At 43.7% G+C, this 66,318-nt stretch overlaps 1 protein-coding gene across 2 annotated transcripts; it reads left to right on the top strand.

Annotated features, from left to right (window-relative positions):
* Positions 1-19,364: 19,364 nt before the first annotated feature.
* Positions 19,365-66,076, top strand: BRI3 (brain protein I3). 2 transcript variants are annotated; one of them, XM_073591000.1, is made up of 3 exons: positions 19,365-19,668; positions 47,609-47,714; positions 60,903-61,011. In XM_073591000.1, exons 1-3 carry the CDS (start codon positions 19,500-19,502, stop codon positions 60,994-60,996), a joined length of 369 nt encoding a protein of 122 aa, XP_073447101.1. In that variant the 5' UTR covers positions 19,365-19,499; the 3' UTR covers positions 60,997-61,011. The 2 variants fall into 2 exon arrangements, with proteins under 2 accessions (XP_073447101.1, XP_073447100.1); XM_073590999.1 differs by lacking the exon at positions 60,903-61,011 and adding an exon at positions 65,386-66,076 and having other exon boundaries at positions 19,368-19,668.
* The last annotated feature ends 242 nt before the right edge of the window (positions 66,077-66,318 follow it).

Genomic DNA, 66,318 nt, shown 5'->3' with positions numbered 1-66,318 from the left:
CATTCACACGTCCCTCAGTAATGCACCCGTCTGTTGGGGCTCATTCACACGTCCCTCAGTAATGCACCCGTCTGATGGGGCTCATTCACACGTCCCTCAGTAATGCATCCGTCTGTTGGGGCTCATTCACACGTCCCTCAGTAATGTATCCGTCTGTTGGGGCTCATTCACACGTCCCTCAGTAATGCATCCGTCTTATGGGGCTCATTCACACGTCCCTCAGTAATGCACCCGTCTGATTGGGCTCATTCACACGTCCCTCAGTAATGCACCCGTCTGTTGGGGCTCATTCACACGTCCCTCAGTAATGCACCCGTCTGTTGGGGCTCATTCACACGTCCCTCAGTAATGCACCCGTCTGTTGGGGCTCATTCATACGTCCCTCAGTAATGCATCCGTCTGTTGGGGCTCATTCACACGTCCCTCAGTAATGCACCCGTCTGATGGGGCTCATTCACACGTCCCTCAGTAATGCATCCGTCTGTTGGGGCTCATTCACACGTCCCTCAGTAATGCATCCGTCTGTTGGGGCTCATTCACACGTCCCTCAGTAATGCACCCGTCTGTTGGGGCTCATTCACACGTCCCTCAGTAATGCACCCGTCTGATGGGGCTCATTCACACGTCCCTCAGTAATGCATCCGTCTGTTGGGGCTCATTCACACGTCCCTCAGTAATGCACCCGTCTGTTGGGGCTCATTCACACGTCCCTCAGTAATGCACCCGTCTGTTGGGGCTCATTCACACGTCCCTCAGTAATACACCTGCTTGTTGGGGCTCATTCACACGTCCCTCAGTAATGCACCAGTATGTTGGGGCTCATTCACACGTCCCTCAGTAATGCACCCATCTGTTGGGGCTCATTCACACGTCCCTCAGTAATGCACCCGTCTGTTGGGATCATTCATGCGTCCCTCAGTAATGCAACCGTCTGTTGGGGTTCATTCACTCTTTCCTCAGTAATGCACCCGCTTGTTGTGGCTCATTCACACGTCCCTCAGTAATGCACCCATCTGTTGGGGCTCATTCACACGTCCCTCAGTAAATGCACCTGTCTGTTCGGGTTCATTCACACATCCCTCAGTAATGCACCCGTCTGTTGGGGCTCATTCAGACATCCCTCAGTAATGCATCCGTCTGTTGGGGCTTATTCACACGTCCCTCAGTAATGGACCCGTCTGTTGGGGCTCATTCACACGTCCCTCAGTAATGCACTTGTCTGTTGGGGCTCATTCAGACATCCCTCAGTAATGCATCCGTCTGTTGGGGCTTATTCACACGTCCCTCAGTAATGCACCCGTCTGTTGGAGCTCAATCACACGTCCCTCAGTAATGCATCCGTCTTTTGGGGCTCATTCACATGTCCCTCAGTAATGCACCTGTCTGTTGGGACTCATTCACACGTCCCTCAGTAATGCACCCGTCTGTTGGGGCTCATTCACATGTCCCTCAGTAATGCACCTGTCTGTTGGGACTCATTCACACGTCCCTCAGTAATGCACCCATCTGTTGGGGCTCATTCACATGTCCCTCAGTAATGCACCTGTTTGTTAGGGCACATTCACACATCCCTCAGTAATGCACCCGTCTGTTAGGGCTCATTAACACATCCCTCAGTAATGCACTCTTCTGTTGGGGCTCATTCACACGTCCCTCAGTAATGCATCCGTCTGTTGGGGCTCATTCACACGTCCCTCAGTAATGCAACCGTCTGTTGGGGTTCATTCACTCTTTCCTCAGTAATGCACCCGCTTGTTGTGGCTCATTCACACGTCCCTCAGTAATGCACCTGTCTGCTAGGGCGCATTCACACGTTCCTCAGTAATGCACCTGTCTGTTAGGGCTCATTCACAAGTCCCTCAGTAATGCACCCGTCAGTTGGGGCTCATTCACATGTTCCTCAGTAATGCACCTGTCTGTTGGGGCTCATTCATACGTCCCTCAGTAATGGACCCGTCTGTTGGGGCTCATTCACACATCCCTCAGTAATGCACTTGTCTGTTGGGGCTCATTCATACGTCCCTCAGTAATGGACCCCCCCCCCCGTCTGTTGGGGCCCATTCACACGTCCCTCAGTAATGGACCCGTCTGTTGGGGCTCATTCACACTTCCCTCAGTAATGCACCCGTCTGTTGGGGCTCATTCACACGTCCCTCAGTAATGCACTCGTCTGTTGGGGCTCATTCACACGTCCCTCAGTAATGCACCCGTCTGTTGGGGCTCATTCACACGTCCCTCAGTAATGCACCTGTCTGTTGGGGTTCATTCACAGGTCCCGCAGTAATGCACCCGCCTGTTGGGGCTCATTCACATGTCCCTCAGTAATGCACCCGTCTGTTGCGGCTCATTCACACGTCCCTCAGTAATGCACCCATCTGTTGGGGCTCATTCACATGTCCCTCAGTAATGCACCTGTTTGTTAGGGCACATTCACACATCCCTCAGTAATGCACCCGTCTGTTAGGGCTCATTAACACATCCCTCAGTAATGCACTCTTCTGTTGGGGCTCATTCACACGTCCCTCAGTAATGCATCCGTCTGTTGGGGCTCATTCACACGTCCCTCAGTAATGCAACCGTCTGTTGGGGTTCATTCACTCTTTCCTCAGTAATGCACCCGCTTGTTGTGGCTCATTCACACGTCCCTCAGTAATGCACCTGACTGCTAGGGCGCATTCACACGTTCCTCAGTAATGCACCTGTCTGTTAGGGCTCATTCACAAGTCCCTCAGTAATGCACCCGTCAGTTGGGGCTCATTCACATGTTCCTCAGTAATGCACCTGTCTGTTGGGGCTCATTCATACGTCCCTCAGTAATGGACCCGTCTGTTGGGGCTCATTCACACATCCCTCAGTAATGCACTTGTCTGTTGGGGCTCATTCATACGTCCCTCAGTAATGGACCCCCCCCCCCGTCTGTTGGGGCCCATTCACACGTCCCTCAGTAATGGACCCGTCTGTTGGGGCTCATTCACACTTCCCTCAGTAATGCACCCGTCTGTTGGGGCTCATTCACACGTCCCTCAGTAATGCACTCGTCTGATGGGGCTCATTCACACGTCCCTCAGTAATGCACCCGTCTGTTGGGGCTCATTCACACGTCCCTCAGTAATGCACCTGTCTGTTGGGGTTCATTCACAGGTCCCGCAGTAATGCACCCGCCTGTTGGGGCTCATTCACATGTCCCTCAGTAATGCACCCGTCTGTTGCGGCTCATTCACACGTCCCTCAGTAATGCACCCATCTGTTGGGGCTCATTCACACGTCCCTCAGTAATGCATCCGTCTTTTGGGGCTCATTCACATGTACCTCAGTAATGCCCCTGTCTGTTCGGACTCATGCATACGTCCCTCAGTAATGCAACCGTCTGTTGGGCTCATTCACATGTCCCTCAGTAATGCACCTTTTTGTTGGGGCTCATTCACACGTCCCTCGGTAATGGGCCCATCTGTTGGGGCTCATTCACACGTCCCTCAGTAATGCACTTGTCTGTTGGGGCTCATTCACATGTCCCTCAGTAATGCACTTGTCTGTTGGGGCTCATTGATACATCCCTCAGTATTGCACCCGTCTGCTGGGGCTCATTCACACACCCCTCAGTAATGCACCCGCCTGTTGGGGCTCATTCACACATCCCTCAGTAATGCACCCGCCTGTTGGGGCTCATTCACACGTCCCTCAGTAATACACCTGCTTGTTGGGGCTCATTCACACGTCCCTCAGTAATACACCTGCTTGTTGGGGCTCATTCACACGTCCCTCAGTAATGCACCAGTATGTTGGGGCTCATTCACACGTCCCTCAGTAATGCACCCATCTGTTGGGGCTCATTCACACGTCCCTCAGTAATGCACCCGCCTGTTGGGATCATTCACACGTCCCTCAGTAATGCAACCGTCTGTTGGGGTTCATTCACTCTTTCCTCAGTAATGCACCCGCTTGTTGTGGCTCATTCACACGTCCCTCAGTAATGCACCCGTCTGTTGGGGCTCATTCACACGTCCCTCAGTAAATGCACCTGTCTGTTCGGGTTCATTCACACATCCCTCAGTAATGCACCCGTCTGTTGGGGCTCATTCAGACATCCCTCAGTAATGCATCCGTCTGTTGGGGCTTATTCACACGTCCCTCAGTAATGGACTCGTCTGTTGGGGCTCATTCACACGTCCCTCAGTAATGCACTTGTCTGTTGGGGCTCATTCAGACATCCCTCAGTAATGCATCCGTCTGTTGGGGCTTATTCACACGTCCCTCAGTAATGCACCCGTCTGTTGGAGCTCAATCACACGTCCCTCAGTAATGCATCCGTCTTTTGGGGCTCATTCACATGTCCCTCAGTAATGCACCTGTCTGTTGGGACTCATTCACACGTCCCTCAGTAATGCACCCGTCTGTTGGGGCTCATTCACATGTCCCTCAGTAATGCACCTGTCTGTTGGGACTCATTTACACGTCCCTCAGTAATGCACCCATCTGTTGGGGCTCATTCACATGTCCCTCAGTAATGCACCTGTTTGTTAGGGCACATTCACACATCCCTCAGTAATGCACCCGTCTGTTAGGGCTCATTAACACATCCCTCAGTAATGCACTCTTCTGTTGGGGCTCATTCACACGTCCCTCAGTAATGCAACCGTCTGTTTGGGTTCATTCACTCTTTCCTCAGTAATGCACCCGCTTGTTGTGGCTCATTCACACGTCCCTCAGTAATGCACCTGTCTGCTAGGGCGCATTCACACGTTCCTCAGTAATGCACCTGTCTGTTAGGGCTCATTCACAAGTCCCTCAGCAATGCACCCGTCAGTTGGGGCTCATTCACATGTTCCTCAGTAATGCACCTGTCTGTTGGGGCTCATTCATACGTCCCTCAGTAATGGACCCGTCTGTTGGGGCTCATTCACACATCCCTCAGTAATGCACTTGTCTGTTGGGGCTCATTCATACGTCCCTCAGTAATGGACCCCCCCCCCCCCCGTCTGTTGGGGCCCATTCACACGTCCCTCAGTAATGGACCCGTCTGTTGGGGCTCATTCACACTTCCCTCAGTAATGCACCCGTCTGTTGGGGCTCATTCACACGTCCCTCAGTAATGCACTCGTCTGTTGGGGCTCATTCACACGTCCCTCAGTAATGCACCCGTCTGTTGGGGCTCATTCACACGTCCCTCAGTAATGCACCTGTCTGTTGGGGTTCATTCACAGGTCCCGCAGTAATGCACCCGCCTGTTGGGGCTCATTCACATGTCCCTCAGTAATGCACCCGTCTGTTGCGGCTCATTCACACGTCCCTCAGTAATACTCCTGCTTGTTGGGGCTCATTCACACATTCCTCAGTAATGCACCAGCATGTTGGGGCTTATTCACACGTCCCTCAGTAATGTACCCATCAGTTGGGGCTCATTCACACGTTCCTCAGTAATGCACCCGTCTGTTGGGATCATTCACACGTCCCTCAGTAATGCACCCGTCTGTTGGGGTTCATTCACTCTTCCCTCAGTAATGCACCCTCTTGTTGTGGCTCATTCACACTTCTCTCAGTAATGCACCCGTCTGTTGGGGCTCATTCACACGTCCCTCAGTAAATGCACCTGTCTGTTGGGGCTCATTCACACGTCCCTTCGTAATGGACCCGTCTGTTGGGGCTCATTCACACGTCCCTCAGTAATGCACCCGTCTGTTGGGGCTCGTTCACACGTCCCTCAGTAATGCACCCATCTGTTGGGGCTCATTCACACGTCCCTCAGTAATGCATTCGTCTTTTGGGGCTCATTCACATGTCCCTCAGTAATGCCCCTGTCTGTTCGGACTCATGCATACGTCCCTCAGTAATGCAACCGTCTGTTGGGCTCATTCACATGTCCCTCAGTAATGCACCTTTCTGTTGGGGCTCATTCACACGTCCCTCGGTAATGGGCCCATCTGTTGGGGCTCATTCACACGTCCCTCAGTAATGCACTTGTCTGTTGGGGCTCATTCACATGTCCCTCAGTAATGCACTTGTCTGTTGGGGCTCATTCATACATCCCTCAGTATTGCACCCGTCTGCTGGGGCTCATTCACACATCCCTCAGTAATGCACCCGCCTGTTGGGGCTCATTCACACATCCCTCAGTAATGCACCCGCCTGTTGGGGCTCATTCACACGTCCCTCAGTAATACACCTGCTTGTTGGGGCTCATTCACACGTCCCTCAGTAATACACCTGCTTGTTGGGGCTCATTCACACGTCCCTCAGTAATGCACCAGTATGTTGTGGCTCATTCACACGTCCCTCAGTAATGCACCCGTCTGTTGCGATCATTCACACGTCCCTCAGTAATGCAACCGTCTGTTGGGGTTCATTCACTCTTCCCTGAGTAATGCATCCACTTGTTGGGGCTCATTCACACGTCCCTCAGTAATGCACCCGTCTGTTGGGGCTCATTCACACGTTCCTCAGTAAATGCACTTGTCTGTTCGGGTTCATTCACACGTCCCTCAGTAATGAACCGGTCTGTTGGGGCTCATTTACACATCCCTCATTAATGCACCCATCTGCTAGGGCTCATTCACAGGTCCCTCGGTAATGCACCTGTCTGTTAAGGATCATTCACAAGTCCCTCAGTAATGCACCCGTCTGTTAGGGCACATTCGCACGTCCTTCAGTAATGCACCTGTCTGATAGGGCTCCTTCACAGGTCCCTAAGTAATGCACCCATCTGGTAGGGCTCATTCACACATCCCTCAGTAATGCACCCGTCTGTTGGGGCTCATTCACACACCCCTCAATAATGCACCTGTCTGTTAGGGCTCATTCACACCATGTGCGATGACCTACATAGGTCAATGCAGGCTCAACGCCAGAGCACACCGAAAACAATGGTTCTCTCTGCACTCTAATGTGCAGTGACCAGCATTTTACTGCAATGTAAAATGTTTTCTGTGTGTCCCATTCACACTGCAATGCAGCCTGGAGCTGCATAAATCACATGTCGCTATATGGTGCTATGAATAAAGTGTACTTTATACACTTCAAATAATGTTCAGTTGGGGGGGGGGCTGTGTGATCTGCTGAATCGCACACCGCGCTGCCCCCTACCGTAGTCGGAACGGACAGCTGCTGGAGAGGAAACCACTGCAGTTTATTAACCTCTCTAGCAGCTGTCCGTTGTGTGTGAACACAGCTTTTTGCTACTTACTGCTAGTGATGTGATGGCTACATTATGCAGGCATGCATGGGTCAAATTCTGAACAAAATTTTGTGCATTTCGTTCTTCGATGGTGCCACCAGTGATTTTGAAATTTGACCAACCAAGCCTTAAATTTCACCTCATGTTGCTACAGAAGAGGAATTTTTTGGCTGGGAATCTTCTTTTCTTTCCGGGAGTTTTCTTTTCTTGTGCTCATGCACAATTCTTTATCGATTATATTTCCCTCATGATTCTCCGCTCATCAATTGGAAAATCGTTAATTTTTGAAAAAAATTGCAACAAGTGGCGGCCCACTAATGGTGCGAAATTCGTACGAAAATTCTTAGTTACAACTTTCAAAAGAAAATCCTTTTGGAATTCGACCCATGTATGGCCGGCCTTAAAGTGTTATTTAACACCCCCCCTCCTCCGCAGTGCCCACAGCTTATTATTATACAGGATTTATATAGCGCCAACAGTTTGCGCAGCGCTTTACAACATGAGGGCAAACAGTACACTTACAATACAAATCAATACAGGAGGGATCAGAGGGCCCTGCTCTTTAAAGATATAAACCTTTTTACATTAAAATACTGCCACTATATAACTTTTTGGCTGATCTGTATACCATGGTCACGTGATAAACTACAGGGTCTGCCCGAGTGCTGAGTGTTTAGGTAGGAGGAGATTTCCACTACAGCCTGTGTCCTCATGCTGTTATGAGAGGCGGATCATCCATGAATCAATATGTGACATCCCACCCACTGTGTTCTTTTTTAGTTACTGAGCATGAAGGAGGAGGGAGGGACTGGACTGTCATTTAGGATCTGTATACACACCCAAATGTGTGATGTCAATACCATGTGGCCTGAAAAGCTCAGCTCAAACAGGAAATATTCTCTCCAGCAATAGAGAGGTGTAAAAACATTAACTAACAAAGCAAACAAAAAACATTTTTTAATTATTAGTATTTCATAAAATAGAAGTGAACAAAAAAAACATCAGCAGGAAAATAATAATTAAAATGGAGAAAGAATAAGGAGTTAATTAAGGCTGATTAGATTAAATTAAGGGTTAATATGGGGTTAAAACTGAGAAATGGGGGCGTGACCAGAAGCCGACCTGAATGGATGTCTGAGCCTCTAGCTCTCCTTCAGCCCACAGCTCTACGGCCTAATTAAGGGATTTTTCTGCACCTGTACATGGGTGGTGCCAGGAGAACTTGCTCCTCAACAGCCCGGAGATCATCCCAACCCCACCCCTCCCGTGGAGCTCACCTGACTCAGCCTGGAAGGGAACCGAGCCGTCACCTCCACCGATGGTCGCAGTGAGTGATTCCCTAAATTTTACCTCCCAGGGGGGCCGCCTCCTACGGTCCTCAGCCTGTCCCACTAAGCCTCACTGAGGCCTCGTACACACAATGTACAGACGCCTACCCGCGCTTGCTGCACACGGCCTCGGACCCCGGCCTGCCCACAGGGGGTCCCAGCTCACCAGCTCCCTCAGAGGAGGCAGAGGACCTTCCCCCCCTACCTGATTCCACTCACATACGGGACACTGAGCACCTCCATGCAGGGCACAAGAAGAGAGCCACACTGCAGCAGGCCTGTCCTCCACTTCCTGCTCCCCGCAAAGCACAGAGACAATCCCGCTACAGGGATCCCGGCATTACCAACTGGGAGGCAAGTCAGGCCACTTATGTCCAGGCAGTTAGCTCCCTGACCCCCCCCCTACTCAGGGGACCTGTGGATACAACCCCCTCACCACCACAGCCCCCTGCACGGAGCGAGGTGCAACCCCTCCAAATGCAGCCTCATACACAGGCCCTGACTGAGGCCTCCCTGTATCCCCAACAACCTCCTCATACATCCCACCACATTCAGCATCAGATGGGGCCAGACCTCCACCAACAGCCACATCCCTCATGGCAGGCACACTTTCAAGCCATGCCAACTAAGGAGGACTTTAAGCAACTAATTGAGGGTGTCAAATGTACCTGCCGTGCTGAGATCCAAGTACTCCAAACCAATTTCAAACACCTCTCTGACAGAGTGGTAATGGCAGAGGAGGAAATACAAGAAACCAAATTGGCAGTGCACCGCACACAACTACAAGGTACAGATCACCGTTTGATGCTGAGGGACATGCAGCGCCATGTTGAGGACCTGGACAACAGGGGGCGAAGGAACAACATTCGCATCAGGGGCATGCCTGAATCGGAGGGTCCGGAAGACCTACAAGACACCCTCCAAACCCTATTTATTGACCTCCTGGGATAATCTCTGGCCAAACCCATTGAAATGGATAGGGCACACTGAGCCTTACGCCCTGAGGGCCCAGCTTCTAAACCTCGGGATGTCATCTGCAGAGTCCACTCCTACCCTTTGAAAGAGGACATCATGCGCAAGGCCCGCTCTATCCGGAAGCTAGTGTTCCACAATGCACAGATACAGATATTCCCGGATCTCTCTTGGATCACTTTACAGAAACGCCGGCTTCTCCAACCCCTGCTTCTATCGCTGCAGGAAAAGGACATCATCTACCGATGGGGTTTCCTTTTCAGCCTAACAGCACGACGAGAAGGCCAATCAGCCACATTACGTTATCCAGAAGTCCTGGGCGCCTTCTGCGACACACTAGGACTCCCTGTCCCCCGACTCCAAGAATGGGACCTAGTGACCACACACCGCCACCACCTACAGTGTGGCAGAAGGTCCCTCAAACAAAGCGCTCTCGGGGTCAGGACATTCCCTGCAAAGCTACTAAACCCAAAAGTGGCTAACTGTATTGTGCCTCCTCTTCCGGCACTCCTGATCACGGACTACACCTACCATTGACAGACACTCCTGGCAAACCCTATAACCCCATTTGCACCCCCCTAGGCCTCCCCAAGCTTTCTTTTTTCCACCTGCTTAGCATATTGGGCGCTTCTCATTGAAGACTTGAGAGCGGTTACTCTCCCGATCACTAGACCCCCCCTTGGTTAATCCCTAAAGTTCCCTTGACATTTTACTGTTGACAGTTAATAACTGACACCACAGTCCTCTGTGTCTCTCCGGCCTGTTGTTCTCACTTCAGGCTGGACAGACCTATTGGAACTTAACTAGTCCTGTGCTTAGCAGGACATGCACTGTTTAATTGCTAGGTTTATCTTGTTCAATATATGTTGTACTGATCTGCCTCTCTCTTCTCTCCCTATCTTTGTTTCCCATCTCCTCCCTCCTTCCCTGGCTCCACCCACGCTCTCGGTGACTACCCAGATCCCCCTCGGTGCTCGGTGTCTGCCCGGATCCCCCTCGGTGCTCGGTGCCTTCCATTCTTCTGCATCATGGCATCCTTGTGGCTGGACCAGATGAGTATCTTTAGACTTGCACACATCCATCGCTATGGCTAAGGTTATGTCATTAAATGTCCACGGCTTAAACTCCAATAGGAAGAGACATCTGGTGCTTAGGGAGTGCAGGCACTCGGGCGCAGATATAATCATGCTTCAGGAAACACACTTTAACAAGGGGAATGCCTTCGCGTTCGCCTCCAGACATTACCCCCAGGCTTACCAGGCGTTTAACCCACGTAAGCGAGCGAGAGTGGCTATACTTTCCAAACGCGGATCCCCTTTCACGTGCTCCGAGTCCTTCATTGACCCACAGGGTACTATATCTTTCCTGCGTGGACAGTGGCAAACTCATACTGTCACCATATGCGCCCTCTACACTCCAAATACCCACCAGATTAACTTCTTGACCAAGGTATTCACATGCCTATTCCAAACGCCTAATGAATTCTTGATAGTTGGAGGAGACTTGAACTTGTCACACTCCTCAGTACAGGACCGTCGCATGCTAAACCCCAGGGACTCGCAAACCAGAGCCTCTAAAGATTTGAAGCTCTTCCGACAGCTCACTAGACGCTATGCCCTATTTGACTCCTGGCGCACCCTTCACCCCGGTGAGAGACAGTATACATTTTACTGCACCCCATCATACGCACTCCCACATTGACTACCTTTTCGTAAACAATACCAAGCCACGCGCCACCCGCGATACGTGGATCCTTCCAATCTCCTGGTCAAACCATGCCCCCATCCTAATGACCCTGGACTTAGGTACCCCTAATCGCACACCATGCCACTGGCAGTTGAATAACTTCCTTCTACAACATCTCCCCTCTAAGACAGAGCTAGAGTCCTCACTACAGCTATCCTTTCATGAGAACAACACCCCTGATATATCCTCCTCTACCCTCTGGGAAGCCCACAAGGCAGTCCTCTGAGGCCGCTGCATAGCGTTAGCCTCAGCCCAGAAAAAAGATGCTCTGACAGCCAAATTGCAATCGGAAAGGGAACTTAGGGTCTCCTAACTCCAACTGCAGACGTCTCCATCCCTACCTCTCCTTAAAAAAAATTGTATGCCTTTGCACAACATTTAGGGACCTCGCTATGGGCCAAGTGGAAAAAGCACTGCTGAGACTAAGACAGCTCTTTTATGACAAAGGTAACAAAGCCCACTCCCTACTAGCCTGCAAACTGGCTGAGCTCTCCCACACGTCCACTCACCACCAAATAAAAAACACTGTGGGCTGCCTACTCTCTCACCCCATGACATTGCCCAAACCTTCGCAGAATTCTATACCTCACTGTATAACAACCCAGAGATCCCACACGACCCTCTTTTTCCTGAACTGACTGATCGCCTAAACCAGTACTTGGATCGCAATGGAATTACCTGGCTTCAGGACTCAGACCTCCTTTCCCTCAATCCACCTACCCTGTTTCCCCCAAAATAAGACCTAGCGTGATTGTCGGTGATGGCTGCAATATAAGCCCTACCCCCCAAATAAGCCCTAGTTTATGTCCTTGTAGGTCTTATTTTCAGGGTAGGGCTTATTTTCGGGGAAACAGGGTAGGGCTTATTTGGGGGGTAGGGCTTATATTGCAGCCATCACCGACAATCACGCTAGGTCTAATTTTCGGGGAAACAGGGTATTACAGAGGAGGAACTTACATCCACCATTAAAACCTTGCGATCACGTAAATCCCCAGGTCCAGATGGCCTCCCCTTTGAATATTATAAATCCTTCCTCCCTATCCTCCTACCCCATACAGTGGGGCAAAAAAGTATTTAGTCAGCCACCAATTGTGCAAGCTCTCCCACTTAAAAAGACGAGAGAGGCCTGTAATTGTCATCATAGGTATACCTCAACTATGAGAGACAAAATGTGGAAACAAATCCAGACAATCACATTGTCTGATTTTTGAAAGAATTTATTTGCAAATTATGGTGGAAAATAAGTATTTCGTCACCTACAAACAAGCAAGATTTCTGGCTCTCACAGACCTGTGTCTTCTTCTTTAAGAGGCTCCTCTGTCCTCCACTCATTACCTGTATTATTGGCACCTGTTTGAACTTGTTATCAGTATAAAAGACACCTGTCCACAACCTCAAACAGTCACACTCCAAACTCCCCTGTTCGGTTCGCACCAGATCATGCGAACAGGCAAAAAATTTGTTTGCCGTTAAAGTCTATGGGACTCGAACATGAATAATCAAAAGTGCTAATTTTAAAGGCTTATATGCAAGTTATTGTCATTAAAAGTGTTTCGGGACCTGGGTCCTGCCCCAGGGGACATGGATCAATGCAAAAAAAGAGAGAGATCGCAGGAGGTGCTGAAGCTAGGAAATAATGTAGTATGCCAAGTTTAATATGTATATAGGGACCAGGTTTGATAGCTAGTAATGTAATAGGAGACACGTTTGTGTCCTAATCACCATAATTTATTGGCAGATAATTAGTATTTCATCCCAGAAAGGACAGACTTGACCTTGTTCTCTCTTACAGTACGTAACCAGCAAGTGTCAGGAGTCTTGGCATCTAAAACATAAAAATCAGCAGGGCATCAGCACCAGCTGGAGATCTCATAATTATGTACTTGTAACCTGCTAGTAATTGAGAGTTTGTATGAAAAGGTGAAGGCTTTATAGCAATCTGAGGGTTCAGCTGTGACTTATACAGGGATTGGAAAAAATTATGAATACACCAGGTAAAAAAACAAAATTGTTACCTAATATGCTGTTGGATTGCCTTTGGCATCCAAGATGGCATGAATTCTTCTGGGAATTGACAAATATAAGTCGTGGATGGTACATAATGAATTCTGATAGCACTTTTCATTGAAAAATAGTTTGAGTTCTCGGCGGAGGCAGAAAACAACCTTGTTCGACCTTGTTCTCTAATTGACCATAGTGGCTCTATGATATCGAGGTCCGGGAACTGCGGTGCCCAGGGAAGGTGCGAGACTTCGTCTGCATGCTCTTCAAACCATGATTTCAAAACACCAGCTGTGTGAATAAGAGCAATTATGGTCTTGGTAAATGGCTCTGTCTTCGGGAAACAAGGTCTGCACCATGGGGTGCACATGGTCAGCCAAATTTTGTACATAGTTGCTAGCAGTGACTTAACCTTTCAAGGTGATGACAGGGCCTGCAGAATACCAAGATATGGCTGCCCAAACCATGATTGTGCCACCACCATGCTTTAACGTTGGCAAAAGGCATCTCTAATAATTAGTGTATCAAAACATTCAAAGTGATTATTTGCCAATGAAGACAGAATTACTAAAAGACTGAGCATACTGTTAGCTAGAGTTGGGCTGAACACCCTCAGTTCAATTTGTGCCAGAACTCTCGAACATCGCAAAAGTTCAGACCCAAACCCCAAACCCCATTGAAGTCTACGGGGCCCGAAATTGAAGGATCAAAAGTGTTCATTTTAAAGGCTAACATGCAAGTTGTTGGCCATAAAAAGGGTATGGGGGCCCAGCTACTGCCCTGGGGGACATGTATCAATGCAAACATATTTTTTTTAATAGGATGGTTTTTAAAGGAGCAGTGATTTTAATGATGCTTAAAGTGAAACAATAAAAATTAAAAATTCCACTAAACACTTGCCGACCGGCTCACGCCGATATACGTCGGCAGAATGGCGCGGCTGGGCGAAACCCCGTATGGGTACGTCGTTCCCTTTAAGAGCTGCCGGAGGCATGAACGCGCGCCCACTGCACGGCGGGGGACCCAATGCGTATGGCCGGTGGGTGCGGGCATGAGAGTCAACACGGGGACCTTAGAAACACTAACTAGGGAACACAGTTAACCCCTTGATCACCCCCTAGTGTTAACCCCTTCCCTACCAGCACTGATCGCTGTATAAATGTTAATGGTCCCAAAAATGTGTCAAAAGTGTCCGATATGTCTGCAATGTCGCAGTACCCTTAAAAATCGCAGATCAACGCCATTACTAGTAAAAGAAAAAATGCCATAAAAATGCCATAAATCTTTCCCATAGTTTGTAGACACTATAACTTTTAATAATCAATATACGCTTATTGCAATTTTTTTCTTACCAAAAATATGTAGAAGAATGTATATTGGCCTAAACTGAAAGAAATTTGTTTTTTAAACACATTTTTGAGGATATTTATTATAGCAAAAAATAAAAAATATTGTTGTTTTTTTTCAAAATTGTCGCTATTTTTTTGTTTAAAACACAAAAAATAAAAAAACGCAGAGGTGATTAAATACCACCAAAAGACAGCTCTATTTGTGGAAAAAAAGGATGTCAATTTCATTTGGGTACATAATTGCATAACCGCGCAATTGTCAGTTAAAGCGACGCAGTGCCAAATTATAAAATATGCTCTGGTCGGGAAGGGGGTAAAATTTTCCGGGGCTGAAGTGGTTAAATATAGTGCCTGGATGGGCCCCTTAGTCTGCCTGTATAGTGGGGCATTTGTGCCGTGTATAGAACCTGCTGCAGCAAAACTGACATATATAAAGGAAAAACAAAATGACATTTAAATAGATTTTGTAAACAACGGCTTAGGGAGCCAGTCTGTATGATGAGGCCACAATTTAGTGCACTCAGAACAAGATTAGAGATTTTTTGGATAAATTCTGGTGTATCTTTGGCAGACTTTGGACAGAAATAACTCATTTTTGCACCACATTGAGCAAGCCTTATGTGAAGAAGTCAAATTGGAGTACACTCAGGCCAAGATCAACAATTTTTTTTAGATAAAGTTTGATGTCTCTTTCGCAAACTTTGGATGGAAGTACCAGGTACGGAAAAAATTGGGCTTTGGGTGTTGGTTGTGCCTTCACACCATAACCCTATATAGGTACTCTTAAAAAACAATCTGTTTGTTTTTGAATGTTTTGTTAAGAAAAATAATGTCCAACAATAATCTCAAAAGAGAAGTTTCAAAATAAATATACAAGACCAATTTGTAAATTGCTTTATTTTCTCATCTCACTAGTTTCTTCTGCCTCTTCTACTCCTCGTATATACAATACATTATTACGCCTTATTTGAACTTCTCCAAAATCTCCAGACAATGCACCCTCAATATACTCTTCTGTATCGGCAAGCTGCGTGTTCATGTAGCCATCCACAGAGACCAGGTATCCCTTGTATTGCATACCTCACTTCAGTTTCTCCATTACTGGCTTACCAGTAAGGCAATTATGAAATGGTTTTTTTCAGCAGGAACTAGGGGGAACTCAGTTCCACCACCTCTGGCTCAGGTCTTCTGCTCCATGCTCACCACTATCACTTGGTAACACTGAAGTCTAGCTTCTGCGACAGGTCAGATCTCCTGCACAGATCCCACTGAGTGCCTGACAGTTACAAGGGAAATACAGAACAGGTGCCCAGGGTTCAGTGCAGTCATAGGCACGAGAGGGTGCGTGGTAGGCTGCACCCTCTGTGGTCACCATTTTTTCCCTAGTGACCAGTTGTTGATGCTCCTACTGCATGATCTCCCTTGCATGTGACTGTAGTATAGTATAGTATGATGGAAGGTACTACAGCCAGATTGGTGTTTCAGGTTAATATTGCAAACAAAGGTAAGACATATGACAGATGGTGAAGCTTTTAAGGAGGGGGGAGAAGATGAGGGCAGTGAAAGGAGGGGGTTTGATGCCATTTGGCAGGTATGTGTGTGTGGTGGGCATGGTTGAGTTCCTGCACCTATTCTCTGAGAAAAAAAGCCCTGGTTTTAGGTTTAGTGGCAAACTCATTCTGCCGCTGAAGCTGCCACTGATCTACAGACCAGTGAAAAGACTAAAAAATGTCTCAGCGGAATGCTCCGAGAACACACCGCCAGAAAAGCAGGAAATGGCTAGAGGTACAGTGCCTTGAAAAAGTATTCAAGTATTTGAAATTTTCCACATTTTGTCATGGCAACATTTTTTGCATTGGCACATGTCCCCCCAGGGCAGTACCCGGGCTCCCATATACCCTTTTTATGGCCAATAACTTGCATGTAAGCCTTCATTTGACAGGTGCATATCATTTACATTTTTTACAGAAAGGCCAAATTTTGCTTTCATCAAGAGTATAGTGCATTGAAAAAGTATTCATACCCCTTGACATTTTCCACATTTTATCATGTTACAACCAAAAGCGTAAATGTATTTTATTGGGATTTTATGTGATAGACCAACACAAAGTGTCACATAATTGTGAAGTGGATGGAAAATGATAAATGGTTTTCCACATTTTTTACAAATAAATATGTGAAAAGTGTGGTGTGCATTTGTATTCAACCCCCTTTACTCTGATACCCCTAACTAAAATCTAGTTGAACTAAAATCCTGTGTTGGTCTATCACATAAAATCCCAATAAAATACATTTACGTTTTTGGCTGTAATATGAAAAAATGTGGACAATTTCAAGGGGTGTGAATACTTTTTCAAGGCACTGTACTCTTGATGAAAGCAAGATTTGGCCTTTCTGTAAAAAATTTAAATGGTATGCACCTGTCAAATAGGTGAAGGCTTAGATGCAAGTTAATGGGCATAAAAAGGGTATGGGGGACATGTACCAATGTAAACATTTTTTTTTTTTTTTACAGAAGCTTAATGATGCTTAAAGTAAAACAATAAAAGTGAAACATTACTTTAAATATAGTGCCTGGGGGGGTCTTCTAGTTTGCCTGCAAAGTGGTGTATCTGTATCATGTAAAGAACCTTTTTTTTTCCCGGTCCAGTGATGCGGTGGGCGTCATGACTGATGATGAATCTATATCGAGGGACATTGTTTTTTTTTTTTTTTTAAAGGAATTGTCAAAAACTGCCTCCTAGCTTTATTTATTTTTGACACTTTTTTATGGTGAATGGGTAGGGATACAATGTAAAAGGGGGCTTCCGGATTTTAATAAACCCCCTGCCTGCAGACCCCCATGACCACAGCCCAGGGTTGTCGGGAAGAGGCCCTTGTCCCCATCAACATGGGGACAAGGTGCTTTGGGGTGGGGGCAGAGCCCCTATGTTGAGGGCATGTAGCCTGGTATGGTTCAAAAGGTGGAGGGCGCTCGCTCATCCCCTCCCCCTTTCCTGCCTTGCCAAGCTGCATTCTCGGATAAGGGTCTGGTGTGGATTTCAGGGGGGACCCTGCTCTGTTTAAAAAAAATATAATTCTATTGATGCCAATGTTTTTTTTCATTCAGCTGATGACTCATCCGTTGTTAAGGACGCAGCGGCCGGCTTCTTAACCACTTCAATACTGGGCACTTTTCCCCCTTCCTGCCCAGGACAATTTTCAGTATGAATAACAATTGCGCGGTCATACAACACTGTACCCAAACTAAATTTTTATAATTTTCTTCCCACAAATAGAGCTTTCTGTTGTTGGTATTTGATCACCACTGGGGTTTTTACTTTTTGCTAAACAAACTAAAAAATACTGAAATTAAAAAAAAAAAAAAAAGTTTTTCTTTGTTTCTGTTATAAAATTTAGTTTTCTCCTTCACTGACGGGCACTGAGGAGGCTGCAATAATGGGCACTGATGAGGTGGCACTGATGAGGTGGCACTGGTAAGGTGACACTGATGGGCACTGATGGGCACTGATGTATAGAATTGATGGGCACTGAGAGGCTACACTGATATGCAGCACTGATAGGCAGCACTGATGGGCACTAGTAGGGGGCACTGATAGGCGGCACTGATATATGGCACTGGATAGGCAGCACTGATATGGAGCCACAGACAGGCATTACTGATTGGCACATTTATGGGCACTGATTGGCACTTTGATGGGCACTGACAGGCGTTGCTGATGGGGCACAGACTAGCAGCTGATGGGCACTAATTGGCAGCTGCTGGGCACCTCTCATGGGGGCTGCGCTGATAAGCAATGTGCTGATTATCAGCACAGACCCCCCCCCCCCCCCCGACAGGGAGAACCACCAATTCGGCTTTCCCTGTCAGTGTGAACCGAGGAAAGTTGTTTACCGGCACTTCCTGGTTCACGCTGTGATTGGTCACAGCTGATCATGTGGTAAGGAGTCCACGTCAGAGGCTCCTTACCATGATCGGAGATGCGGTGTGTCAGAGTGACACACTGCCATACTGATCGCTGCGCTGCGTGCCTGCATGTTATCCTGAAAGACATCATATTTAACGTCCTGTCAGGATAACAGAACCACTGCCCAGCCATCATTCTGCTATAGGCCGGGTGGGAAGTGGTTAATCAGGGCGTAGAATGCACTGTGCAGCGCACAGGGCATTGTGGGGCGCTCTCTGGGCGAACATCGCACTAAGTGCCCTGCAAATTTGGGTGTTCACTGAATGGGTGAACAGGTGATGTTCGGACTGAACTTTTGCTTGGCTCGCGCTGTTTGTCCAACTCTACTGGTGACATATTGTCTTCTTCTATATTATGTATAAAGTGTGGGTGCTGGTGAGTGCGGTGAGGAGGCCGCCTGATGTTTGTTACAATGACACAAGATGCCCACTTTTTTTTTTTTTCCACTTTATTGAAATGTCATCTATGTTTCGTCGCTGTATCGCGTTGGCGATGTGGTGTAGTACATTATAACACACATAAAAATGCAGCACCTCAGCGCGGCGTAGTCGTGTGAACTGAGCTAATAGGACATCAGTGGAATTGTCTGGTCTATGCATAATTGCAAGCTCTTTTGTACCAGCCCCTGGCTTTCTATTCCACCTTATAAGACATTTGATCTCCCTCATGGTAGAATACAGCCCATTCTACTCTGTACAGACATCACCCATACTCCACTGACACTCTGATCTCAGGTTAGAGACCATTAACCCTCTCCTCCCCGCCCCACCACACTGCCAGCCCAGGAAGCAGCCGTCGGCTGCGCGCGGCGCCTTTAAGAGGAGCTTCCTGACGGGGAGAGTCATGCATTGGGGATTGGTCACATGACCCGAGTCTTGTGACTGGCCGCACACATTACAGGGAGGAGGACACCTGACTGACAGTGTGTAGTGACCGGAGGACGAGGGATCACCTGGCCGGACTCAGCATGGATAATAAGCCGCTCCTAGAGGACCGACCTCCCGCCTACAGCCCGGCTGTACCAGGGGGCTTCGACTATGGGCAGCAAGCCAACTATGGAACTATTCCGGGAGCCCCCCAGACCGCAGCCCAGACTCCATACCAACCTCCTGCCTACCCCTATCACACAGGAACCGGTAGGTATCTGTATAGAAGAGGGCACTACTCATCATCCTCTTCACTATTCTACTAATAGTGCTGGATAGCCAATCAAAATCCATTGTGTGTGTGTATATGTGTATATATATATATATATATATATGTGTGTGTATGTGTGTGTATATATATATATATATATATATATATATATATATATAATAAAAAAAAAAAAAAAAAAAAAAAAATTTATATATAGGTGCTAATATTTTGGTCACCTATCATGCTGATATTCTGTATGTTTAAAAAAAGAAGGGGGAGAGGGGAGAAACATCCCTTGTGACAGGTACTCTTTATGGAGCAATTGGGGGTCTATAAGACCCCCAAAGCCCTCCTCTGTCTGTGAAAGTATTCAAAATGTCAAGATCAGCCTTTTTGGGGGGAAAAAAAAAAAAAAAAAAAAAAATTTTTTATATATATTTAAACTGGTGCCTTTTAGGATGCAGTAACCTGGCAAGTGATGTCATGACATGGCTTCCGGATTACTAGATCCGAGACCCGTATATAGCATCAGCTTTGTCTGGGTCTTTGCCGATGGGCGGGGGGGAGGGACGTCTCCTCCCGCTGCTTGTAATAACAGCCGATGCACAACCATCTCTCGGGTTTACAGAGAATGATCCAAAAAAAGGGAAAATATCCAGTGAGCGGCATTTGTGTGGAAGGAAATGCCTCGTTGATGTCAGAGGAGAATGGTCAGACTGGTTTGAGATGATAGAAAGGCAACCGTAACGCAAATAACCACTTGTTACCACCAAGGTATGGAGAATACCATCTCTGAACACACAACAAACCTTGCTGCAGATGAGCTACAGCAGCAGACAACCACACTGGGTGCCACTCCTGTCAGCTAAGAACAGGAAATTGAGGCTACAATACACATAGTCTCACCAAAATTGGACTGTAGAAGATTGGAAAAATGTTGCCTGGTCTGAGTCTCGCTTTCAGCTGCGATGGTCAGAATTTGGCATAAACAACATGAAAGCATTATTCGATCCTGCCTTGTATCAACAGTTCACGCTGGTGGTGGTGGTGTAATGGTGTGGTGGATATTTTCTTGGTACGCTTTGGGCCCCTTGGTACCAATTATGCATGGTTTAAATGCCACAACCTACCTGACCATGTGTATCCCTTTATGACTACAGCATACCCTTTGAATCTATGCCACGAAGAATTAAGGCAGCTCTGAAGGCAAAAGGGATCCAGCCCAGTACTATAGAGCTGCACGATTCTGGATAAAATGAGAATAACTTTTCTTTTTTTTTTTTTTTTTTTTTTATTTTCTTACAATAAAAATCACAATTCTCGGCATAACCTCATCTGCCAGAAACAGCTTTGCACTTGTTACATGAATCATGGAAATGCTGGATTAAGATCCTGGGGGGGGGGGGGGGGTTGAATTGAGATTGCAAATATTTTTTTTTTTTTTTTTTTTTTTTTTTTTTACTTTTAATTGTTCAACGTTACTAGCAAGATGTAACTAATAAAGTGGCCGGTGACTTTAATTATATGCCATATTACCGTTTCACAATCTCGTGCATTGCATGGCAATCCATTGGTTTAAATCTGGTGCTGAGGAGACAACATATCTCCTCCTCACCACCTGTCAGACGCACTCGGACCACTTTTCAGGGAAGTAGCAGTGCCTGCTGCACTTGTGAATGAGCCCTTAAATGCATTTGGCATTGGCACCCTTAGTGCTCATTCACACGTAAAATTGTGGGGGGTGCCAATTGCGACCCATTCAAGTAAATATGGGGGCACTCTGCAAGCACCCCGCAATTGCATGCTTCTGTGAGGTCCAAGGGGGTTAAAGCAGGTGGTGAGAGAGCAACACAATGCTACCGGCTTTAACACCTTATTTGCTGTACTCACAAGGTTGCAGGGCATTTGCAGAGTGGCCTCATTCACTTGAAAGGGTCATGCTTGGCAGGTGTTACACCCACCAACCATGACAGGGTGTATACTAAAAATAGATTCAATCAGCGCAAAACTACAATATGAATCCTGATCTAAGCAGCTGAACACTTAAGGCCAATATATTGCAATCCTTAAATAGACGTATAATACAAAAATAGTGCAGCACTGAAACATTGACTAAAAATGCATAAAGATGATAAATAACTGCTACAAAAACGAATAAAAGTCCTAGATATGGAGGAGGCTGAAAGGCTAAAAGATGATGATGAAGAGAAATCCTCAATGGTGACCAGGGTGCTCAAGACTATCGTAAACGATCATCTTATCTGTGCTTCCACCACCATAAGTACAGGCTGCTCACCTTAGTCTATGGACCTCTGATTTAACAGGTCATAAAAGCAGTCCCCACCAGGGTAATCCTAAAGGTGCAAATCTGTTTAACGGCTGATCCAACGATCGAAATGCAGCAGCAAAAGGGCAAGTCTCTTATGCAGACTTGCCCTATTCAAATGGATATGTGTAAGTCACCCGCGCAAAATAACTATTAATTGTGTTAAAAAAAAAAAAAAAAAAAATATGAATAAAACCGTTATCACATACTATAAGATCCTGATCTTTTTCTTGACCATAAACACAAACCCTAAATATGCTTCAACATAACACCAATATAAACGTACAATATCTGTATTTAATTTTAAATTATAATGTCCAGTTATCATTAATATTGTGCAATGGTGCCATTTTACACAGGGAATCCCCGCGTGGACTATCCTCTGTGAATATATTCCTGTGCTATTAAATTATTCATCCGTGATTGCTTGTGACAGTTTCACCACTTCAGTGACAACACCACCACCACCACATGGACTGGCCACTCACCAGATACTGGCATAAATGCGCCTTTGGTTCATTAAGAAGGGATAACCACTCCACTTGTGGTGTTTGTCCTTGCTGACCCCAATAAACGATGGGCATATAGTATCCATCCTCATAAAAAAAACAGACAGCGATCATTGCGCAGTATGTTTACACTGTTTATTATAAAATGGTTACAAAAGGGACTGAACTCGCATTTTGTAGTGCCCATGAGCTGGCACCAAGCTATTCCAGCGGTTAGAATGGATGAAAAGGTGTCGCCGTGTGCTTCCTATGCCGGCGTGCGGTGCAAGCCTCATTTTCACCCGGTTTGTGGTTCAGACCTCGTTTTCGCCTGTCCGAAAGTGACGTGGTATTTTTTCCCAGCAGCCTCTACACGTTTTGCAATAGTAATTGTGTCATCCGAAAGCCCTTCCTGATGATGCAAGTACTATTTTATACTAAACAGTGTAAACATACTGCGCAGTGATCACTGTCTGTTTTTTATGAGGATGGATACTATATGCCCGTCGTTTATTGGGGTCAGCAAGGACAAACACCACAAGTGGAGTGATTATCCCTTAATGAACCCAAGGCACATTTATGCCAGTATCTGGTGAGTGGCCAATCCATGTGGTGAAATTGTCACAAGCAATCACGGATGAATAATTTAAGAGCATAGGAATAATATATTCAGAGGATAGTCCATGTGGGGATTCCCTGTGTAAACTGGCACCATTGCACAATACTAATGATAATTGGACATTATAATTTAAAATCAAATACACAGATATTGTACGTTAATATTGGTGTTATGTTGAAGTATATTTAGGGTTTGTGTTTATGGTCAAGAAAAAGATTTTATAGTATGTGATAACGGTTTTATTCACATCTTCCTTGCCCTATTGCAGCTGGATTTCGATAGTTGGATCAGCCGGATTTGCACCTTTTTATGATTACCCTGGTGGGGACTGCTTATGCCCTTTCTGTTAAATCAGAGGTCCATAGACTAAGGCGAGAGACCTGTACTTATGGTGGTGGAAGCACAGATAAGATGATACATGGTTTACAATCGACTTGTGCACCGTGGTCACCATTGAGGATTTCTCTTCTTGGCTGCTGGTGTCTTCATCATCCTTTTGGCTTTTCAGCATTTCCTATATCTGGGACTTTTTGTGTGTGGTGTGTATTATTATTTTTTTTTTTTTTTTGTAGCAGTTTATCATCTTTATGCATTTTTGGTCAATGTTTCAGCACTGCACTATTATCGTATTTATATGACCTTGCTGCGACATGTGTACACCCCAGGCCACTGCATTTAAAGTGGGTGCGGTTGTGGGGATGATAAAAAACACATCTTAACTATGGGGATTTAACACCCCCCCCCCCCCCCCCCAAACTGCAAATGTAAATGAACCCTTACTGTTCTGAGCCCCTATAAGGCTGCTTTCACACTGATGTGCTGCGGTTTACCTGCACCGTGGGTTCAGCGCAGTGCATTTGTGACTTTCCTAGGTTAACTGCACTTTGCCATAGATTTCTCGTATATCCTGCAAGTGTGTGCACTTTCTGAAAACGCACCAAAACTCCTGCATTCAGAAAGTGCACCAAACCCACAGGATATAATAGAAGTCTATGGCTAAGCGCAGCAAACCTGCAGGTACACTGCACCCACGGTGTGGGTGAACCACAGCACATTAGTGTGAAAGCAGCCCTATGCTATTACGCCCAATGTACTGCTTCACACTGACCTGAAGCTCTCCTCTTTCCTGTTGCTGGTACCAGCACTACAGAGGAGGCATCGGATTATGTATCTCTTACTCCCTACTACAGATCCAACTTTACAAGTAGTCCCTTTTGTATTGCACTCTGTTTGATGCTCTGGGAGGGGAGGGGAGGGGAGGGGGGGGGGTTGTTGGGTCAGCAAGCCTAGACTGAGATTTACCAGTCACCTCGCTGTGATCTACTGGTTGCTGACCCCTGGTCTATAGTCTATCTTGGGGGTGGCTATGTTCCTACCTACAGTGAGACTATGAAGAATGAATGTAAGCGGTCTCTAACAGGAAAAAGGAATTTGGAACTTTTGAGGAGGTTGAGAGCAATAGAATGCACCCCCTTTTTTTTTTTTTTTCTTGTGTCAAAGCGGAGTTCCACCTAATTTTGAGAGGTGGTCTTAAACGAAAGACCACCCCTCGTTTTTGGATATGTAAAAAAAATTGTTTTACTTTCTAACTTACCTTTTTTTGGAAGTACTAAGAGTACTTCCGATCCAGCGGAGAGCCCCCTGTTGTCTTCTGGGATGTGTGTGTGTCCCAGAAGACAAGCTGGCCATTCACATAGCGCCGCGGGACTTGTGCATGCGCAGGCGGAAACTGCCAGTGAAGCCGCAAGGCTCCACTGCCAGTTTCCCTTAGCTGGCATGGTGGCGCCTGCACCTGATACGATGGCCGGATCGACCTCGGGGGGGGGGGGGGGGGGGGGCTGACATCGTGGGCTCCCTGGACAGGTAAGTGTTCTTATTAAAAGTCAGCAGCTACAGTGTTGACAGCTGCTGACTTTTAAAAAAAAAAATAGCATAAATAAACTTCAACTGGAACACCGCTTTAAAAACGCACACTTGAACTGTGTGTGTGTGTGTGTGTGTTACAGTTTTGACTTTATTGTAGCTAGTGATTCACAGATTTGAAATGGAACAACCTGGGGTGTTTTGCAGATGGGGAGCATGCGGGACCCATTAGATGTTTGAGCAGTTGACCACGTGTTCTGGTATGTTTAGGCAAATTCTGCTGCAGTGCGCACACCTGTATTTAAAATGTAGAAATGTGAGTAGGGTTTAGAATGAAGTGGTGTTTGCATGCAGTGTCGCCTTACTTTTTAACGTGCTGTTAAAATGTCAGCAGTGGTCATTCTTTTTCTCAACTATGGATTATTCTATTTCTTGCTGATCACCCATAAATAAAATGTATTGATTATTTCAGGAAGAAAGATCACTTCTGCAATGGTGTTTAATTGCTTTGTTAGTGGATAGATCTTTTGTATTGTTTTTAAGGGTGTGTTCTTGGCTACACTTTTGTGCCAGAGATCAACAACATGCTGATTTTCTGGCAGATAAACAAATGGGTAAAATCATTTTCTCTCAGCCTTCCTAATGTACATTTGCCTGTGTGGCATTTACTAGGTTTAAAAACCCATCCTGGGGGTCATCCAGCCTTGTAAGCCCATAGCGTTCTGGATCTACCCTCTAGGTCAGTGGTCTCTAAACTGCAGCCCTTTGATAGAAAATAAGAAACAGCGCTGGCAGTATATACAGTGCCTTGCAAAAGTATTCACCCCCTTGGCATTTTCCATGTTTTGTTACATTACAGCCTTTAGTTCAATGTTTTAATCGGAATTGTATGTGATGGATCAGAACACAATAGTCTAAGTTTGTGAAGTAAAATTAGAAAAATATATACATAACTATTTTTCAGAAATTTAAAAACTGATAATTGGCATGTACGTATGTGTTCACCCTCTGTTATGAAGCCCATAAAAAGCTCTGGTGCAACCAATTACCTTCAGAAGTCACATAATTAGTGAAATGATGTCCACCTATTTTTTTGAGGGGCCCCAGAGGCTGCAACACCAAGGAACTCTCTAAACAAGTAAGGGACAATGTTGTTGAGAAGTACAAGTCAAGGTTAGCTTATATTTAAAAAAAAAAAAAAAAAAAAGCTAGGAGCACCATCAAATCTATCATAACCAAATGAAAAGAACATGGCACAACAGCAAACCTGCCAGAGATGGCCGCACACCAAAACTCACGGACTGGGCAAGGAGGGCATTAATCGGAGAGGCAGCACAGAGACCTAAGGTAAACCTGGAGGAGCTGCAGAGTTCCACAGCAGAGACTGGAGTATCTATACATAGGACAACAATAAGCCGTATGCTCCAAAGTTGGGCTTTATGACAGAGTGGCCAGAAGAAAGCTGTTACTTTCAGCATAAAACAAAATGGCACATTTGAGTTTGCGAAAAGGCACGTGGGAGACTCACAAAATGTATGGAGGAAGGTGCTCTGGTCTGAGACTAAAATTGAACTTTTTGGCCATCAAAGAAAACGCTATGTTTGACACAAACCCAACCAACATATAACCTCACACAAAGATCACCATCCCCACAGTTAAACATGGTGGTGGAGGCAGCATCATGCTGTGGGGATGGGTTTTTTTTTTTTTTTTTTTTCCAGCAGTCGGTACTGGAAAACTGGTCAGAGTTGAGGGAAAGATGGATGGTGCTAAATACAGGGATAATCCTGAGCAAAATCTGTACCACTCTGTGTGTGATTTGAGGCTAGGACGGAGGTTCACCTTCTAGTAGGACAATGACCCCAAACACACTGCTAAAGCAACACTTGAGTGGTTTAAGGGGAAACATGTAAATGTGTTGGATTGAGGTCTGGGCTTTGACTAGACCATTCCAATAGAAAATCTGTGGTCAGACTTTAAAGTTTGCTGTTCACAAGCGCAAACCATCTAACTTGAAGGAGCTGAAGCAGTTTTGCAAGGAGGAATGGGCAAAAATCCCAGTGGTAACCTGTGGCAAGCTCATAGAGACTTATGCAAAGCGAATTGGAGCTGTGATAGCCGCAAAAGGTGGCTCTACAAAGTATTGACTTTAGGGGGGTGAATAGTTATGCACATTGACTTTTTCTGTTATTTTGTCCTATTTGTTTGACAATTTAAAAAAAAAAAAATCTTCAAAGTTGTGGGCATGTTCTGTAAATTAAATGATGCAAATCCTCAAACAATCCACAGAGGCGGAAATTTGCGTCCATGATGGTTAACATGAACCGGAAGTGCGTCGATGCGTTTCGCCCCTCCAGGGCATCATCAAAGGACATGAATGCAGCCCTTTGCTTGTCTTTTATGCGGCTCTTAGAACACTATTCCTCCTCCTGACGCCAACGACGGGGCACTATTCTAACCGTCGAGACCACTAAGCAACTTCACTCCCTTGTTATCTCTACCTCTCTGCAAGCTATCCCCTCTTCAATCCATCATGAATGCCGCTGCCAGACTCGTCCACCTTACCAACTGTTCAGTGTCCGCTACGCCTCTCTGCCAATCCCTATACTGGCTTCCCGTTGACCAACCAATAAAATTCAAAACGCTAACAATAACATACAAAGCCATTCACAATTCTGCCCCGAGCTACATCAGCAATCTTATCTCCAGATATCACCCAAACCGTCCTCTCCACTCCTCCCAAGACCTTCTGCTCTCTAGCTCCCTTGTCTTCTCCTCCCATGCTCATCTCCAGAGCCTCTTCCATCCTCTGGAACTTACTCCTCCCAACCTGTCCGGCTATCTCCTACTCTTTCCACTTTTAGGTGATCCCTGAAAACTCATCTCTTCAGGGTGGCCTATCCTACCTCCAGCTAACAACCAAGTTTTCTACTCCCCTCATCAGTTCATCCCTCACAGTCCCTACCTTTTTTGTTTTACCAGCCCCACCCCCTTAGATTGTAAGCTCACAGGAGCTCTTGTTTTGAATTGTACTGTTTGTTGTAGTTTCTCCCTTCATTGTAAAGCACTGCACAAACTGTTGGTGCTATATAAATCCTGTATAATATTATATTCCTCCCCAAAACACAGAAGATGCATGGTTTACTCCCACTGACCAGACTGCCCCCCCCCCTAAAGTCCTGAAGGACTGTAAACTGGCCCTTTTTGTTTAGAAAGTTTGGAGACCCTTGGTCTAGGGGCACATCATTGTGTTGGTCCAGGCTTACTGGGGAGAGATGTTGAAAACAGTGCCGTTCTCTGCAAGATTTAAAGAATTCCAGGGCTATTTTATACAGTTACATTGGTCCAGCTTGGACCATTGTAACTACGTTCTATACCTCGCCGATCTGTGGAAGCTGAACTTTGCTGAAATAAACAAAGTTCTTAAAAGATGAACAGCTGCTGATGAGCCTTTTTTATTGGTTCACCAAGGTGTCAATTTATGCCTTGTCCATGCTCTTCCAATGGGGAAAAATAACTCAGAATGTGGGGTTTGGGAGTCTGCCTCCCCTCCATTCAATGTTCACTGCCAGTTGCTGTGTCCAAATGGTGCTATCTGTGGACAGGGGGAGCTTGGTTAGCCCTGGGAACATTTTAACTTGCAGAAAGCCAAAACATAGAGGGCCAAAGCAGAGGATTCCTTTCCACCACGCCCTTGCAAGCAAGATGGGTACTCTTGTCCCTCTAAGGGCCAGTTCACACCATAAAAACACAGTCCAGATGCTTTTCTGCATGCGCATTTTTGATGCACTCCTGTGTGTGTGTGTGTGTGTGTGTGTGTGTGTTTGTTTTTTTTTTTTTTTTTTTTTTTTTTTTTTTTTTTTTTTTTCAGAATGCAGAAAAAACCCACTGGACTGCATGTGGTGTGAACTGGTCCTGAGTCCTATATGTATTTATCAGGCAGTTACGGATAATCTCTGCCTTTTTTTTTTTTTTAATACATTTACAATCACTTCTCTATACCTTTCCTCTTAGAATTGACTGATAAGTAGCAGTAAAAGGACACATGGATATGGCTGGTATTTTCCTCCTGGCATGTGGGGAAAATGAGTAACCTTTACTAGATTTAGAAACGAATAAATTATAACTGTAGTTTCCAGATTTTTATCTCTTATCGCATATGAACTTTGTCACTTTGTCATGACCATTACCGATCTCGGTATATGAAGCTAATGCTGTGTGTTCGATCTTAGCCCTACCATAAACCTGGCACGTGTACCTGTGAAGAATGTAACATTGGCAATTACAAGTGTCCCTGACATTTTATGGGAACTATGAAAAGGCTACCTCAAGGTGGCTCACCCTGTGAGGTGGCACATACTGTATAATAGCACATAGACCCCTAAAGCCTCCTCTGCACTCCACTCAAGAAGATCATGAACAAACCATACTCTGTCTCCTTGTTTGAGGTTGTTGCATTACTAGCTTTTGGGGTTTTTAAAAAAAACTTGAGCTCTCTTTGATGTTGCCAATGGTATTCTCTGCCACCTATTGGTGGCCATTGCAGTAGGTGTGGGTTGGGTATGGTTAGTGGGTATATAAATATTTGCTGTCACTATTGGTGGTTGCCTTGATAAAGGTGTGCTGTTCTCCAATAATGTCAGACATGCGATAGATTGCCTTATGCACAAATTTGCTCCTCCGACCAAGCCTTGGTTGACATTAATCCGTCTGCATTTTTATCAAGTATAGATCGCCCAGGCTATACTTCGGTAACATGCATAGTGACCACTGTTTGATAAAGATGAAAAAATCATCTATCCATCCTGAGCTCTGGTCTCCTTTTTACACATAGTTGGGCTCATAAGTTTACATACCCTGGCAGAATTTATGATTTCTAGGCCATTTATCAGAGCATATGAATGATAACACAAAAACTTTTTCTTTCACTCATGGCTAGTGTTTGGCTGAAGCCATTCATTATCAATCAACTGTGTTTTACACTTTTTTTTTTTTTTTTTTTTTTTTTTTTTTTTATCATAATGGCAACAAACTACCCAAATGACCCTGATCAAAGGTTTGCATACCCAAGTTCTTAATACCGTGTATTGCCCCCTTTAACATCAATGAAAGCTTGAAGTCTTTTGTGGGTGAGGCTCTTTATCTTCTCAGATGGTAAAGCTGCCCATTCCTCTTGGCAAAAATCCTCCAGTTTCTGTAAATTCTTGGGCTGTCTTGCATGAACTGCACGTTTGAGATCTCCCCAGAGTGGCTCAATGATATTGAGGTCAGGAGACTGAGATGGCCACTCAAGAACCTTCACTTTATTCTGCTGTAGCCAATGACAGGTCGACTTGGCCTTGTGTTTTGGATCATTGTCATGTTGGAATGTCCAAGTACGTCCTATGCGCAGCTTCCTGGCTTATGAATGCAAATGTTCCTCTAGTATTTTCTGGTAACTTACTGCATTCATCTTGCCAACAATTTTGACCAAATTTCCTGTGCCTTTGTAACGCGAACATCTGCAAAACATCAGTGATCCACCTCCGTACCTTTCATCGTAGGCCTTGTTGACTCCTCTCCAAATGTAGCGTTTATCGTTGTGGGCAAAAAGCTCAATTTTGGTCTCGTCGCTCCAAATGACTTTGTGCCAGAAGGTTTGAGACTTGTCTCTGTGCTGTTTGGCGTATTGAATGCGGGATACTTTATGGCATTTGCGTAGTAATGGCTTTTTTCGAACATGCAGCCAATCTTTCTTCAAGTGCCTCCTTATTGTACATCTTGAAACAGCCACACCACAGGTTTTCAGAGTCCTGTATTTCACCTGAAGTTATTTGTGGGTTTTTCTTTGCATCCCAAACAATATTATTTATTTTTCTCCTGGTAGTTGTGGCTGAAATAGTAGTTGGTCTACCTGACTGTGGTTTTGGTTTCAACAGAACCCCTCATTTTTCACTTCTTGATTGGAGTTTGAACACTGCTGATTGGCATTCTCAATTCCTTGAATATCTTTTTATATCCCTTTTCCTAATAAATAAATAAATAAAAAAAAAATATATATATATATATTTTATACCGTTCAACTACCTTTTTCCTGCAGATCCTTTGACAATTCTTTTGCTTTCCCCATGACTCAGAATCCAGAAAAGTCAGTGCAGCACTGGATGAAAGATGCAAGGGTCTGTCAGGAGTCCAGAAACGCATTGACCTTTTTACTCGCACGCATGCGCTAGTACTTTTTAACACTAGTTAGCTGTGTGGGGGTTTTTTTTTTTTTTTTTTTTTTTTATTTGAAGTGTATACGCCCACCCATGTCTCCATAGTCATGTGGGCTGCACAGATAAAGGAGGAAATGAATAACTTATAAAGTGAAGTAAAACAGAGCATGCTCAGTAGAGGTGGCGATGTCTGGTCTACACAATCTCACGCTGCAGTGGGGACATGAACAAAAAAGGGAGGGACATTGAACAGCAGGATCAACCAGGTTTTTTTGCCAAATAAAGAAAACCAATCCAATAGTGAATAGCATGTACTGACAGTTTTTAAAGTGTTTTAATGATGCTTTAACGTTTCCAAATAATGTTTTTTTACATTATTATGATCATTATTTTATGGAGGGCCCTTATCTGACATGACATCAAGGTTTGTGTTTCTCTTGTAGTCTAGCACAAACTGCTACTGTTCTAACAGTGTTGTGTTTACAATGTTTGCTAGGTTAATATTTAACTATTTGTTCATCTTTTAATAGGAGCAACTGCTTATAGCAGTTGCTTGTTTTTAAATATTAGCAACTGTTTACAAAGTAAACTATTTTTGACCACCATACAATTTGTCAATTGCTGTCCTGGGTATGTTCATGTTATTTTAGGTTAATGTGAAGCATTGCTTCATATTATTCATAGATTGATCTCCTGCTGAGTCAGATCAGGATGGAATCTGTTGTCACATTTGTCACATCTGTGTCCTGATTCAGTTCTGTTTCTTTTTCTCCATTTTGTGATGAAGGAAAAATTGGACCAATGTAAGTTTTTGGTGTTCAGCTTTAAGGGATCTACTTTCTATGTATTTACTAAAGAAACTACTTTTTTTTTTTTTTTTTTTTTTTTTTCCCTGGCCATTGAGCCAGGTGGTATAGAATACCCAGGTGTGTTTATGCAGGCAGAGGGTGAGGTTTATGGTGATGACATGACTCATTGGAAAAAGACAATGTTCTTGAGTGTTTGCTAGTAATGCAGCCAAGTACTTCATGGAAGTTTAAATATGATACTGACGTCTTATCTCCTACCTTGTCGCAGAATCTCTGGGATTCTTGAACCAAAGGTCTGTGAAAAGCATAAAGAAACCATATTGTCTCCAAGAACTGGCCTGTTCAGACAGGCCATATTGGAGAGTAGACCTACATCAGCTGTACGGACTCCTCCACACAGCCAGGTTTGATAGGCACGCAGAGACTAGTATATGGAGCCCAACTCGGAGCCTGTGCATCCATGGCTGGGCACACGTCCCTGCAGGCCTGTTGACCTCGGCTGTGCGTTTAAGTCAGCACAGCCGATGCGTGTCCATTCACTAATATGGGCTCAGTGCTAGGACAGAAATGTAAATGAAGGGCACCTCCTACTGTACAGAATGAGTGTCTGTGTAAATAATCCCTAATGAGTTCCGTCATAGATACCAGGGAAAGATGGGGGGGGGGGGGGGGGGGTGTAAGCTCGCTAAAATCTACAAAAGACAGAAAATACAAGTACCGTATGCCTTTTCATAATTTTTTTTTTTTTTTTTTTTTTTTTGAGAAGGGGAGCATGGACACATGGCATGCTTTATACTGTTTGAGATTAAAGTAGCTGCTGGGCTGACTCCATCTCTCTCCAGTCCAACGTGAGGGGCTGTCCATTGCATGCTAAGCTAATTTCTGTAGACCTGCTTAGTTTTAAGAAACAGCTTTACACCCACATGACTGTGGAGAGTTCAGAAAAAAATGTATTTGTGGCACTCTTTGCCTAGAGACCACAGGCAGATATATCCGAATCGATGTGGTAAGGTAAAGCCAAAATTATGAACTCTCCCATCTCCTTAGAAAATTGACAAATTAAAAGTTACTCCCTTTTGTCTACGTAGAAAGGCGTGTGTGGGTGTTTGTTGAGCAGTTCTTGGCCAACTGTCTCATGCTTTGAGCACATCCGCATAAAACCCAACTCCAGGATGAATGTGATACACCGGTCATCACATTAATAATGCATGAGAACCATTCAGTGCAGTAGTACTCTGAACCAAGGCCAACGTGATGACTCATAGGAAGAAGGCACCGGCTCTTTTGCAGGCTTCTTCTGGGAACCTCAAGAATTACATCTCCTGTCATGAGGACATTGGCAGGGAGAGAATAACCTGTCCCCCCAACCCCCCCCCCCCCCCCCGCCTGTTTTTTTGCTAGACTTGCCATGTCCACATCATTGCGCTGCTCTGCAAATTCTACTGCTTCCTTAGGTGCCCATTGACCATCTGTTTGGATGACACCCAAAATTATCCAACCTCTCCCTGTGAGCCCAGGCCATCAGTTAAAGTGCTACTAAACCCAGGACCCTGCATTCACTAGATCTGGTCTCCCACAGAACATGGACATGCAATTATTTTGGTAAATCTAAACTGCTAAATACCATTTCTCATCAGCAGTATATACCAGTCTTGTGACTTCAGTGTCTGATTAAAACTTGTAGGTGGAGTTTTCACTCTGACTGTCCTGTGAGGCTACAGGACCCCTGACTCTGTCTGTACAGTGCTGATTGGCCTTGTGCTGATCACATGCACCCTCCCAAGAAAAACAAAGGCTCTGTCCTATCAGGAGATTGGGGACTGTGGAAGAAGGGGAGGATCAAAGACTGGATCAAACAGCATTTTTACACAATGCAGAGGATTAGCCCCTTAGATTCCACAGTGTGTATAACAAGCATGCTTTACTGCAAATACAGACTGATTTTACTGTTGTGGGTTTAGTAACACTTTAAATGCCCACTGTAGGTGATTGATTCATCACACTGCCTGGTTTTACTGTGGGCATTTTCTGCTAGTAGAGATTGACATTTGCACAACACTCTTGAACCCTGCCCACATCCAGTTGTAAGATGGGAAGAATTGGCAATGGTTGTTGTGCAAACTTCTGTTTTTAAGGAATATTAAAAAGCAGCTTTTGCTACAATAGCCCCCTTTGGTGCAGCACTGCCCCTAAAAGTTATTTCCATCAGTGGATGTCCCCATTTGTTTGGGGTGAATGGTTCTTGGCTCTCAGGGTTTTTTTTTTTTTATTTATTTATTTTTTGCAGGTTTAGGTCATAATGCACTGCATACTAACATGTTGTTGTGACAGACTCTTCCGGGTTCCCTGGGTCCTGCCTGTATGAATGTCTGGGGCCGTGATGATGTCACTACTGCATATGCATGTTGAAGCCCTGGCGCAGAGCTCGGAGTGTATGGCACAGGGATGCTGTCCCTTCAGAGCGCATGTGCTGGTGATGTCACCGGCTGCATCCCGTGTGAATATCTCCTAAATCAGTGGTTCTCAACTCCTGTCCTCGGGACCCACCAACAGGCCAGGTTTGCAAGATAACTGAAATACATAACAGGTGATATCATTTGTTACTCAGTGATTGCAGTATTCTAGTCTGCATCTCCCCAAGGTAATACTTAAAATCTGGCCTGTTAGTGGGTCCTGAGGACAGGAGTTGAGAACCACTGTCCTAAATGGTGCAAGTTTTTAGGAGATGGTCACTGTGCCTTTATTTTAGGCTTACCTGTAGGTACAAGTTAAAAAATGGACTTTACTTCCACTTTATTCTAATACTGTATTGTCCTGTTTGTGCAAACTGCCATTCGCTGTTTATGCTATAAAGGTTCTAAAAAGACCTTTATCACAAATGCAAATTGTCAGACGGTGACGTTCTACCCATGGTTTTATGGGTTGCTCCAAAGTTGGACTGTTTTGGTCATGAGTTACTGAATTTGTTACCTCCAGTATTTTTAGTAAAATAGATTTGAGCCATGCACCCCACTTACCAGGGGGGCTTGGCCCTCCTGAACTGTGTCCGAATAAGTCTAACCCCTCCACAGTGTTGGAAGCTGCTGTGGTCCATTTCTTAGAGGCCCTACATTTCCCTCTGTTTAGAGGCTCTATAACCCCCCCCTCCACTACTCCTTGAAGTGACATTGAAGCTTCATAATATTTATTTTTTTTTTTTGTTTTTTTTTTTTTTTTTGTTAAAATAACAAACATGGTATACTTGCCTGCTCTGTGCAATGGTTTTGCACAGAGCAGCCCTGATCCACTTCTTTTTGGGTCCCCTGTGGGTGTGCAAGGCTCCTCTTCTTCAGCAAGTACCCCCATAGGATGCTGCTTTACATGGGGGAACCAGTGTGTGCTCACACCCGAGCTGCCCTGTCTGCAGCTATTGACACAAAGCAGGAGCCCCCAACTCGCTCGGCACAGCAGTGGGAGCCAGTGACTCCTGCTGCTATCAATCTGCCCAGGGAGGTGGGAGACAGCAGTGAGAGACGCTTTATCGGATTGAGCTCACGTGAGTATAAGGGGGGGGCTGGATGTGATTTTGCAACACAGAGGGCTTTTCACCTTAATGCATTAAGGTGAAAACCTTTTAAGGCTTTAGATCCACTTAACTCCCCTTATTCTTACTACACTCTGGGCCTGGAGGGCCCATTATGCCCCATTATGGCTCAATTTCTCATTATTTCATCTCTGTTACCTGAGCCAGGGTCAAATATAAGATAAAAATGGTTTTGCAGATAGTGGCACATCACTCTTTACGACCTTTGGCACAACTCTCCTCAGATTACAATATCCCCACTACTTATGCTTTTCGATATTTTGCAACTCTTTCACGCTTTCATAAGTTAGTTTTACGCCTTCCCTACTGTCCTAATATCTGACCTGGAACATGTCCTCAAACGATTGATGAGAAACCCACCTCTCATTTATATGCTTACCTTCTTTCAGTCAGTGTCTTTGCCTGCCATGGAGGGGCCTTGGAGCCTGTGGTTGTGGGACATTCCAGATCTAAATGATTGGGACAGCCAGGATTCCCTCCTTCCCTTCTCCTCCCTTTTTTTTTTTTTTTTTTTTTTTTTTTTATGTTGGTGAGATTTGGCTTATCCAATTTAAAATTGTGCATCGGGCCTACTACACTCCAAATAGGATCCAGCAGATGAATCTATATCATCTACAGTAGTATTGAACAGTCATACCTTCTTCTCTGAGGCCCACTATGAGTGTTTTCCTATTAGATTTGGTGGAGAATGTGAGTAACACAGTAGCAGTTAGTGATTTCCTTTTTTCTATGCTAGAAAGGCCATTGTCATGGGGGGGGGGGGGGACTACTACCCCCCCCCCCAATCACTCCTCTTTAAATGCCAGCTTTTCATTCTACAAAGATACTGGTACTAATCTAGGTTTGCCCAAGCAATATATTGGGGTATGGCCAATGTGATACCCATGGCTGCCTCCCCTCTTCTGCTGTTTATGGTCTGTTACTAAATCCCTTGCTGAACGTTGGTCTACTCCGGTATAGGGACATCTTTCTTTTTCAAGATGATGCACACTTATTTCACATGTACGGATGGGTGTGTGTGTCTGTGTGTTTTTTTTTTTTTTTTTTTTTTTTTTCTTCTCCGTGATGATGAGATGTTTTTGCAGGTGATACCCTTGCTTGCGATCCAGATTACATGATGGTCACTCCGTTACAATACCTGCAAGGGTTTTTAATTGTGTATTTGGTTTTGTTTTGTGTCGCTTGTGTCTGCACATGTTCTTATAAACAGATCTTTAAAAAAAAAAAGTTTGATTTTGAGCACTGTCAAAAAACACATTCTGTACATGACTATGTTTTCAAAACCATAGTCCTACATTGGACTCCCCTAGAGGTCTGAGGTCCTCCAATTTTTTTTTTTTTTTTTTGTAGGATGGACCCTCCCTTTAAGCCCATGCAGAGGGCAGTGTTTACCTGCCCAGGAGGCACACTGCATCCTTTATGTGGCAACACTGTTGTCCCTATTGGGTGTGTGTGTGTGTGTGTGTGTGTGTGTGTGTGTGTGTGTGTGTGTGTGTTTTGTGTTGTTTTTTTCCCCTTCCTCCTTTCCTGAAACCTGTGGATGACTGTAGTCCTATACGGTCTTTGCCGTGTGTAGGAACTGACAAAGCGGTTTACATCATTGTATCATACCTCTAGTGCAGTAGTCTCCAAGCTGCAGCCCTTTGCTTGCCTTTATCTGTCTCTTTTGTAGCTGGGGTCTTATTGCCTCTCCTGTGGCCACTTTTTAACACCACTTTGGGATCTCTTGACAGAGACCTTTTTGTGACTGATGCCATTTTGGGATCAGATATCCTTTGAAATAATAACAATTAGGGCTGCAACTAACGATTATTTTCATAATCGATTAGTTGGCCGATTGTTTCGATTAATCGGTTAATAACCTTAAAAAAAAAAAGTGCGGTGTATAATTTAGTTAATATGTAAAGTTTTAAAAAAAAGGCAATTTATTCTTAAATATCTCTATGCAGTGGTAAATATAAATAGCCAATTATATGGTTAGGGAGCAAAATATCTAATCCACTCTGAGAATAACAGACAGAAGAGATATACTGTATATACTATTAGAGGAGAGATAGGAACGTTTGTTCGATTTTCTAATCGTTAGTGGGGTCAAATCGACGTTCATTTTTAACCACGGTAATGGGAAAATTTGGAAATAATAAAAAACTTCCTGGTGAAAGGAATTATCAGACAGTGTATGTGGTTTTCGTTCAGAAATTACAATTATTTTAAAAACAAGTGAAAATTTCAAACATTCTTTCATTCATTGAATGTGCAAAGAATATTCTCGTCTTTAAAATTGATCGTGTGGCCAGCATAAGGCTCGGTGCACACCTATGCAGTTTGTTTTTGATCTGTTTCTGCAGTGCTCTTTTCTGTGCGTTTTGATTTTTGTGCACGTGATTTTGCGGCGATTTGCGTTTTGGCCAATTTGTTGTTGGGCAGAATAAAAAACACAAATTGCTGCAAAAACGCATTGCATGCTTTTCTGCAGGTTCTCCATTGAAGTATGTTGAACCAAAAAAGCACCGTTTTGTGTTAAAAAAAAGTCACTGACGCTTTCCAAATACGCAGCGGCTGAAAAAGCATAGATGTGAACGTGTCCCATAGGAAACCATGTAAATGAACTGTAGTCCGTTGCACCAAAAAACACAAAGATATGAACCAGGTCTAAGACGTTTAGTAACATAATGGGGTTAAAAAAAACGAATATTAGCCCTTTATAGTACAAAAAAAGCAAATAATCACTTCTGTAAGGGGTTCCTTTTTTTTTTTTTTTTTTTTTTTTTTCCTTGTCAAAAGAAGTTTATTGAGTATACAATGTTATAAAGATACATAAAGTAAGTTTACAAGGATCTATAAAGTAAGCTCATTGTTTTACAGTAGGGTTTATATAGGTAAATATCATGAAATTTCAAATATTAAACATTGGGTTCACGTAAACCTAAATTAAAGATATATATCATTTCCTTAGTTACTTTTGTAGGTATTTAAATGATTTATACCTACTATACATATTGTTTACAAGTAGAGTGTATATAGGTCAAATAAATTCTGATAATGAGCTTTAATCGTAAGGTGGAGAAAAGGAAAGAGAAGAAAAAGGGTTGAAAGGTAGAGGTATGGTCCACAAGGTTGTCCCGCTCGTCAGTTTATTATTCCTTTTTAGTTCTCTTTGAAGCCTTAGAATGGGTGTCTCTGTAAGTCATTTAATCTGTTACCATGGCAACAGGACAGAGTCATTGAAGTTTGACAGGAACTGTTGTTTTATCCAAGGATGCCAAAGTTTTTCAAATTTTGGAATTTGATTTTGATCGATGGCTACCATCTTAGCATGGGACATTGTATTATTCATTCTGTGAATTGTTTCTGCTAGTACCAATGTAGGAGATTTCCATGCCTTGGCCACTGTTTGTTTTGCAGCCGTTATTAGTTGGATCATAAGTTTGAATTGAGAGAGTGTTAACCATTCCGGTTTTAGATTAAGTAAAGTTAAATATGGATCTGGTTGTATTATTTTTTTAAATATTTTAGATGCAATCACGAAGACTTCCTTCCAGAAGGTTTGGATTACTGGGCACGTCCACCATATGTGTAAATATGTGCCGATTTCTGGGCATCCTCGAAAACAAAGAGCTGAGGTATTAGGTGAATATTTTGCCACTCTGGCGGGTACAAGGTACCAGCGAGTTAGGACTTTATAATTTGTCTCCAGTGCTAAGATGTTGGGTGAAGATGACTTAGATGTGAGCCATATGTTAGACCAGTCCGTGTCTTCTAAAGTTCGTCCCAGGTCCTCCTCCCACCTCTGAACGTAAGAGGGTCTATTAAGATTTGCTACTCCATATAATTGATTATAAAGTGATGAAATTGTACCTTTAGCAAATGGATCTTTTGTACAGATTGATTCAAAAATGGATAATTGGGATAATGGTGTATCCCCCTTTAGGAATGGTGTATAGAAATTTTTGATTTGGAGATATCTAAATATCTCAGAGTTTGGTAGATCATATTTTTCTCTAAGCGATGGGAATGAAAGGAATGATTTAGATGCTATGAAGTCATTTAGTGTCTGAATGCCTGATGTTGTCCAAGCTTTAAAAGAATTTGGGTAGATCCATGCCGGATAAAAGGCCGGATTTTTGATAAAAGAAAGGAGAGGATTGTGTGGAGATTGTAACTGATATTTGGTTTTTAGTTTATCCCAGAGAGATAAGAAGTGTTTAGTTATGGGATTATGAATTTTAAAGCGGTCTTTAGGATCAAGCCATAATAAATTTGATATTAATAGAGCGTCATTTTCTGAAGCCTCTATAAATACCCATAATGGGATTTCCTGTTTTACATGGTATTTGGACAGACTGGCCAAATGTGCTGCTCTGTAGTAGTTAGTAAAATTAGGGTATCCCAGGCCTCCTTTATTTTTGGGAAGATGTAGTGTGTGTATAGGTATACGTGGTTTAGAAGAGCCCCATATAAACGAAATTGCTCTTTTTTGTACTATTCTCAAAAAATAGGAAGGAATAGGGAGGACTCTGAATAGATAAAGCAATTTGGGTAGAATAGTCATTTTGATTGCATTAATCTTCCCTATCCAGGATAAAGGAAGTTGCGACCATTGTTTTATTAGATTTGTGATCTGTCTTAATACAGGAGGATAATTGGTTGAGAATAAGTCAGAATGAGATGCTGTTAAATGAATTCCAAGATATGGGATTGATTTTTCTGCCCATGTGAATGGGAGTGCAGCCCTAGCCGGGATCAATTCCATGTTTGTGAGTGAAATATTAAGCACTAGGCATTTCTTAGGATTAATCATAAGGCCGGATAGGGCTGCAAATCCATCAAGAGCTGGTATTAAGTTAGGACCAGAGACCTGTGGTGATGATAGAAAAAGTAATATATCGTCTGCAAATATACATAATTTGTGTGTAATACCTCCTACTTCAATGCCAGTTATAGTTTGGTTTGTTCTGATGTATTGGGCCATGGGTTCGAGTATAAGGGCAAATAATAAGGGAGATAATGGGCAACCCTGTCGGGTACCTCTTTCGATATTAAAGGCTTCAGATTTGTATCCAGCATATTTTATATAGGCTTTGGGTTTATTATATAATGCTTTGATCCATGTTAAAAAGTGGGGTCCAAAACCCCATTTTTGTAATGAATATTGCATATATTGCCAGGATACTGTGTCAAATGCCCTCTTAATATCGAGAGATAGAAAACATAAAGGGATTTTCCGTTTTTTAGCATTATGTGCCAATAACACTGCCCTGCGTATATTATCGCCTGCCTGTCTATTTGGCATGAAGCCTACTTGATCTCTATGTATTAATTTTCCTATAATGCTATTGAGGCGTTTTGCTATTATTTTTGCTAATAATTTAATATCGAGGTTTAACAGAGAGATAGGCCGGTAATTCACACAGGAAGTATCATCAGAAAGGGGTTTTGGGATCATACAAACAATTGCCATTAGTGTTTCTTGCCGAAAAGAATGTCCATCTAGAAGTTTGTTAAAAGTTTCAGTGAGAATGGGAGAGAGTATTTCTGAGAATGTTTTATAGTATAAAGCCGAGTAGCCGTCTGGGCCTGGTCTTTTGTTAAGTTTTAGGTCTTTTATGGCGTTAGCAACTTCATCTATAGTTATAGGCTCATCCAAACTGCTTTTTTGATTCTGAGATAACTCAGGTAAGGTTATTTTTGAGAAGAAGGATTCAGCCTCTGTAGGATTAAATTCATTGTTAGTCTTGTATAAAGTTGCGAGATGTGAGTGAAATTTATGGACTATTTTAACTGGATTACAAGTGTAAACATTTTTTGATAATTTCAAACGTATTGGTTTGAAAGATTTGTTAGTTGAATTTAATGCCCGAGCCAAATATGTACCTGGTTTGTTTGTATTCATGTAGAAATTGTGTTTGGAGCGTTTGAGGGATTTATCAACTGACTCAGTGAGAAATAGATCGTATTCCAATCTAGATTTTTCCAGATGAGATTTTGTACTCTGAGATGGATTATCTTGAAATGATATGTAGGCTGCATTAAAATTGAGTTCTAGTTTTTTTGCTAGATTTTTGCGTTCCCGTTTAAATAGTGCCATTTGTCTTTGTATTGTACCACGCAAGACAGGCTTATGAGCTTCCCACAGTGTTATTGGGGAGATGTCTGTTGTATTATTAATTGATATGTATTCCTTTAAAGCTTGTTCAATGGCCATCTGATGTAGTGGGTGTTTGAGCATTATGTCCGGTAAGTACCACGTTGGGTCATGCGCTTTTGGTATGGCTGAGGCTATAGTAGTGTATACTGCATTATGGTCAGACCACGGAATCGGAATTATATCTGATGCAATAATTTCTGGTATCATTCCTATTGTTAGAAAAATATGATCTATTCTGGTGAAGGTTTGATGAGGGTGCGAGAAATAAGTGAATTTCTTTTTCATTGGGTTACTTTCTCTCCATGAATCTACCAGATTGTATTTGGAAAGAAGTTGAGAAAAAGGTAATCTAGAGGTTATTTTGGATGGTGTAAAAGGTGATTTATCTAGAAATGGGAGGAGGACCTGGTTCGAATCCCCACACATTATCACTGTTCCTATTTTGTGTGTATTAATCACTTGTAATATATGTGAGAGGAATGGTGTAGGTTGTTTGTTAGGAGCGTAGTAGGAAATCACCGTGATTGCTGTATCCATTATATAACCCATGAGTATCAGGTATCTACCTTCTGGGTCTTTAATTTCTGATGATAAGGTGAATGGTGTGGATCGGTGAAATGCAATTAGAGTTCCCCTTTGCTTGGTACAGGCAGAAGCCGTGTAAATTTGTTGATAAAAAGGAGAAATATATTTTGGAGTAGAATCTTTGGTGAAGTGTGTTTCTTGGAGGCATACTATGTGAGCCTTCTTGTTATGGAAAGTACGGAAGGCTTTGGTCCTTTTTTGAGGGACATTTATTCCCTAAACATTCAGGGAAAGTATATTCAGTGGTGCCATGGCAATAGATCAGATAGTTTTGACTTACTTTTTGTTATGCAGAGCTGACTGCGCAGATCAACCTGTGTGGACTGAAGAGATGAATAGATAGAAAAGAAACCAGTGAATTCTGGAGTAAAGAGTAAACAAAAAACATATGAGATTAGATGATACATTGTATAAATTATTTTTTGCAAGTAATCACAATTTACCCGTGAAAGAGAATAAATATCTCTCTCAGGGGAATAAGTGCCTTCGTCACACTCCCACATAATATGGTTGGGAGAATGAGGAGGGCTAATGGGGGTACACGGATCTTCCGCTTACAGGAGAGAAGTGCTATGTCAAAAGACATCAAAATGATGTTTCATTAATTGGAGTGCAGAATATAGTTTTTGTTGAAATTATTTATTCCAGGGTGGTTGTATATGGTTAGTTTTGCCCTAGGCTAAATAATTCAGTTAGAAAGGTACTGTTAATAACTTTGGTATTGATGAAGATAGTTTGAATTATTTTGGGATTTTAACCCTTTTAGAGTAAACAATTACATATTTTATTCATATGTAACTGTTTAGATATGTTAACTCATAAAATTGAGGTTGTATTGCTTCAGATTAGAATAAACAAAAACATAATTCTAGGAACTAGTTAGGTAATAATATATTTGTTTTAAGAAAAGAAAGGAAAAAGCTTCCATTACTTCTGGATTATTGAACATATTTGTCCTAAAAAGTAATAAATCTATTGTTATTACCTGATAATATATAACTGAACAAGAATTTCCTTATTTCACTTATATATTCTAAGGCTATATGAATCAGAAGTAATAAGAAATATAACTGGAATGTAACATGATCCCACACAGTGTGTGACTATCAGAATGCAGTTACATTCAGTTATAAATATAGGTTTTTTATAGAGAACCATCTCTTAGTATAATAAATGAAGAGATATCAGGAATTAGGATGTCAGTCCATTGAATCTTCTTGGTCCATGCATGATGTGGCATAACGGCCTCTTTTGTGAGAATGATGATTCCCATTTTGTTCTGAAATTTTCTGGGTGCTGCCTGAAGGTGAAGATGATGCCATTCTTCTGCGTGTGGGAGTGTTGCTGCTTGTGGGTTCTGTCAGATTTAATTTTAAAAGGGTTTGTTGTAGTTCATCTGCTGATCTGCTTCTGTAAATTGTACCTTGGTAGTTAAATTTGACTGAAAAAGGGAAGCCCCATTGATACATAATGTTGTGGCGTTGCAGTTCCATTAGTTGGGGTTTCATGGATCGTCTTTTAGTTCTAGTAAGTTGGGATAGGTCAGCAAAAATTTGATAATTGTGTCCTTGAAAATTAAGTTCCTTTTTTTTCTCTTGCAGCAATTAGTATTTGTTCTTTCGTTCTGTAATAATGAAATTTTGTGATTATATCACGTGGGGGTCCATCTTTCTTTTTGGCTGTGAGGGCTCTGTGTACTCTGTCCAGTTCTAAACGTTCAATAGGGATATCTGGCTTTAGTTCTTGTAATAGAGCAGTAATAGTAGATTGCAGGTCTGTCACAGTTTCAGGTATTCCCCTTATGCGTAAGTTTGAACGTCTGGCTCTATTTTCGTAATCTTCAAGCTTAGTTTGAAGTATTAAATTCTCTTCTTTTAATTGTTCCAATTCTGTTATATTTTCTTGGGTTGTAATTCAATTTCATCCATTTTTATTTCTAAGGCTGCGGTGCGGTTTCCCAGCTCTCTTATTTCTTTGGTTAGGCTTTTTGTTATTTGGTCTGAGGTTTGTTTTAAAGCCTTATGAAGCTTCTTTTCAAATTGTAATAATATTACTGGGGATACTGAGGAGGTTTGTGGAGAAGTTTGTGAGAGGATTTGTTCTGTATCTGACTCAAATGGAGAGTCTTGCTGTGACAAATGTCTATAAGGAAACAGTGTATTCAAGAAAATATACAAAGGAATATACAAATTGTACAGAGAGATCGTTCGCAAGGCATAATATATAGAATAGATACGGGAAGATCTGCTCACCCAAATGGACCAGGCATGGCCAGCAAAGGATCCCAACAGATTCCTCCCCTCCCTCCCCCCCCCCCCCCCCCCCCCCCGGCGGACAAGGGGGACTGCAAAAAAACATCTCTAATTGGGATAAATGAATAAATCAAGTATTAATGGTGGATGTATATTTTTATCAAGTTATATAAATACTGATACGTGAAGATTTACGGTGATGGGAGACCAAAGAAAGGTGCATGTGTGGTTTGAAGTGAAAAGGAAGAGATTGGCAAGAAGGGGGGGGGGGAAAGGAAGGGAGAGGGGAATAGAGGAGGAGAAGTAACATTCCGAAGATTAGAGATATAGAAAGTTGGAAATCACCACAATACATGCTGAATGGGATCTCCCCAAATTACGGGTATACTGGTGGAAAAAATTGCTCAGGCTGTGTTGTTAAGAGGGCTGAAGGGCTCGGATATATGTATATATCATGCTGGGTAGGTGTCCAGTGAAACTGGAAGCCACTTGTAAATCTAGTAGGAGTAGCAATTCCCCTCAGTAGGGACACTGGCTGCAGTAAAAACAAAGCACATAAGAGGGAGGCTCTGTAAGCAGGCACTAAGGAGGCGGGTAGCAAAGAGTCCAGGTATTACTGGAGGTGCAAGCGCAGTAGTCACTTACCGGTGTAGCCTTATGCCCGTGTAACAGCCTGGCGTGGATGGAGGTTGCTGCTCGTCTAGCAGTCCACAGGGACTGCCATAAGAGTTCCCCAAACCCGTGAACGTCAATGCACGCCGCCAAGGGCGGCATCTGATGTCACGGGGTCAGTTCACCCACACTGTGCGGGTGCACGTATCTGTGCTACTTAGCATGTGCTTCCCGATTCACCACAAGGGGGAGCAGGCCGGCCGCATCTGTAATATATAAAAAGTACATGATCTAAAATGTACAATTTCGTACAAACACAAATAAACAAAGTTATAAACGCAGATTTAATATGCTGAAATAGTCACAACAAAAATATCACCAAAGGTATGTCACAAACTGGGGTCAAGGGTCATCCATGTGGATCTGGATAGTGAACGTTTGGACAGAGGAGGCCAATATATTTATAAGTTGTCGGATGGTTTTACCGACAAAATGCTTTGCACCTGCATATCATCAAATAGATGACCCCTCTAGTTCCACAATCTGCAAAAGTACGTGGAGATAAATGTTCACCATTGGGTAGAATGATTTACCTTCTAAAACCCCTGGGCATTGGGGGCAGTCACCACATCTGTAAGTACCAGGGGGTCCAAGTTTGGGAGGGTTTTCTGCCACGTAGTGGCTAGACGTTAGACAATCGCGTAAAGAGTGAGCCCCACGGAATACAAGTTCTGGAGCAGGGCGTATAGGTCTGTTCAGGATAGGATGTTCGGCAAGTAAATACCAGTGATTTAGATAAAATCGTTCTCAATGTTTTATGGTGAGCTGAATATGTAGTTATAAATTTGACAGATTTATTGGCAGGGGGTGGAATTGGGGCGTTTATAAAGTAAGGAGTTCCTCAGTTGTGAGAGGGCTTTATTGAAGGCCCTTCTGAGGTTCATGCGGGAATATCCTCTTAGTAATAATCTTTCGCGCAGTATGTTAGCTTGAGTTCTAAAGTCCCTCTCAAGTGTACAGTTCCTTCTAAGGTGCAGGTATTGTGCAAAAGGTATACTGTGTACCAGTGGTTTAGGGTGGGCACTGGTTGCATAAAGTAATGTAATGTGTTCCCGGCAGTGGGTTTCCGAAATAAATCGGTACCCAATGTACCATCAGATTGGATTGTTTTGTTTTGTTTGTCAATGGACAGATCCAAGAATGGGATCTGGCCATTGTCACGCTGAAAGGTAAACTTGAGGTTGAAATCATTGTCATTAATCTTCTGGATGAATTCAAGGAGTCTCTCCTTGGTAACACTCCACACCAGGAACAGCTCATCTTCCCTGCTCTTCCATTCTCCTCCTGCCAATATTTTCGTGTGTAAAATATATATAATTTTATTTAGCGTCTGTATAGTAAAACCTTTATACTGTGTGGTTTTTTTTTTTTTTTTTGGGCGTGTGTGTATGTGTGTGTATATATGTATGTGTATATATATATATATATATATGTATGTGTATATATATATATATATATATATATATATATATATATATATATATATATATATATATATATATATATATATATATATATATATATATATATATATATATATATATATATATATATATATATATATATATATATAATGAAAAAAATGAATTTTTATTTTTTCAGCACCATAAAAATCCCATGTATGTTCTAGCTTGTGTATATAATTTAAAGCAGGGATCCTCGAACTACACATCAGCTGTTGCAGAACTACAGTAAGAAAATGTATCTGGTTCCTTGTGGCATAATTCCTTTCATTCACACCAACAATGGGGCATCATTTCTGCCACTGACGCCCAACAATTTCTCCCCCCCCATACCACAGATTAGGCATTGTTTACTCCCACAGGGCACAGTCCAGGCCCCCTAAAGTCTGAAGGACAGTAAACTGGCCCTTTTGTTAGAAAGTTTGGAGACCCCCCTGCTCAAGTGGCTGCAAAGGCAATGCGTACTTAGTTAAGCTGGCCATACAAAGCTTGGATTTCAACCAATTTCTTTCTTAATTGGCTTAAATTTTGAGCTGTGGATGGCTCAGCAAAAGTTAATTGAAAAATTGAAGGAGTGGGGTAAAAGATTGTCAGCCAAACAGTGACTGCATTCGGTCAGATGCTGTGGCTGCTTAAATACCTAGCCCGCGGGCTGAGCAGGAAACATCTAGCCGTGTATGACCTGTTTTAATCCAGTTTCGGGAACAGATTGTGCATTGTGGGCTGTAACTAGATATCTTTTATTGTAGATTTCAGTGCCAATGGACTGCTGAATAGACAGAACTAGTTCCTACCAAGGCTTTGGGTTAGACTGAAATTGTTTGCAATTTATCTCAAAGGTTGCATGACTAAAGATAGGCTCTGATTCGATTTGTATTGTTTATGTCAAATTTTAATTTTATTCTTACAACTGTATTTATTTTTATCTTTTCAGGATACATCGCAGCCGCACAAACAAGCTACCCCAACACTTACACTATAATCCAACAGCCAGCAGCGATGACCTCTGTGGTGGTGGTTGGAGGTTGTCCGGCATGCAGGTGATTCTGTGGGGAAAACTTTAACAGTATATAACAATGAGCAGTGATGTGTTACTCATATCAGCCAATCTCAGGTTGAACCCTTCCAATATGAGAGACCTGGAGCAGTTTGCAAAAGAGTGGTCCGAAATTTCAGTGGAGAGGTGTAAAACTAATTGATGGTTACAGGAAGCGGGTCCCCCCCCAAGAGGTGTGCTACCAAATACATCGAGGTTACCAATAATTTTGCCCAGTCCATTTTTGGAGTTTTGCGTGTAATGTGTCAGATTTGGCTTTTTTGTTTCTCCACTTTTTTTGTGTCCTACCAATACAAAAAAAATAAATAAATAAACATGAGAATGCCTAAGCATTTGTAATTGCAACAATTTTCTGGGCAAAGGGGTGTATTTGACAGAAATGCAGGGGTGACAATATTTTTGGCCTTGACTGTGTGCTGAATGTTAATTGACTTGAACATAATTTGTAATATTAGCAGTTGTGCCTAGTGTTAAGATGTGACGTGCCCCAAACACTGGTAAAGTGGACCCATGCTCAGATGTTGGTGTAGCTAAATCCAAGAACAAAAATCTAAACTGTTGCAGCTTGCCTTTCCCTAGATATGGTGGATAAATTGGTCCTTTAGGCCCTTTTTCATACGAGCTTTCAGAACTGGTCCACCTGTCAGTTTTTGGACGGACCTGGATTGAAAGCTGCAGGTCATGCGAATTACAAAAAATATAACAAGGGTTTGCCTGGATCAACCAAAACTCCATTAATAAATATGATCCGCTATAATAGCAGGTGAGTATATATCATTCATCCAAATAAACACAGTTGGATACAGTTCTGCTTACAAAAAAACCAAAAGAATAAAGTTCTCTTAAGAGGGTCAAAACAGAACACTTGGATAAATACAAACAGGCTTTATTAGTACAAGAATACCACAACAAACTGAATCAAAAAGGAGGAGAGCAGAGATAGATGGCTGACACGGACCAATTAAAACTAACAACGTTGTCAAAGGATTAAAAACCTAGGGAGCCGCGGCTGCACAACCCACACATATACACCAGATAGTCACCACTTCCATGCACTATAAACTAGAAATGAATTGATTGGTTGCTTGTGGATTGCAGATGGGAAAATCCGTTCTTGGTGAGTAGAGTATATAAAATAAAATATTTCAGTATTTCAAATGCTCTACTCACTAAGAACGGATTTTCCCATCTGCAATCCACAAGCAACCAATCAATTCATTTCTAGTTTATAGTGTATGGAAGTGGTGAATATCTGGTGTATATGTGTGGGTTGTGCAGCCGCGGCTCCCTATGTTTTTAATCCTTTGACAACGTTGTCTTAGTTGTAATTGGTCTGTGTCGGCCATCTGTCTCTGCTCTCCTCCTTTTTGATTCAGTTTGTTGTGGTATTCTTGTACTAATAAAGCCTGTTTGTATTTATCCAAGTGTTCTGTTTTGACCCTCTTAAGAGAACTTTATTCTTTTGGTTTTTTTGGCAGGTCATGTGCATTAGTTTTACCTCCTAGTCTGTCCAGGTTCGGGGGGAAAAAAAAAATGGGAAAGGGTCTGTGTCCTTTTCTGTTTTGGGACCTAGAAAATCATGGTAGTCTGATGTAAGCAGACTGGTGTGTTTTTATAATATCCATCTCATTCTGCTTTTGATTCAGCAGGAGATCAGTTTAAGGATTCCTTGCTGAACAGACTTGACGGTGCCCATATGAAACGGGCCGCATTCACACCCTGTCCAAGAGTGAAATGCTTTCTCCAATGTACTGTCTATGGAGGGACAACATTGTCGCCCTAGGATGGGAAGTTTTAAAGGGTTTTAACTTTTTCAGAAAAATGAAGAGGTGAACTAACGCTCTACAACCCCCCTCCCTCCTCACCCCCACTCCAGCTATACTTGCCTCCTGTGGGTGAACTGTTGCAGCCTACACAGCCAGTGTCGCAGTCTGGGAATTTGAAATGCCTGTTCTTCCTCCCTTCTTTCTGCAGTGACTCTGGGATGGATAAGCTCTCCACCCGTCCTGGTTGCCTTAGAGAGAATGGGGAAAAGAGCAGTAATTTCAAATCCCCGGATCACTATACTGGCTATGTGGGCAGTGATGGCTCCTCAACCACAGAGGTAAATACAACAGGCTCCAGTGATGGGGTGATTAGGGTGTGACGGTTTTCCCCTTTTTTTTTTTTTTTTATCTGAAAAGGTGAACTTGCACTTTTAGGACTATAGCACACCTCATCCTCGTCCTATCCCCAGAACATGGGGGAAGGTGTTCTGTAGTTCAGAGAATTGGGGAGAGGTCTGAAAAAATTTCAGCACAGGCAGGGTCCATAGGAAACTATATTGGCTCACTCGATTTTCTGGCAGGATAAACTTGCACTCCAAACCTATAAAACAAAAGGTGATCAAATAACAGTCATTTTTTGTTGGTGTTTTACATTTGAACATAATGTTACCAGTGATGGTCAAATGTATTTCTTTGATTTAGATTGAGTGGTGAGGGGTTAGAAACTGCTGTCAGAGGTGGTGTTGTGGTGTGTGTGGGGTTTTTTTTTGCTAGTTAGCCAGTAGCCAGACAGGAAGTGAGGGCAAATTCCTCTCTCTCCAGTGGGGACACAGGCAACTATAAAAACTGGACAGAAGTGCCTTCCTTCTCTGCTGTAGAAAAGTGTTTTTATTCTAGTCTTTGTTACCATTGGATTATTTCTGTCATTTCCTGTCCTGATGATCACACAGGAAGTGAGGATATTTCCTAATGGGATATCGGAAATCTGAACCTAATCTTTCCTCACTTTTATTTACTGTGTGTGCGTTTGGATTTTTACTTGGTCAACAGTCATACCACACATCAAGCATTTTCTGAGCTGCTTGTCATGTGAAGATTGTATCTTCTCAGCGATCATGCATTATAACAGACAATGTTGAAAAAGTGTCTGTGGTCACATGACCTGATGTAATGAGAGGAGGAAGAGGTCAATGTGTTCCCTTTTCTGATCATGTGAATTGTGTGACATGTCAGAATGCTGAGCGTGAACAGTAAGCTGCTATTGTCTCCAAGAAATGATATACTACGTTCATATGATCACTTGGAAATTACTTCTCTAATCTATCATGCCTCTTCTCCATGGATGTTGGTGCAGGCAACAGATTAATGTACCTGTTGGGAAGAGGTATTGAATTTGGTGGAGGCACAATGAGGCCAGAGTGTCCATAAGGACATTCCATCCTCAATGCAGTTTAACTCCATCAGTTGAAACGTTAATGGTTGTACCTAGTGTTAGCTGCCTCAAACACTGGGAAGGTGGACCCATGCTCAGATGTTAGTGCATCTTAGGGGCATTTTTTTCTTTGTGACTGACAGCAGGCAGTCAGTGGATCCATAGTCCATAGACGGCATGCAATGGAATCTGCCAACCACTTGCTGTCAATCGGGGAAAGCATAGGCTTTTTGGGGGAGTTGGTGTCTCAGCTTTCCCATCGGGCTTTGCCCACTGTTAATGTTGCTAAGAGCCTTGCATCTATGAAAATTACAGCATCCTTGTTAGCCGTTACAGGTGGGGAGAAGGTAGTGGTGGCAACCATGCTGCTCCGCCATACACTGTACAGGGACAGGCACTCTGCCCGTCTCTCTGTATGCCAACTTACTTTTTTTTTTTTTTCCCCTCCCAGATTTGTTATCTGAGAACTGGAGGTAATTTTGAATTTGCAGCCATAGCATCACTTTATAAAATTGGCATTACTTAGAACTACCTGGATTCCCACATGTTTTGGTAATGCTACCAATACTGATGGCAGGGCCTTTTTAAAGGGCCATACCGCCAGAAAAGGGTCTTGAGTGCGTTATTGAATTCCCCCATTGTGTATTGTTTCTTTATCGTACATCACGGGACATAGAGCCATAGTAGTTGCTATATGGGTTATAGGCCACCTTCAGGTGATGGACACTAGCACACCCTAAGACAGGAAGTCCACTCCCTATATAACCCCTCATTTTTTTTCGCCAGTGTCTTAGGTGTTGGTCGCGAGTAAAGATGTGCTATGCTGAGCTCCAATGGATTCCTTGCTGGGGCAAACAGTGCGACTGGATCCATTCAAAGTGTCTTTTTAGGCTGAATTGAATGGTACCCGGGCCTCGTGGTGGAAGAAATGCGGTTTAGCCCGTAACACTTCTCTTTTTAGAGAGCTAGACCCCGGGATCCAGTACTTTTTGTTTTTTTCAGCCATAAAGTTTTCCTGGCGGGGTGCTTTACAGGTCCAGGAGTGTGGATCCCCCGATTAAAAAGGGGCCCCAGTTCCTGAAGGTTTTTTAATGGAGCCCACAGTGAGGGGTGAAGATTGGGTCTGATTGGTTTTACCACAGAATCTCTGCGGCGGGAAAGGTAAGTGGAGATTTCTAAGGAATTCTCTTAAGAATTGTCTCCTTTTAAAAGTAAATGCTGTCATGCCTAAAAGGCACCACTGCGGGCTGTATAGAGCACGTGCCTTGTCATGCTTTCCTCAGGTCACGCTGTCTCAGCAGAAGCTGCAGATCTCCCATCGGCTAGCAGAAACACCCCCCCCCCCCCACCTGGACAGAAGCTCTTCCCCTCTCCCTGGATTGAGGTGGGAGCCAGAAGGATTGGCGGATGCCGCATCACCCACACCGCCTCTGCACGGCAGTTTTGCCAGCTCTCCTCCGCCTCCTCCTCGCGCACACACACGCCGATCCTGTTGGATCGGAGGCCCGCGTTCGTGCGGGTAAACCCTTTTTTTTTGTTTCTCTTTTTTTTTTTTTTTAAGAGGAGAAGGGGGGCACGGTGGAAATGCGGAGGGAGTGTGGCTTAGTGCGGCATTGGCGCGCATTAACGTCCAGCGCGGGAGTACACTTAAAAAGTTACATTTTGCTGACTGCAAGCTGTCGGAGGGTCACAAGAGCAAAAAGGGGGCATGTAAGTGGTGACACAGGCATTCCCTTGGCACATTTTACTAAAGCACCAAGCTGAGCACTAATAGCAGTGGCAGTTGCTGGACTATTTGCTGAAGCAGTGGGTGCAGTTTATTCTGCTAGTACCTCTGCATTTTGTGCATCGGGCTATGGTCAGAAGGGGCGGTAAATCGCCCCAAAAAAAGGGGCTCAAAAGGGACTCCCTCAAGCTCTAAAAAGCCTAAACTCATCTCTGCAATGACCTCCTCCCCTGAGAGAACTGAAGTGGCTGGTCAGAGTGAGCCATCGGGGCTGGCAAATGTTGCAACTGTTTCCAACACTGCAGCCCCTGTCTATATTACTGAAGAAGTTTTTTTCCTCAGCCATGATAGGTTTGGAAGAAAGGTTAGCGGCTTTAATCGCATCCCAGTGTGGGGCAAAAAACGTGACAAGTCCACGTCCATTACCCAGGACCCTCAAACTGTGGAACTAGGGTCGGGAGAAGACTATTTTCTCTCAGGGGACCATGAAGAGGCTAATGACTCCTCTTCTGAGGAGTCAAATGTGGAAGGATCAGCTTGATGGTGTAATCTCTTACTGAGATGGTCCGTTCCACATTTAACTGAGTCGGTTGATAAACCCACTTCTTGTTTGGGTTCGCTAAAGCCTCCTCAAGCTGTGCATACCTTTCCTGTCCATTCATTGCTGGGGAAAAAAAAAATAGCTTATCTGGGTGATCCCACTCAGAATACATAACTTTTTTTTTTTTTTTTTTTTTTTTCCTCCTAAAAAGTTTTCAACGCTTTATCCTATGGAGGAAAATTTCACTAAGAAGAAATTGATGCTGCTATATCCTCTGTGAATAAAAGTTTGACTTGTCTGGTAGACAGTGCTCAAATGCTTAGGGATCCAATGGATAAGAAGTTGGAATTCCTATTAAACACTTTTTTTTTTTTTTTTCTGGCAGGTTCAGTGACTCGGCCTGCGCTGGCAGCAATTGGTGTATGTCAATCCTTGATAGACCAGTTTAAACAGGTGCTCAAGATTATTCCTGGTCAGCAGGCCCAGGATTTAGCTAAGCTACCAGGGGCTTTATGTTTTGCAATAGATGCTATGAGAGATTCTATTCTCCAGGCCTCACGCCTTATGCTTGGGCTGGTACATTTGCGTAGAATCTTATGGCTGAAAAATTGGTCACCCGAGGCGCCATGCAAAAAGCTCCTGGCTAGTTTTCCTTTTCACGGTGAATGGCTGTTTGGGGATGATTTGCATAAATACATCCAAAAAATTTCTAGTGGAAAAAGTACCTTTTTGCCAGTTAGGGAGAGGAGTAAACGTATTTCATTTAAACGAGCTCCTTCTCCAGTGTCAGGGGCGTCTGCCTCCAGGCAGTCACGACTGCTTCCGCCGTCAAGTTCACGAGGTAAACTTTGGTGTCAACCCCAAGAACAAAAGGTCCTTAGGGAGGAAACCTACGAGCCAAAATACTAAAGCCTCCTTATGGGGTGCGCTCGCTCAAGTTGGGGGGGGGGGGGGGGGGGGAGACTTCTGAAGCAGTTCTCAAGGGTCTGGCCGGAAGAGTGTTGAGACAGATGGGTGACTTCCTCAATAACTCTAGGGTACAAACTAGAATTCTGAAAATTTCCGTCACCTCGTTTTCTTAGATCAAACGTTCCCAGGGATCCAGAGAAAAAGAAGTCTCTCTCAAGCATTGGACCATCTTTTGTCTCAAAAAGTGATCTCGGTGGTCCCCATGGAAGAACAGGGATTGGGGTTTTATTCAAACCTTTTCACGATACCAAAACCAAATAGATGTCAGACCTGTTCTAGATCTAAATCTGTTTTTGAATGTCTGCTCTTTTCACATGGAGTCAATCCGATCAGTAGTAAATTAAATAAATGTAGCGCTATGTGTAAAATTTTATAAATATATAAAGTGCAAATCTCTAAAATTTTAAATCCTACATATAAATGAATAGTCCATAAAATGAAGAAATAAAACCTGAAACTCTTCTTGTGATCCGTGTATCCACACAATTCCACCACAGTGTTTCCTCAAAAGAAGTGTACACCACCACCAGTAAAAATGCGTGCTCACCTCCCAGATGAGTCAAAACTCATATGCGGATCTCCCCACGAGCTCTTTGCTCTCACTTCCTCTTAACAATCAATGGTGGGTAATCCAGATGGCTCTTTTCTTAATGGTAACTCAGCTCATTAATATCCAAAGAAATGGATCATCTCCCAGTTTGGCTCAAGATTCCGTGAGTTCAGGACATATAAAAAATAAGTATAGAGACCATAGTGTTCTCCGTATACAAATTTATTCAAAGCCCCCAAACGGACAAGTTGCACTTACAAGATAAAAACTTTTAAAACCACATAACCTCCAGAGTAGCACCACCATGTCCACATACACAGTGCCTGGCTGAACGTGACTATCAGCTCCTCCCTTCTAGACCCAGGTCTCGGCCTTATCGGTATTATTTCAACGACCACTTGCTTCGCATTCTTTGGTCCGTAGCTTTATTCAGAGGGTAACGCAGCTTCATCCTCCAGTTAAGTCACCCCTGGACCCTTGGGACTTGAATTTAGTTCTATCGGCATTGCAAAAACAGCCTTTTGAGCCGATACGGCATATTCCCTTGGTCCTTTTGACAAGGAAACTAATTTTTCTAGTAGCCATATCTTCTGCAAGATAGGTATCAGAGTTGGCTTTCTTGTAAAGAGCCAAATTTTAATTCTTCACAAGGATAAGGTTGGTTTTTTTTTTTTTTTTTTTTTTTTTTTTTTTTTTTCCCTCATCCTAACTTTCTACCGAAGGTAATGTCAAGTTTTCATCTAAACCAGGATATTGTTTTGCACTTTTTTTTTTTTTTTTCACACGGGGGCGGCGTCGGCAGTAAAGCGCCGCTATTGTGAGCGGCGCTTTACCGTCGGTATGCGGCCGCTAGCGGGGTGGTGTCCCCCCCATTCCCCCCCCCCGATAGCGGGCGAGAAAGGGTTAAAAACCACCACAAATTTTGCCGGCAGTATAGCCGCGCCGTCCCATTGATTTCAATGGGCAGGAGCGGTGAAGGAGCGGTCGCTCCTTCACCGCTCCAAAGATACTGCTAGCAGGACTTTTTTTCCCGTCCTGCTAGCGCACTGCTCCAGTGTTCACACTGGAGACAAAGCAGCGGCACTTTCGGGTCGGATTGCAGGCGCTATTATTAGCGCAATATCGCCTGCACACCGCCTCAGTGTGAAAGGGCCCTTAGGGTGTGCCACTGTCCATCACCTGAAGGTGGCTTATAACCCACATAGTAACTACTATGGCTCTGTGTCCTGTGATGTGCTCCCAAGAAAAGTATTTTACAAGTAAGCTGTTCTAAAAAATCCTTTTTTTTTTTTTTTTTTTTTTTTTTTTCCCTGAATTGTGTTAAATTCCCTTCGACTCCTAATCACTTCACTTCAATATTTATTTTTTTAAAGCTGCTTAAATGCCCCCTTTTACTCATCTAAATCTACAGTTGCAGACGTTCTTCTGTGTACGGGGGGGGGGGTCCTTCTTTGGGTCCTCATCGCATCACTGGCTGTGTGATGAGGACACTTCCTGTTGGATGCGGGGCTTCCCAGGATTCAAAAGAGTATGACCTCAGCAAAAGGGTACATCACTGGCATATCTGTAACGCTAAATTGTAGGCAGAAGATGGGGTGGGAGAAAGTTAGGTTTTGCGTGCAGATGACCTCAAAATATTGAAAATAACTGTTTGGATAAGATTGAACCTGTCAGGAAAGGGCTTCAAGTGGGAGGTTTTCAAAATGTCTCAGTGTTAACGGGCCCCAGTGAACACTGCCGTTGTTCTTGTCCAGTGCTTCAGGTATCTGTAAATTATATGGAAGTTGGCTTGCAGTGTGAACAGGCTGCCATTTGTGTTACTGTGAACCTTGGCTTTTTTTGCTCCGGAATTTTCTCAGTATGAACCATGAACTTCTGCATTCCTTTGGCAAGAACACTTTCCCAACACTTCAGAGTATTTTACACTCCTAGAGGGAGGAAGTGAATTTATATCTCATATTTCTCAGGAACAATGTACACAGAGGTGTGTGTGTGTGTGTGTGTAATATATATTAGAACTTTGTGGCCAGGAGTGACCGGTTCGGCGCTAAGACCAAACAGTGAATAACTAGATGAAATATATTTATATACATTTTTAAATTTTTATCACAAATCTACTTAAAAAAAAAATATATTAAATATTATTATTAATAAAATATATCCTATGAAACATCCAAAAACGTGCAAAAATGCACTTTATTTTGGACATTTATAAATAATTGAAAGTGCTCTGTGTGCTGCACAATATCCTTAATATATATGTTGGATCAAATTCTTTGACAGTCCATCATAAAACCATAGCTAAAAGTGATGCTGGTGTCTTCATGCAGTGCGCACACAATCCTTGTGTACCCCTCCACCATATGTACCCTCACATTAAGTGGTTGTCGACCAGCCGCCACAGTTTTACTGTGGCAGAATGGCACGGCTAGGCGAAATGACGTTACCTCCCGGTTCTCTCAGCGGAGAGGAGACAGATTGTGTGTTCATACTATTTAAGTTATTCTCTCTCTCTCTCTCTCCAATTTGTCTGCCGCAATAACGCAGTCCCGATAAAAATCGCAGATCACTGCCATTACTAGTACAAAAAAAAGGTTTTTGAAAAAAAAAAGTGGGATATTTTATTATAACAAAAAGTAAGATATATTATATTTTTTGTTTTTATATTTTTTTTTTCTCAAAATTGTCGCTCTTTCTTTTTTTTTCTTCTTTTTTTTTTTTTTTTTTTTTTTTTTTTTTTTTTTATATAGCATAAAGAATAAAAACCGCAGAGGTGATCAAATACCACCAAAAGAAAGCTCTATTTGTGGGGAAAAAGGGACCTCAATTTTGTTTGGGTACATCGTCGCACGACCGCGCAATTATCGGTTAAAGGGACGCAGTGCTGTATTGCAAAAAATGGCCTGGTCATTGAGCAGCCAAATCTTCTGGGGCTAAAGTGGTTAAGGGCTTTGTATAAAAGCCTGTGGCAAATGTTAACAGCATTAAGAGGTCCTCCTGTGCTTCCTCCTTCCTGTGGTAACTATTTGACTTACAATGCAGAAATGCAGAACAACCACTTCCTCCTGGTTACCAGCAACCTCCTCTCATATATGTCACATGTAGAAACACAGAGGCTTGCAATAGTGTGATATCGTTTTTAAAAAGATTTATTACAACTTAAACTCCACAAGAATTACACTTGAATTTCATGATTAAAAAAAAAACACGCCTTGGTAAAATCATGTGTAATGGGGTGATAGTGTCACCTGAAACCAGATCTGCAGCCCCAGTCAGCGGTATTCACCCCGTCCTAAGCCTGTACTCCAGAGCACTTCCTGATTCCTTTCACGTCAGCAGATCAAGCTCTTTTTACTGGTTTCGTCACAATCTTGTGACTTCCTCTGGGATTTGTGATTGGTTGACGTTCTTCCCATGTTATTTATAGCAGGGATCACCTCCATTTTCTCGTAGCCCGCAATTTACTATTTTTCATTTTATTTTTAAAAATATTTCATCTAGTTTTTCACTGTTTTGGTCTTAGCGCCGCACATTTTATGTAATTTTGTATTGTCACATTTAGGCTGGGTTCACACTGGTGCGACACGACAGCCGTCCTACTTTGGATCCGACTTTGCCCTGCGACATGAAGCCGGCATGTGTCCGACTTTCAATGAACGAGGATCCGACTTGGATCCCCGCCAATGCCGGCACTGTGTTTGGTATGAATCTTTAGGGGGGAACTCCGCGCCAAATTTTAAATAAAAAACCGGCATGGGTTCCCCCTCCAGAGGCATACCAGGCCCTTGGGTCTGGTATGGACCTTGAAGGGAACCCCCTACGCCGAAAAAACGGCGTGGGGGGTCGCCCCCAATCCATACCAGACCCTTATCCGAGCACGCAGCCCGGCCGGACAGGAATGGGGGTGGGGACGAGCGAGCGCCCCCCCCCCCCCCCTCCTGAACCGTACCAGGCCGCATGCCCTCAACATGGGGGGTGGTGCCTTGGGGGAGGGGGGCGCGCTGCGGCCCCCCCACCCCAAGGCACCTTGTCCCCATGTCGATGAGGACAAGGGCCTCTTCCCGACAACCCTGGCCGTTGGTTGTCGGGGTCTGCGGGCGGGGGGCTTATCGGAATCCGGGAGCCCCCTTTAATAAGGGAGCCCCCAGATCCCGGCCCCCCCACCCTATGTGAATGAGTATGGGGTACAGCGTACCCCTACCCATTCACCTAGGAAAAAAGTGTCAATTTAAAAAAAAAACACTACACAGATTTTTAAAGCATTTTATTAGACAGCTCCGGGGGTCTTCTTCCGACTTCGGGGGTCTCTCCGGTTCTTCTCCACGCTCTCCGGATCTTCTGCCGGGCTCCTCCGCTCTCTTCTGCTCTTTTGCCGCTCTTTTGCTAAAGCGGAGGAGCCCGGTCTTCAATCTTCTGCCTTCTGCCTTCTGCCCTCTTCTCCTGATGTTGACACGACGCTCTCTGGGGCTAGAATGCTCTCTGTGCGCTCTGCTCTGACTTATATAGGCGGTGACCCCGCCCCCTTATGCCGTCACAGTCCCTGGGCATGCTGGGACTGTGACGTTTTAGGGGGCGTGGTCATCACCCGATGACCACGCCCCCTAAAACGTCACAGTCCCAGCATGCCCAGGGACTGTGACGGCATAAGGGGGCGGGGTCACCGCCTATATAAGTCAGAGCAGAGCGCACAGAGAGCATTCTAGCCCCAGAGAGCGTCGTGTCAACATCAGGAGAAGAGGGCAGAAGGCAGAAGGCAGAAGATTGAAGACCGAAGACCGGGCTCCTCCGCTTTAGCAAAAGAGCGGCAAAAGAGCAGAAGAGAGCGGAGGAGCCCGGCAGAAGATCCGGAGAGCGTGGAGAAGAACCGGAGAGACCCCCGAAGTCGGAAGAAGACCCCCGGAGCTGTCTAATAAAATGCTTTAAAAATCTGTGTAGTGTTTTTTTTTTAAATTGACACTTTTTTCCTAGGTGAATGGGTAGGGGTACGCTGTACCCCATACTCATTCACATAGGGTGGGGGGCCGGGATCTGGGGGCTCCCTTATTAAAGGGGGCTCCCGGATTCCGATAAGCCCCCCGCCCGCAGACCCCGACAACCAACGGCCAGGGTTGTCGGGAAGAGGCCCTTGTCCTCATCAACATGGGGACAAGGTGCTTTGGGGTGGGGGGCCGCAGCGCGCCCCCTCCCCCAAAGCACCAACCCCCCATGTTGAGGGCATGCGGCCTGGTACGGTTCAGGAGGGGGGGGGGGCGCTCGCTCGTCCCCACCCCCATTCCTGTCCGGCCGGGCTGCTTGCTCGGATAAGGGTCTGGTATGGATTGGGGGGGACCCCCACGCCGCTTTTATCGGCGTAGGGGGTTCCCCTCAAGATCCATACCAGACCCAAGGGCCTGGTATGCTCTTGGAGGGGGAACCCATGCCGGTTTTTTATTTAAAATTTGGCGCGGAGTTCCCCCTCAAGAACATCTGAGCACAAGTCGCGTGCCAAAGTCGGATCATGCAAGACGGCAATCCGACTTTGATCCGACTTCAATGATAGTCAATAGACTGAAGTAGGATCAAAGTCGGACCAAAGTAGTACAGGGAGCATTTCTAAAGTCGGAACGACTTGTGTCGGACCAGTTAGGACGGCTCCCATAGGGAAACATTAAATTTCACACGTCATGCGACATGAGCTCCCAATGTCGGAGCGTTTGTCGGACCAGTGTGAACCCAGCCTCAGGGAAGTGTGGGGTGTGCTGGCAGCTGTCCATTTTTATTTTACACTAGTTTATTTTTCATTTATTAAGTTTAGCAGCTTACAAGGTTTTCAGCTGTTTACAGGAGTGACAGGTGTTCAGCTGCCAGAGCAATCTGTTTTGAAATGAGAGAGAGAGAGAGAGAGACTGAGACTCTCTCTTACTTTTGCAGCATCAAATGTTCTGGGTACATTTTTTTTAATAAGGAACTTGGCAGGTAGGTTGTTCCAAACCTCTTTGAGACCTAACACAGATCTTCTGTGGCTGTCTCAAATTCTTCCGTCTCCATGTAATTCCAGAACGACTCGATGAGGTGATGGCTCTGTGTGGGGACCAAACCATCACTTCTAGGACTCCTTTGTTCTTATTTAAATTGAAAATAGTTCAAACATTTCCCTGATGGTATGGCATGATGGATATGTGTATCTATTTGTTTTTGTTTTTTTCAGCATTGAGGACACTGTTGATCCTGACCCAATCTCCAACTCAATTTGCAGAAATTCAGCCCCAAATTTGCAAGGAACCTCCACCATGCTTCACTGATGCCTGCAGACACACACTATTTTACCACTCTCCAGCTCTTCATGAACAAACTGGCTCCTGCTACAGTTTGATATTTTTCAAATTTTGACTCAGTCCACAGCACCTGCTGCCATTTTTCTGCACCCCAGTTCCTATGTTTTCGTACATAGTTGAGACGCTTAGCCATGTTTCCACTGTGGTATGGCTTTTTTGGCTGCAATTCTGGCCAGATTTCCCCCGGACAGTAGATGGTTGTACCTGGGTCCCACTGGTTTCCATCAGTTTTATGCCAATGACACCGCTGGACATCTCCCGATGTCAAAGAAGTAAGCAAACTGTGTCTTATCTGCTGCTTTAATTTTCCTTGGTCGACCACTGCATCTACGGTCCTCAACATTACTCATTTCCTTGTGCTTCTTCAAAAAGGCTTGAACAGCTCATCTTGAAACCCCAGTCTGCTTTGAAATATTTGCCTGTGAAAGACCTTGCTGATTCAGTAGAACTACCTTGTGTGCTCAGTCTTGCCATGGTGTATGACCTGTGATATTCAAATGTCTGCCACAATCTCACTTTTAGTAGCAGAGTTGGACTGTTCCTCACCCAGTTTTAAAGGATAATCTCACCTTTTGTAATATGCCACACCCATATTCAGGGTGTAACATGTTACAAATACACTGGCTCCCGCAGGTCCCGAGCAAAAAAAGTAATTACTTTTTTTTTTTTTTTTTTTTTGCCTTCTTTACAACTATTTCTGTTTTTAATTTAATTTGTTTTGGTCTTTTGCACGTTTTGGTATAATTGGTTATCATACACCTGACTCTCTCATCCTACAAAATCCCTGACACTGTGCAAGTGTAAGAATTGATGCTGGTTTAAAGCCAAAGGTAGTTGCACCAAATATTGACTTTAGATTTGGATTTTTCCTTCTGTTTTCTCTCACTTTTCATTTTGTAAATGGATAAACCTTTTTTTTTAAATTTTTTTTTTTAATATTTTATTTTTAAAAGCATTTTTTACTTTACAGCATGTGTTCACATCTTTCTAAAACCTTTGCACAGTACTGGGTGTGTAATATATTGTAGTTTTTCAACTTGTTTAACAAACAATAATATAATGTGGCTTCTCTGGTCTCAGATGAGGTATTCTTTTTCACATTTCCTTTTAAGAGACCCAAAAGTGGAAAGTTTGGGTGTGACTGTTTTTTTTATTTTCATATCAAAGACATATTTTAGGTTGTTTGTATTTCTCACTACAATACTGGTTTGTGAGTGTTCATTTTTCTAGAAGCCTTAGTGCTCACACTAAAAAGCAGCCTGAGAAAATGCCCTTTTGCATAGTAGAGGAAGAGGGAACGCATATCGCCTGTTGACAACCTTGTAAGACAAAACAGGAAATCGGCAGCTTTTAAATAGCATGCATGTCTTTAGGGGAACTGTAGACACTGCAATGTGTACATTTGCTGACGGTCGTCAGAAGATCTTCTGTGTTTATAGCTCTAGTACATCTCAAAGAAACTGCGGACCATCAGAATTTGTTAAAGGGAATTGCTGCTTGGGACAGTCTCCATATTTCTCTCACTTGCCTGTAAGCTATAATATCTGGATGGATAAAGTCTGTAGTAAAGACCCTAGAGAATACAATCGCGGTCGTTACAACTTTTTATCTTGCGCGGTATTTGCGCAGCAATTTTTCAAACATGTTTTTCTTGGGGGGGGAGGGAGAGAGAAACAGTTTTAATGCTTAAAAAAAAAAAAAAAAAAAAACCTTAGCCCAATTTTTTTGCATAATGTGAAAGATGAAGGTACGCCAAGTAAATGGATACCTAACCTGTCACGCTTCAAAATTGCACACGCTCGTGGAATGGCGCCAAACTTCGGTACTTAAAAATCCTCATAGGCGACGCTTACAGTTTTACTGGTTACATGTTTTGAGTTACAAAGGAGGTCTAGGGCTAGAATTATTGCTCTCGCTCTGACGTTTGTGGCGATACCTCACATGTGTGGTTTGAACCCAGTTTTCATATGTGGGTGGGACTTGCGTATGTGTTCGCTTCTGCGTGCGAGCACATGGAGACAGGGGCACTTAAAACAAAACAAATTTTTTTTTTTTTTTTAATTCCTATTACAAGGAATGTAAACAGCCCTTGTAATAGGAATATGGCATGATCGGTCCTCTTTACAGTGCGGTGTGGGGTCAATAAGACCCCACATCTTACCTCTAGGCTGGGAAGCCTGAAATAAAAAAATAAGAATAAACGATCTCGGCTTCCTAGCCAAGGCGGCGCCATTTGTTTGAATGCAGAGGCCGGGGGTGACGTCATAACGTTGCGCCTGGCCTCTGAACGAATATAGAGACTCCGGCGACCATCTGGTCCGCCTGAAATCTCTTTAGTAAACACCCGGGGCCGGCGGATCCGTTCTCTTACTCACCAATGGAAGCAGTGAGTTGGTAGAAGCACCGGGGGGGGGGGGGGCGGACGGACTGGGGGAATAGCTGCTATGATCATTCCTATGGTGTAGGGAGTCGCCGGGAGTGTAGCTGCAGGCATCATTCAGATATACCCGCTCAAAGTCAAGGACGTCCTATTACGTACCTTGGGCAGGAAGTAGTTAAAAAATGTATGATTTAAATCAAGCCTTTTTACTAGTGATTTAAATTGACTCGATATAAATCAAATCCACCTTGTATAACGTGCAGAATAAATCTGGTACTGAGTGGTCCTGTAGGACGTGCAAATAACATGCACTTTATTTTGGACATTCGACCAGCCGCCGCAGGTTTACTGTGGCAGAATGGCACGGCTGGGTGAAACGACGTTACCTTACGTTGCTTCGCCTTTTGGCCACTAGGGGCGCACCTAGTAAACACCGATCCCGGTTTCTCAGGGAGAGGAGACAGATTGTGTGTTCGTACTATTTTCGCTCTCTCACTCTCTCATCTACCCCTTGATGGCTGCCTTTTAGGGCTTATGTACACGAACAAATTGAGCATGCTTTTGGATGCATTCTTTGATTTAACACAGAACTTCACTTTTTCAATGAACATTGATTTATTTTTATTACTTATGCTATTAGGAAAGTATATCCTATTTACTAATGCTATTTACTTGCTTTTTAAATTTCTTTTTTTTTTTTTTTTCTACATTTATTCAGTTACTTCCTGGTTTCCAGGTCTAAACAATGATGTAATATATCCCAGGAGTCATCGGTAGGAGGGGCTTTCTCAGCAAAGCACACATTCATGCCTGAGCTAAGGGCAGATGGATTCCAGGAAGTAAATGCTACATGAATCATATGCACTCAAAATGGCTATAGGCAGAAATGCTAGGGAAGTGATTTCTCAGAAAATAAAGCATGGAGACCTGAATGGGCAGGGGAGTTTGCTTTGAATAATAAAATAGCATTTTTGGTTTGTGGTGCTCAGATGCAATGTAGTTCTGCTTTAATATACCCTTCACATTTTTTTTTTTTTTAAATTGTGCTGGGGAATATGAATGCAGTTTAAAATTGGTGTCCAGGACCTAAAGTTGAACTCCAGGCAGCTCTAAACCACAAAAGAATTCAGCTCCTGTAGTCAGTAATAAATTATTAAACCGGAGTTTGACCCGGTCAAGTCCTTTTGTACAGCAGAGCTAGGACTTGGAGAGGGAGGAGCAGCACAATGCATTGATCTGTGCTATGGTACTTATGCCCTAACTTGGAATGCTGCTGAAGCAAAGCAAACTAGAGATTGTTGATGTGCTGTTTCTTCTTTGACTGTTCAGTCACAGGCTGCTGCTTAAAGTGGTAGTACACACTGCTTGGTCAGTTGTATCTACAGGTAAGCTTACAATAAAACTTACCTGTAATTACAGTGATGATCTAAGTGTGCACACTGGCGCATGGTTGGCATGCCGTCCATTGAGAGGGCTGTGCTACAGCCATGACCTTGCGCTCGTGTGTGGGAGTGACGCTCCGCCATTCAAACGGCCGGAGCCTGCGAATCCGAAAAGAGGACTGAGTGAAGATGGAATCCCTGTCAGTGACAGCGCTCAGCTGGAGGGATCTGTTTTGTAATGTGGTGCACCTGACCGATTTTACATGGCAGAATCCCAGTGGAGGTTCCTGGGGATTGGCTGGTTTCCTGCCCACCAGACAAGGCTAAGCTGTGTAAATCTTAGAACTGGATGAAGTACAAATTCTTTGTCAGGTAAATGGGTCCCCATCACACCCTAGCAGCCTCAGAATGAGGGTTGGAGAAGCTGAATTGTGTTGGCTTGAGCAAAATGAGGCCAAAAAGTATTAGTCCTGTGTATTCTGACTCCTCTGTACTGCATTCACTTTATTTCATTTACATTTCATTTTGAATGTTTAAACCTAGCTTGTAATTATTAGAACCTAGTAACGTGGTGGTATTGCTTATCTTTTGCAGAGTTGGTGTATTGGAAGACTCCTTTACCTGCCTGGGTATCTTCTGCGCCATCTTTTTCTTTCCAATTGGGATCCTGTTCTGTCTTGCCTTGAGGCAGCGAAGATGCCCCAATTGTGGTGCCACGTTTGGTTAAGAAGACAAACTGAGGCAGCGTTCTTTATCCTCCACTTCTTAATCTCCTCTCAGTGCACAATCCTTCTCTGTAAATTAAATAGCATCTTTGTATCCGGGTGTATGATCAGTCTATATAGGTGGGGACAACAACTCGGTGCCATAGAGACACATGGAAGTATAACCCTTCCAGACACCAGTGCCTTCAGAGACTCTACCAATATCCCATCCCTTGGCTGATGTCATGAAAATAGGTTCCCTTTGCTGATGTTCACCCAGTTCTGTGTCTGTTTTTTGTGTTTATGCCTTTCTTCTGTCTGAAAAACTGTAATTTTATAGTAAAATGATACAGCACTGTGAAGATGAACAAATGGTCTATTATGCAGCTGCATCTTTTTTTTTCTTCTGTGTTTGAAAAATGTACAGATCTGAAATGTTCCCATGATCCACTTGTTTTGGCCAATCCTTTTTATGATCCTCCGTAGCCTAAGAAAGCAGCTTATTGATCTATTAAGAGCCAGTAACAATATTGCTGAACCAAAAGATCTTTTAGTATAATAAAATGCCTATCTTTGTAGAATACAGGATTCAGATGCTTGTTATAATTATTTGGTCTCTGGTTTATTTAAATTGATGGCTTGAATGTGGGACATGTAACACCTGATGGTACTTGAATGACCTGGAGTGGAAGTATGGAGGACCAAAAGGCTCATATAAGGCTGGTTCCTGCACAGTAGTGCTTTTGAGGTTTCTACTTTTTTTTTTTTTTTAAAACCCTGAATAGATTTAATAGCCATCCTGACTGGATACTTGCTGCCCAAG

Source organism: Aquarana catesbeiana, linkage group LG06, assembly GCF_042186555.1.
Source record: "Aquarana catesbeiana isolate 2022-GZ linkage group LG06, ASM4218655v1, whole genome shotgun sequence".
Taxonomy (NCBI): domain Eukaryota; kingdom Metazoa; phylum Chordata; class Amphibia; order Anura; family Ranidae; genus Aquarana; species Aquarana catesbeiana.
The sequence above is the reverse complement of the archived record's forward strand: the minus strand, read 5'-3'. Positions and strand labels throughout refer to the sequence as shown.

Coding starts and splice junctions, on each gene's coding strand:
- BRI3 (XM_073590999.1), top strand. CDS start 19,500: ATGGATAATAAGCCGCTCCTAGAGGACCGACCTCCCGCCTACAGCCCG. Junction 19,669..47,608: donor CCCCTATCACACAGGAACCG/GTAGGTATCTGT, acceptor TTATCTTTTCAG/GATACATCGCAGCCGCACAA. Junction 47,715..65,385: donor GGAGGTTGTCCGGCATGCAG/GTGATTCTGTGG, acceptor TATCTTTTGCAG/AGTTGGTGTATTGGAAGACT.